The 72,089-nt window shown below is 42.5% G+C and overlaps 4 protein-coding genes across 15 annotated transcripts in view; 1 reads left to right on the plus strand and 3 right to left on the minus strand.

The window, feature by feature from the left end:
• The window catches only part of LOC129821463 (transcription factor COE1-A), a 112,910-nt gene extending 112,258 nt beyond the window's left edge, over nt 1–652 (minus strand). For 3 of the 12 annotated variants that reach the window (XM_055879194.1, XM_055879182.1, XM_055879146.1), the window contains exon 1: nt 1–648. This exon is cut by the window's left edge and continues 230 nt beyond it. The gene's annotated coding sequence lies outside the window, so the exon portion shown is untranslated. The other 9 variants (XM_055879158.1, XM_055879199.1, XM_055879176.1 and 6 more) reach the window with 6 other exon arrangements.
• Nucleotides 653–28,006: 27,354 nt separating this feature from the next.
• On the minus strand, nt 28,007–53,172 carry LOC129821533 (RING finger protein 145-like). Its single transcript, XM_055879206.1, has 11 exons — nt 53,001–53,172; nt 46,949–47,165; nt 39,836–39,944; nt 39,393–39,484; nt 33,765–34,000; nt 33,371–33,546; nt 32,957–33,097; nt 32,591–32,773; nt 31,857–32,004; nt 30,856–31,212; nt 28,007–30,383 (listed from the first exon to the last, which is right to left on the minus strand). The coding sequence occupies exons 2-11, from the start codon at nt 47,130–47,132 to the stop codon at nt 29,904–29,906; spliced, it is 2,106 nt and encodes a 701-aa protein (XP_055735181.1). The 5' UTR covers nt 47,133–47,165; nt 53,001–53,172; the 3' UTR covers nt 28,007–29,903.
• A 9,549-nt stretch (nt 53,173–62,721) lies between these two features.
• LOC129821544 (ubiquitin-like domain-containing CTD phosphatase 1) overlaps nt 62,722–72,089 on the plus strand; it is a 12,210-nt gene continuing 2,842 nt past the window's right edge. The window contains exons 1-11 of the mRNA XM_055879215.1: nt 62,722–62,921; nt 63,456–63,634; nt 63,883–63,974; nt 64,087–64,172; nt 64,339–64,454; nt 64,653–64,751; nt 64,839–64,876; nt 65,365–65,463; nt 65,575–65,691; nt 70,076–70,203; nt 70,357–72,089. The exon at nt 70,357–72,089 is cut by the window's right edge and continues 2,842 nt beyond it. Coding sequence (XP_055735190.1) covers nt 63,481–63,634; nt 63,883–63,974; nt 64,087–64,172; nt 64,339–64,454; nt 64,653–64,751; nt 64,839–64,876; nt 65,365–65,463; nt 65,575–65,691; nt 70,076–70,203; nt 70,357–70,384 — 957 coding nt within the window. The 5' untranslated portion in view covers nt 62,722–62,921; nt 63,456–63,480 and the 3' untranslated portion in view covers nt 70,385–72,089. The remainder of the gene's footprint in view (nt 62,922–63,455; nt 63,635–63,882; nt 63,975–64,086; nt 64,173–64,338; nt 64,455–64,652; nt 64,752–64,838; nt 64,877–65,364; nt 65,464–65,574; nt 65,692–70,075; nt 70,204–70,356) is intronic.
• LOC129821556 (interleukin-12 subunit beta-like) overlaps nt 70,536–72,089 on the minus strand; it is a 7,280-nt gene continuing 5,726 nt past the window's right edge. Inside the window, exon 9 of the mRNA XM_055879222.1 lies at nt 70,536–72,089. This exon is cut by the window's right edge and continues 2,813 nt beyond it. The gene's annotated coding sequence lies outside the window, so the exon portion shown is untranslated.

Raw genomic sequence — 72,089 nt, forward strand, 5'->3', positions numbered from 1 at the left:
CTGGGTCCGCGTTGATGCCAGTGACAGTCTTGTCTGTTTACTTCAAACCAAGCGAAAAAGACGAAAAGAGTCCAAAGGCGACTTATCGAAATCCAGGTGTGTCAGAGACGAACAGCAATTCAAACAGTGATAAAAAGACAAACGAGCGAAACGCAAGACAGTGCAAATTAACAGAATCTCACTTGAGGTTTTTGACGATATCCCCCCCGTATTAAAGAGACTTGCTCTATGGGCTCTGGGATCAACTAGAGCTTTCAGATTGTGCTAGATCAAATGGCATCAACCCCTGACAAGTTGTTTTTTTCTTCTTTTTCTCTGTCTTTGTTTTCCTTTTGCAGAGATATTCCCTGTCAAATGGAAATGAATAAGAAATTGGAAATCAAGAAGAGGAGGACCCTTGTGGCTGCAGATCCCGTGTTGTTCCTCTTGTTAAAATGGGAGTGATTTGTGTCCCTTCCCAAAGGAATCCTATTTGACTATCTCTGAGAACTAAACACAAGCACACCAACCCCAGAGGGAAGAGGGAGTGACTGTTAGAGGCGGGCCGCCCCAAACAAAGACAAGCCCAGTGTCAGATCCGCCCAACCACAGCTCCTATCGCCTCATTAAAGGCCGCCCCTTCCCTTACCTCCACCGCACCTTACCGTCGCACTCTCACAGCTAAGAGAGTGCCCAAAAGGAGCTTTCGGAGACAGTTGGCTAAAGATGACTCCATGCCGAAAATGTGGTCACATGAAGTGAAGCGTATAGCGAGAAAATTCAAATTCGTTCCGATATGTCTTGAGAACGTGTCTTACTGCGTAGCCACCAGTGGGACATTTCTACGCGGGTCTTGATACGTTTCTTATTATGGGAAAATACTACATTCAGTTTTTTTCCTACTTTGTTCAATATAGAATTGTCGGACTTTTGGTGCCCCTGGGTATCATGTGCTATTTTACGCATAGAGGCTCTCATTGTGACCACAGTGGAGAGTGGAGTGGAGACGCGTGTGAGCACACCGGAATCTTTGTCTCGACTATTCAACTATTAATGTCGACGAGTGAAAAGTATTACGCGTTAGATGTCAACCCCATCGCCAATCTTAAAACATTTAACCTAGCCTACTAACACTAACACAATTATAAGAGTTTGCACAGATGACATGAGTCCATATTTTTATGCATGCTTACACACTAGCTTACACCATTTTGCACACTTGAATATATCCCACACCAATATAGGATTGCAGAACAACATATAACTGTTTTAATTTGATTTAGAAACATCATGTATCATGATGTAGACATATGTCCATGCGTCCAACTCATGCAGTACATATTTTCTTTAGACAAACTAACGCTGACATGTGTGACTGCGTTATAGACTGTATGTGGTAGGCCCATACACTGTCAAGTTAACAGTCTTGAGATGAATTCAAAAATGCGATTAGCAGCAGTAATATCAAGACATGGTGTTGAAGTTATTTGTTGTCGTGAGAACATTTGATTGCAATGTTGGTCTCAGGACTCCAGCAGAAAATACCCTGCGTCTTTACCACCATTTTATTTAGGCAATTGTTTCGACTAATTTATGAAACCCATATGTTATGAAAGAAAACAGATTCACGGTTCCACTTTAAACGGAACTGTATTTGTGCTGAGGCACAAACAAAAGTGACAATAACAATAATTAGCTCAAAAGAACAATGAAGCATAATTGCTACCCGATTCCTCGGCTTTGCTGGCGATAAGTCAATAGGCTAAAATTGACTACGTGACTCCTTGTAGAGAGATGTATTCATTATTTCGTGAATCATGGTTTAGGCCTTTAATTTAAAAAAAAACAATGAATACAGTGGACATTTGAAAGATACATTTTTCCTGTTCAATTCTGCACATTTTTCCTGTCGCTATCCATTACAGTTTTTGACCTTGTTGTGCTACTATATAGCCTAGGTATGATTATCAGCCTCCTGTTAAAGGGCTGAAATAAATTGTAAGGAAACAAGTTTGAGGTGAGGCTGGTCACAGTGGGCAATGTAACGCGCGATAAAAAAGATGAGTACGCATAAGAAGCCTATCTCTCGAAAGAAATGTGGGAGATGTTGGTCAATTAAAAGTTGTCAATGTAATGTTATATTTCAGCACATCGACGCAGGTTTGAGGAAATGGTTTGAAGCGCGTGCGCGCGCACCCACAGAGTGTTGCTGATTGTAGCGCTGGGGGTATTTTATAGTCGATCGAGAGAAAATGTCAATTTAACAGTTTCTCGTCTCTGTGACTGTCTGACATACCTGAGCCTATAGAGAGAAAATGTAAATGTTACAGTTTCTCTTCTCTGTGACTGACACATACCTGAGCCACGAATATTTTTATCCCTCTTTCCCCACCAAGTTTTCCCATGAGAGATGGATCCTTTAAAAAATATATGCCTAATCTAATTAATTCCCACCAACCCACAATTAAACGTCAATGGCCCAGTGCATACGACAGATATAATAATCATCTGTTTCTTAGCCTTACTGTATCATAATATATTAGGTATATTAGTAAGATGAATACATATCATTTTAGTCTTTCGTCAGAATAAAATGCCTAAACCATCGGGGGAAAAAAATAGAATTCAATGAAACAGAATTGATTGTCAACTCAATGATCACATATATTTTGATTTCTTGTTCCGATAGGCCTACGTTTCACAATAAGCTAGCCATCAAAACACATTAGGCTACTTTACTATACTCGAAAACTATACTAGAATGCAGCAAAATCCAATTCAATTCGCCTATACTGCCCATTTAAACAAGGTTGTTTTGTGGGTGCTGAGGATAGGCTACACAACCTACATGAGTCGATAATGCTTGTGTGGAGGTAGGCTATACTCAGCACTGTGTTTCCTCTGTAAATTGCTGATTCCATCATACATTGGTGGCATCAGGAAGTTGAGATGCAACAGCGACTCCCTCCCGTGGTCAATAGGCCTTGTGTCTTGGATGGAACGTTGGCAATGGAGGAAAATAATAGGCCTATAGACTAGAGGCCTATGTGGCTGCGTTTACACAGGCAGCCCAATTCTGATCTTTTGCCAAGTTATTGGCCAAAGAGCTGATCTGATTAGTCAAAATACCAATTAGTGGAAAAATATCAGAATTGCACCGCTGAGGGGAGAACGGCTCATAATAATGGCCCAAACGGAGCAAATGGAATGGCATCAAACACCTGGAAACCATGTGTTTGATACCATTCCACGGATTGTGCTCCAGTCATTACCACGAGCCCGTCCTCCCCAATTAAGGTGTCACCAACATTCAGTGCTGCATTGAGTTTCTGTGTTTCATTGTAAAGTTCATGCAGGAGTTGGCCTAGGCTACTGGCTAAACATTAAAAAAGGACCATATACTGAATTTAGAGGAATACTTGTAGAAGGTTTCAGGCCCAAAAATCTGAGGTGGCACAAAGTATGCGAGGATGGCTGGTGGGTCGTCCGGAGGGGGGCTAGGCCCCTTGTCCTGTAAATCGGATAATGTTTCATTTTTCAAACAGCTTTTTCCTGCAAACTAGAGCCATAATCATTATGCTTAATTGTATGTAAAAAATATGTATATTTTTCTGCATATCTAAGCATAACTTTTGAGCTGTCTGTATTCCCACGACTGGTGGTTCTTTTTTTAAAGAAGCTAAATATGCTTCTCTGCATCGCTGCTAAAATCTGGTCAAAAGACTGAAAGGAGTGTGAGTCTTATTCAGTATGTTTAGTTATTGCTTGCTTTTCTGAAGTCTAGCAACCTTGCCAGCAGGCATGCCAGCCAAGATAGAGTAGCTAGGTTGTCTAACTAACTTGATTGATAGCCTGAAACCTATCTGGGCCAGCTAAAGCCAACTTCACACATTTGCTAAGTGACCAGTAGTATTACAGAGAAGAAAAAAATAAATATATATATATTTTTTTTAAACAGGATGCCTCTGGATCATTTACCGTATGACTGGCTTTATGACAGGCTTACTATTGTACAGTCTGCAGATGATGGTCTCGGAGTGTGAGGATTTTACGCCTTCAAAAGTGATGAAACGTCGCCACCGTGTGTCCAAGATGTCTACTCAGGAGGCACAATCAACTGCATCAACAGTCAATGTGTGTTCTCTGTAAAAGTTTTGCCAGAGCACGTAAGAAGCAAACTGAGCATATAGGTGTCATAGTTCCCAAAATACCAGTGATCTTTAGTTATTTTTATTTTATTTTTATTTGGGGGGGGGGGGGGGGGGGGTTGTACAAAGAGGGCTTACCTTTGCCTTTGATTGCTTCTGTGACAGCATAGGGCCATGGACAATCTCCATTTAATTAAAAGTAGTAGACCTACGTTTCTTCTTGTTCTACTTTTATGAGTTTATTGGCAGAAAAACTGAAAAGGTACTCACTGTCACAAAGAGTGCTTGAGTGTACTGTCTACAGACGTTAAGCCAAAGTTCGTGATTTAGGCCTACTGCCACCTGCAGTGCTGGAATATGTTTTCTCAGGCTAGCCAAAGGTTTTATGTCATTAAAAAAGAGAAAGGAAGACAGAAAAACAGATTCATATGTCTCAAAATATCAAATTGCTAAATGTACTAACTACTTCCAGAATAACTGAGATTTTGAAAGAAAAAGGACTCTGGCTGGAGAACCTGCAATTCTAAAATTGACTGAAAAACTGGTTCTGACCCTGGATCAGAAAAAAAGAAGATTACAGTGTAATAGCGCATAACAAAGTATTTTCCTTATAGGACTTTGGACTTCTACTCCAAATCAGACAGTTTAGTAGTGGTTCTGTCGTAAAACCAAAGCCCAAGATAAAGGGGCTCATTGAATGTGGTCTGGACTCTGTGGAGGAGGGTCATTGTGTCAGGGATGGTGTAGAAGGACAGAATTCCAGCCTTGTACACCCCTACTCTAGCCAGGTACACCCATACTCTAGAGGACTACAGTCCTCACATTAGTGTGCATGAACCAGTAACCCTGAATAGTGTCATCTAAAATCCAGGATTGATCATTGTCTCCAAATCCAGAGCCTACACCCAATCTGTTGATGTCTTTACATGAAACTGACGGAAGAACACCCTTCCCACTCCACAACCTCCAAACAGAGCCTATCTACTACACAGCACCTGTCAGCTATATTGAAATCTCTCTAGATGCTCAGGATATGGCTGCTTTTCTGATGTACCCTTTCTATCATCCTCAGACAAAGCTAGGTTCATTTGCGCTGTGTTTGGGTCCAAAGTGAGGCGACGGGAATCTGAAAGAAGAGTAGAGCCGAGTTCTCTTGGGCTCCGGTGGCAGCAAAACATCCACAACAGACACAAAAAAAACTAGATATTCTTTAATACATTAATGTGTTGATATCTCCCCCCCCAAAAAACGCAACAGCAATATATTTTTTTCAACGCATAGGTGCTCTTACTTATTAAAAAGAGAAACCGTTTTGCTTTGTCAAAGCAAACATATTTTTAATCAGTCTAAAGTTACTTTTATAGAGAGAACACTGCTGGTAGAGTATTTTACTGACCTGTGGTGGGAGATTTTGGACCATTCCAAGAAAGTCCCCTAATGTCTCTGTCGGCTTAGACACAGCCTTATTCACATCTCTAAAGTAGAAAAGACCCAGGTATACAGTACATCGATGCTAGGTAAGTCTGAAGGTATGTTGAAAACCGGATATTCCTGGTGGGAGAGAAATACAGAGAGACAGGGTGAACAAAGGCTTGAGGTAATTCATTGATTTGTTTATGCAGTGGTTAGTGCAGTTTACTGTTGATACTCTTTATTTGTATTACAAACGCAGGAACAGTGTAGTTACCAGGAGAATATGGGTGTGATCACCTACGTATGTGCGAGAGCTGCTCCAGGTCAGCATCTCTCCTCCTCAGGTCAGCGACCTTCTGCTCCAGTTGCTTCAGGAGTCCTTCAGCCCCACTCACTCCAGCCTTTTCCTGTTCTCTGATCAGCTCCTTCACCTCAGAACACCTCTCAATGGAGTGGATCATCTCAGTAAAGATCCTCTCACTGTCTTCTACTGATTCTTGTGCAGAGTGCTGTTAGGACACAGAAAGGAAGGTGAAGGCTCCAAAAAAGACAAGGGGACGACTGTTGCCTGTAGTTGTAGCAGGCACAAATGATCCTATATTCTATTAAAAGGCTGCTAGACATAGCAAGAGTAGGTCAATGAGAGATGCTGCAGCTTGTTTGAGATCTTTCAGCTCCTTCTCTCTGTCTTGAATTCTCTGCTGGACTTCCTGTTCACTCATCCCCAGGAGGTTCTGTGGAGAAAAACGGTGGGTGTGTTACACAGCCGGAGGAATTCGGACTACTTAAATTTGCGAAGGCGGAGCGCCGACGTGTGAAGTTCTTGAAGCATATCGAATTGGGTGTCAAATGAAAGATAAGAGTCTATTATTTTTGGAAAATGAAGGCACAGATCCATTTTCCAACCTAAAAATAAGGAATAAGTAATTGCTTTGATTTCTGGTGAACAGATGGAAAAGTGGTCTTAGAAAACACATACCAGAAAAAGTCTTAATTAAAAGATACTAGAAATACATCATGACAAAATAATGTTGGTGAAGAACCCTGCCAACTAATATCAACACTTATATTTCGTTTTGGAGAAATGATTGGCCTTTTGTAAGTTTAAGAAACATTGCCTTGTGCCTTGTAATTCCATGACCAAAACCCCACATATCTTTAAAACCCCCTAGTGTCAATGTCCGTGCCCCTGTGAAAATAAATATGTGCATAATAAAAAATCCCAATGAAAATCCGTCTGTTCAAGCTATCTGTTCTTTTTGCATGGGCAGAGTCTCAATCCACCACATCCGCCAATGGCAGCCTTCCGCACCTGCGGTGGAAGTTGACCGAGCTACAGCACTGTTCGTCAGACCATGAGACATCTAGAAAATCAATCTTCTCACGGAAATGTCTTTACGACCCCCACAAGCATTACGGGAACCGTCTGAAGTCGCTACTGCCAATCTGGCAACTTCTACCTGTAGAGTCCGAACAGTTTGGGCTACAGACTAATACGACCCCTCTATGGAAAGGTGAGAATCTTACGAGCATGTACATGCCGGCTTTCCTCTAGGATGCCCACAGTCCTCACTATGAAAAAAAAGTGAATTATATATGAAAAACAATTGTTCAAATACGGGTTAAAAAAACATATATAATACTGATCTTTCATATATCACTCAGATATAGGACAGGACACTTTAAAACAAACTTGCTTTTGATGTGTTTTTTGACTATCTGTTATTCCATGTATTTGAATCTGTTATTCAATGCGTTTCTATGGGCTAATAGCAGTAAGGCCAAATTCAATGTTTCATCAAATACATGTTTTATATATATTTTTGATACCTAAAGGGGTCCTAAAATTCTAAATCCAATAGCTAATTGATCCTTGGTATGCTGTTATGTTAGAGTAGCGGTAGCAGTAGCCGGAAACTAACTCTTCGACACCAGCACTGTTGTCGGGCATGGCTGAGACCAACGGCGATTTTAGCATGTAAATATTGGTGGGGCAAAGACATTTTTTTATTTTTTAGGCATGACAGCAAAGCACCTACACAACACAACACTAAACAAAACATTAATTGGACTATAGCGGTAACAAACGGTGCCCACAAACTGTTAGTGCCTACACAAAGCTGTTCCAACACCAGTCCCAACAGCAGAGCCCCAACGCCAGTCCCAACACCTTACCACTGCTATACCTGGCTATCAGCAGAGCCTTGTCTGGCAGCGAAACAGTTCATTCAGCCTCATTTACTGCCTTTTAAAAAACATAGCTGATATGGCTGACTTGCTTAAACAAATGTGGTTTCTACTGACAATTGAGATGTACAAACTATGGCATAAGGGGAAGACAAGCGGATAAGACGCTATCTGTAATTTCAATTAAGACAATAATGAGCGAGCTAGGACGGACGTAGTCAATATAACTATTTGTTCAGCACTTTTGAAATGTACAGCGACAGAATTCAGAACTAGGGCCATTCTTACAGTATTTTCCCTGTACACCAAGTCTGAACCGTAGGGTTAAATTAAGGGGGCATATAAGCAGACAATGAAAGCTCTTACATTATTCAATGATGACATTTCTCTAAAAAAAAGGCTATAGGCAATATGTGCACCACTAAGTCAGAACAGTAGGCTAAATTATGAGGGAAAAGGGGCCCAAATTATTAGGGTGAGGCATATGGGGCTACTAACAGCTAACTTCACAACATACACTTGGTATTACTTTCTTAGCTACAGTATACATATCTCCCTGGCATATTACATCATTTATGTAGCAGAACACAATGTACTTTTTGACTCACAATGTTATGCTGTGCTCACTTGAACAGGAAGGTGGCGCGGCTGTCCTTTGTGGGCAATTTTTGTCATCAAACTTTATAATCAAAGACTGGCATTCTCTGGATTCATGGTGCTTTCAAGACAACTGGGGACTCTGAAAAAAACAAGGTTGAATCATGACGTTAGTGATCCTCAGGTCGGAGCTCTAGAAAGAGACCCGAGTTCCCGACTTGGAATTCTGAGTTGGATGACAGTTCAAAAGCATATTTTACCAGTCGGAGATAATTTTTTTCCGAGTTCCCAGTTGACTTGAACTCACTGAAGTATAAGATTTCCCAGTTCCGAGTTTCCAGTTGTTTTGAAAGCGGCAGAAGTCATGCTGGATTGACAGCATGGCCAATGTTGGATGTTTATCCCTTTAAGCTTGGAAAAGAGATCCTTTGATTGCATTGCTAAAAAAAAGACAGATATATTCAAAATGAAAGGCTACAAGGACACAACAATTGATGCTGCAATGACGAAAATTTCTCAAAAACCAAGAGAGGAATTACTAAAAACTCAACCAAAGAAGAAAACAGCGCAACAGCCTTTTGCACCAAGTACACAAAGTGTTCGAAGAAAATGAAAGCAATCCTGAAAAAGCACTGGCATATTCTGCAATCAGACCAAAAAATTGCACCCCTCTTCAAGGAATCCCCACTGGAGGTCTATAAGCGTGGTCGCAATACTGGAGATAGCTTGGTGAGATCTGACATGCCCCCTGAGCCCACTCAGACACTCTTGACACCCATTCCAAATGGGAACTACAAATGTGGCTCATGCGCACAGTGCAACAGCACTATAAAAACATAATTCTTCAGGCACCCACATACAGGTTGAAAAATCCCTGTTAGGGGTATTATCTCATGCAAGACTAAGGGAGTAATCTATCTCATCACCTCCTCATGTGGAAAAGCCTACGTAGGACAAACAAAAATACAATTAAAACAACACTTGGCTGAACACCACAGCTCAATCAGGTGTCAGAACATTGACTATCCAGTAGCAGGTCACTTTGTTGAAGCTAACCATCCAATCTCCTCCCTCAAATACACAAGGCATTGAGCATGTTGCTCTACCAAGGAGAGGAGGTAACATCGAGATCCTACTACTACAAAGGGAGGCTTACTGGATATCCTGTCTAAAAACATTGACCCCTAGTAGTCTGAATATTGACTTTGATCTCAGGCCCTTGTGAACAATTCTCTCTTTTATGAACAAGTCTTATAAATTGAGATATCCTTTCTACAGCTTATTTGCGTACACCTACTATGTTCCCCCTCTTATTGATGCTTATTATGTATTAAGGTTGAACCAAACGATTACATGTAACAAATATAAATGAAATGGGAAACAATTAGATATGTGAAATTGAATTAAACAATGTCTGTTGATGCTAATATTATGTTCAATATTCAATTATGTTTGCATGTGATAGCAATAGCCTAGTATATTTAATATGCCATAAACTATTGTTTTTTAACAGTTTCACTCAATTCATTCTAATTAACTGAATCATTATGGCACACCTCTCACTATTGTCATTGGTTGCACTAATTGCACTGTTTGTCAACATAACCTGGTTCCAGTATTCATGACATTACTCTGAAGAAGGCACAGCAATGCCGAAACGTTGGTGATTTACCCAATACATTACTGGGTGTTTATTTATGGAGTGCGCAACTCTCTTTATTTTTATTGTTTATAGTTTATTCGCCGTTAGTCAGCACCTCCACACAAAATATTTTTTCTTGGTGTGTGCCAGCTCATGTTTTTTTAGTCACAGATACCTTTAAAAAAAAGGTTAGGGGCGTGGATCAGAAAAGCAGTCAGTATCTGGTGTGACCACCATTTTCCTCATGCAGCGTGTGTCACGCCCTGACCTTAGAGAGCCTTTTTTATGTCTCTATTTGGTTTGGTCAGGGTGTGATTTGGGTGGGCATTCTATAACCTTTACTTCTATGATTTTGTGTTTCTATGTTTTGGCCGGGTATGGTTCTCAATCAGGGACAGCTGTCTATCGTTGTCTCTGATTGGGAACCAAACTTAGGTATCCCTTTTTCCCTCCTTTTGTTGTGGGTAGTTAACTTTGTTTGTGGCACTAATGCCCTGTAAGCTTCACGGTTGTTTCATTCATTTGTTGATTTGTTGGCGACATTTCTAAAATAAAAGGAAAATGTACGCTCATCACGCTGCACCTTGGTCTTCTTCCAGCATCGGCCGTGACATATAGAGCTGATCAGGCTGTTGATTGAGGCCTGTGGAATGTTGTCCCACTCCTCTTCAATGCCTGAGCAAAGTTGCTGGATATTGGCGGGAACTGGAACACGCTGTCGTACACATCGACCTAGAGCATCCCAAACATGCTCAATGGGTGACATGTCTGATGAGTATGCAGGCCATGCAAGAACAGAAACATTTTCGGCTTCCAGGAATTGCGTACAGATCCTTGCAACATGGGGCCGTGCATAATCATGCTGAAACATGAGTTGATAGCGGTAGATGAATGACACGACAATGGGCCTCAGGATCTTGTCACGGTATGTCTGTGCATTCAAATTGCATCGATAAAATGCAGTTGTGTTCATTGTCCGTAGCTTATGCCTGCCCATACCATAACCAATGTTCCATCTTAATTTTTTTCGGCACTGAGCAAATTTCAGGTCAGCTGAGCGCAAACTTTGTGACAATTCTGTGCAACTTCTGGCGTGTGTTTATTGTGAGCACTGAGGCTGTACCCGCTATAAGTTATTTTTTTTATTTTTTTTATTTCACCTTTATTTAACCAGGTAGGCAAATTGAGAACACGTTCTCATTTACAATTGCGACCTGGCCAAGATAAAGCAAAGCAGTTCGACACATACAACAACACATAGTTACACATGGAGTAAAACAAACATACAGTCAATAATACAGTGAAAAATAAGTCTATATACAATATGAGCAAGTGTTATAAGTGCTATAAGTTATAGTTATTACAGTGGCCAAGTAGGCGACTGTGGCTATTTGATCATAATGTAGGCATATCAGAGTGGCCTACCATCAAAAACAAAGGAGAAAATGTATCCCATAAAATATTTACATGGAAATAGCTGTTCTTTCATTTATCCTAGCAGCCAATGTATGGTGTTCAATGTAGGCCTACATTCAAATCAAATCAAACTTTATTTGTCACATGCACCGAATACAGTGTAGACCTTAACGTGAAATGCTTACTTACAAGCCCTTAAACAACAGTGCAGTTCAAGAAGAGTTAAGAAAATATTGACCAAATAAACAAAAGTAAAAAATAATAACAATAACATTACAATAACGAGGCTATGTACAGAGGGTAACAGTACCAAGTCAGTGTGCGAGGGTACAGGTTAGTTGAGGTAATTTGTAAATGTAGGTAGGGGTGAAGTGACCATGCATAGATAATAAACAGCGAGTAGCAGCAGTGTACAAAACAAATGGGGGTGGGGGTTCAATGTAATAGTCCGGTGGCCATTTCATTAAGTGTTCAGCAATCTTATGGCTTGGGGGTAGAAGGTGTTGAGGAGCCTTTTGGTCCTAGACTTGGCTCTCCGTTACCACTTACTGTGCGGTAGCAGAGAAAACAGTCTATGACTAGGGTGAGTGGAGTCTGACAATTTTATGGGCTCTCCTCTGACACCGCCTATTATATAGATCCTGGATGGCAGGAAGCTTGGCCCCAGTGCTGTACTGGGCCGTACACACAAGGGCATTGAACCCATCGCTGATGATGACTTGATCGCAGGCTGCGGTGACACAAATGAATAAGCAGAACACGGCCACAATGTGAAGCTCCTGGCACTGATGGAGCGCTGCCGACTACCATGGCCACATTCTCTCAGCCAAAGGTCTGAAGCGAGACCCAGAGAAAGTAAGAGCGATCCTCGACATGCCAAACCCCGACTGATGCAAAAGGAGGGCAGCGTCTCATTGGCTTTGCAAACCATCTTGCAAAGTTCATGCCACACCTGTCAGCAGTCTGTGAGTCTATAGAAGTGTAATACCGGTTTATAACCATGTATAGATATTTTATAGCATGACAACAGATTTTCTCTTATCGTCTCAAGGTCAGGATTCTCATCACGAGAGGACACAAAACATTTGCCCTGTACAAGGCCATAGAGAAAGAGGTGAAACACATGGGAACAGTTTCTTCCTTCCAGCAGCGACCCCAGACTGTATATGTGTATGACGAGGATGCTATCCTGGAACTGAAACTTGGAACTTTTTTGGCTTGCAAGAAATGCGGCCATGACGGAAGCCAAACGTGAGTTGGATTGGGGGTGTGGTTTGATGTGGGTGTTTCTTGGGTCGGTCCTTGCCACCACCAAGACACACCCATCTGTCAGAACCTTGCCCACAGCTGTTTTCCCCCAATCAGTAACGACAAACAAACCTCCTGCAGGTTGAGTTCAATAACTACAGGCAGATGTATAGTGGGATGCCTGAGGGAGCTTTGAATAGGTCAGTAGCCTACAGAGTAATATGAGAAGTTTTATGTGGACATTCTAAGTCTTTTGATAACTTTCAAATGTAGTAACATGTAGAATAAACAACACTTTACAAAATACCATAGCTGCATTGTTCTGCCAATATAACAATGTGCACCTTCCATCTTTCATTGTCATTCCAAGCCGATATACTGAGTCTATCAGCATTTTGTCTGGTGGTAATGGGGCTACACCTTCCTGTGTGGTGTCCCGTATACAACAGGAGTTCCCTGATCCTGGAGCAGAATACACAGGGTTTCTCTCTCCCAATATTGACTGATACCATTCAATTCAATAATTAAAAAGACAATACAAGGAAAAGTTGTGTCCAGTAAAAATGTTGTGCCAAGTGCCAGGTTTCTCTCCATTCAGAGACATCAGTATCAAGCCTGTCTGCCAGTCTAGACTTCATCACATCATCTTACAAGTATCCAAGTGCTGGCTCCATAGATGCATCTGTGAACACATACACAGTCACTGCTCTATTACCAATGGCAGTTAGGATAGGTGATATCTGACAAACAAACATGTACTACACTGAACACAAATATAAATGCAACACGTAAAGTGTTGGTCCCATGACCAACACACAAATGTTCTATACGCAAAGTGAGCTTATTTCTCTCAGACGTGCATACATTTGTTTACATCCCTGTTAGTGAGCATTTCTCCTTTGCCAAGATAATCCATCCACCTGACAGGTGTGGCATATCAATAAGCTTATTTGAACAGGATTATCATTACACAGGTACATCTTGTGCTGGGGACAATAAAAGGACACTCTAAAATGTGCAATTTTGTTACACAACACAATGCCACAGATGTCTCAAGTTTTGAGGCAGTGTGCAATTGGCATGCTGACTGCAGGAATGTCCACCAGAGCTGTTGCTAAAGAATTGATTATTAATTTCTCTACCATAAGCAACCTCCAACGTGAGCACTGATTAAATGATCAATGTTGGTTATAATTAGCCTGGTGGAACCAACCTGATTTCTGCATTCACCTTTCTATTTCACTTCAGACATCATTATATGTGAAGTGAAATAGGATGATGAACGCAGCGATCAGGCTGGTTCCACCAGGCTAGGTTATTAAGGTGAATTGGGACAAAGCTCAAAACTGTTTTGACCTTTGACCAGGTCAGCTGTCACCAATCAGATTCATGTGTCCTCCCTTTTGCATTTATAGGAATGGTCACAGCGAGGGCATGTCTGTGTGATGCTGAGGGTCCCCTTGCTGGTCTTCTCTATGTTGCATGTTCGGCTGCAAACTGAACATCTCTCAAACAACTGCAGCAGGCAATCCTCATAAACAATGTACACTACCGTTCAAAAGTTTGGGGTCACTTAAAAATGTCCTTGTTTTCCATGAAAACATACGTGAAATGAGTTGCAAAATGAATAGGAAATATAGTCAAGACGAAGGCCAGGTTACAAATAACAATTTTTAATTGAAATAATAATTGTGTCCTTCAAACTTTGCTTTCGTCAAAGAATCCTCCATTTGCAGCAATTACAGCCTTGCAGACCTTTGGCATTCTACTTCTATCTAAAGAGATTTCACACCATGCTTCCTAAAGCACCCCCCACAAGTTGGATTGACTTGATGGGCACTTCTTACGTACCATACCAAGCTGTTCCCACAACAGCTCAATAGGGTTGAGATCCGGTGACTGTGCTGGCCACTCCATTATAGACAGAATACCAGCTGACTGCTTCTTTCCTAAATAGTTATTGCATAGTTTGGAGCTGTGCTTTGGGTCATTGTCCTGTTGTAGGAGGAACTTGGCTCCAATTAAGCACCATCCACAGGGTATGGCATGGCATTGCAAAATGGAGTGATAGCCTTCCTTCTTCAAGATCCCTTTTACCCTGTACAAATATCCCACTTTACCACCACCAAAGCACCCCCAGACCATCACATTGCCTCCACCATGCTTGACAAGTGGCATCAAGCACTCCTCCAGCATCTTTTCATTTTTTCTGTGTCTCACGAATATTCTTCTTTGTGAACACTTCAAACTTAGTTTCGTCTGTCCAGAACACTTTTTTTTCCAATATTCAACTGTCCAGTGTCTGTGTTCTTTTGCCCATATTAATATTTTCTTTTATTTGGCCAAATATGGCTTTTTCTTTGCAACTCTGCCTATAAGGCCAGCATCTTGGAGTCGCCTCTTCACTATTGATGTTGAGACTGGTGTTTTGCAGGTATTATTTAATGAAGCTGTCAGTTGAGGACTTGTGAGGCATCTGTTTCTCAAACTAGACACTCTAATGTACTTGTCCTCTTGCTCAGTTGTGCACCGGGGCCTCCCACCCCTCTTTCTATTCTGGTTAGAGCCAGATTGCGCTGTTCTGTGAAGGGAGTAGTACGAGATCTTCAGTTTCTTGGCATTTTCTCACATGGAATAGCCTTAATTTCTCAGAACAAGAATAGACTGACGAGTTTCAGAAGAAAAGGCTTTGTTCCTGGCCATTTTGAGCCTGTAATCGAACCCACAAATGCTGATGCTCCAGATACTCAACTAGTCTAAAGAAGGCCAGTTTAATTTCTTCTTTAATCAGAACAACAGTTTTCAGCTGTGCTAACATTATTGCAAAATGGTTTTCTAATGATCAATTAGCCTTTTAAAATGATCAACATAGATTAGCTAACACAACGTGCCATTGGAACACAGGAGTGATGGTTGCTGATAATGGGCCTCTGTACACCTATGTAGATATTCCATTAAAAAAAGTTTCCAGCTACAATAGTCATTTACAACATTAACAACTTGCTTTTCTTTCAAAAACAAGGACATTTCTAAGTGACCCCAAACTTTTGAACGGTAGTGTACTTCCTCATCTTATGGGGTGGTGTTGACTGGGAGGGCCTGTGACAGGGTGATACAATAGACAGCCAAGTGGTAAATTGCATTTTGTTATAAAGAAAGAACAAAGCTTTTTAATAATCCACTTCACAACTGAAAGGACTCCCCTACTTGTATCTGCTTGGCTGGTAAACTAACCTTCTAGTTTATCAAACCGAGTATTTTTTAATACAACTTTTCACATACTGTAACAGATATTACAGTTGTTGATGAAGCCATCTGTGTCATCAGGGCAGTAACTTGGGTCAAGCTAATTCTAGGTCGTCACTGGTTACCACAGCCACAAAGCCATGCAGACCGTCTTTTCTACAATTTCTATTCTTAACCCATAACAGTCTAAGCTAGGGGGGTTACTGAGCTATATATATATATTTTTACATGTATTGAACCCCTTATTTTGGCACTAAACAGTCTCCATATACACTGAGTATAGCACACATTAGGAACACCTTCCTAATATTGAGTCCCCCCCCCCCCCCCTCCCCCGTTTGCCCTCAGAACAGACTAAATTCGTTGGGGCATGGATGCTACAAGGTGTCCAAAGAGTTCTAGTGTTGCTGGCACATGGTGACTCCAATGCTTCGCACAGTTGTCAAGTTGGCTGGATGTCCTTTGGGCGGTTTACCATTCTTGATACACCCGAAAAACCTAGCAGCATTGCAGTTCTTTACACAAACCGGTGTACCTGGCACCTACTGCCATACCCTTAAATGTATTGTCTTGCCCATCTGAATGGCACGCATACACAATCCATGTCTCCTAAAAATCCTTCTTTTACCTGTCTCCTCCCCTTCATCTATAGTGATTGAAATTGATTTAACAAGTGACATCAATAAGGGATCATAGCTTTCACCTGGAGTGACCTGATCAGTCTACAGTATGACATAGAAAGAGCAGGTGTTTCTTAATGTTTTGGATACTCACTGTATACTTCCGTACATTTTTTTCAACTGGTACCGGGGGCCCTTCAGACGAGTCTTGTGAGGCCTGTGGGCATCCTGGAGCAAAACAACCGACATGTTCGTGTTCTGACTTCATATTAGTGTGTAGCCCAAACTTTGCGGACGCTACAGACAGAAGTTGGCAGATCGGCTGAAAGGACTCCAGATGAGTCCCAAGACCCTTGTGGGGGTCGTAGAGTAAAACGGAGAACACCAGCGTGAGAGTAGGACAAACCGTTCGGATGCTTCAGGCGATTTGGTGAGAAGACCGATTTTCGGGATGTCTCATTGTCTGACAAACACCACTCTAGCTCTGTCACCTTTAACCTCAGATGCAGAACATTGGTGGATTGAGACGCATCAAATGCCCCCCAAAAAAGACACCTTTAGCTTAAACTGAACCGATTTTTATAGGGATTTTTGTATTATGCCAATTAGATTTCCCCTGGAACGCGGACATCGACTCTAGGGAGTTAAAATATGATTTTAAACTTAAATCTAACCTTAACCACACTGCTAACCTAATGCCTAACCCAAACCTAAATGAAGACAAAAAGTTTTTTTTTTTTAAACATGAATTTTTACGATATAGTCATTTTTGATTTTGTGGCTGTGGTAACTAGTGGAAACACTAATTCTATGCTTTACAGATGTAGACTGACTGTAGCTCCAGATTGGATTAGATTCAGGCTGGTGACGCCATTATTGTTTGTTTCTCCTAGTTCACTGTATTAGTCAGACTCAGACAGACTCCGAGTAGTTACCACGATGCTGCAGACATTATTTAGTTCAGCCCTTGACAATACAGAATACACTTGTCTGAGCACTAAACTAACTTGCAAATCCGACTTGTATGCTAGACAATACACAAGAAATGTGTTTGAATTATGACCTAACTATCTAGCTAGCTACGCTAATGTTTCTTAAAACTTCAGCTAGCCTGCCTCACTTGATCGAAAGATAGCTACCTACACAGCCAGCAATAACAGTATCTAACGTCATTAGCTAAGTTCCACCAAAGAGGTCAATATATTCCAGTATCTCTGGTTTATTGGTTTATTCGGATCCCCATTAGCTTTTGCCGAAGCAGTAGCTATTCTACCTGGGGTCCACAAAAACACAAAACACTGATACAGTAATAGACACGGACATTTCAAATACAATGATATACAAACAATACAAACAACAAATTCAATAGTAACAGTACCAACAATACAACAACAAAAAATGATGTGTGTGTTAGTGTGTTTCTGTCTGTCCTCTCACAGTCACTGCCATTCCATGAAATGTTTTTTAAAGGTAATGTCTTTTTTTTAAAGTAATTTTTCAGTTTGATGTCATGGCTCTGTATACTGTGTGATAACGTGGATTTGTTTTGGACTTGGGCACTGTGAAAAGACCCATGATGGCATATCTTGTGGGTTATGTATGGGTGTCTGTGTTGAATGTGATTTGATTATGCAGACAATCTGAAATTTTCATTACAGTAATACTTAAAATAAAAACTAAAAGAGAAGATAAAAACTAGAAGAGAAGCAGTTCATCTGTTGTCAACTCTCAACCAAGAGAAACTGGCATCCATGTTGTTGATGTTATTTCTGTGTGTGAAGTTAAAACCTCTACTTCATCACCCTTCCGGATCCGGGATCCTCCTCATCAAAAAAGCTGACTAGCATAGCCTAGCGCACAGGTGTCAAACTCATTCCACGGGGGGCCGAGTGTCTGCGGGTTTTCGCTCCTCCCTTATACTTGATTGATGAATTAACATCACTAATTAGTTAGGAACTCCCCACACCTGGTTGTCTAGGGCTTTATTGAAAGGAAAAACCAAAAACCTGCAGACACTAGGCCCTCCGTGGAATGAGTTTGACACCCCTGGCCTAGCGGGACAGGGATATCATATAATATAATTTTCATGAAATCACAAGTCCAATACAGCAAATGAAAGATAAACATCTTGTGAATCCAGCCATCATTTCAGATTTTTCAAATGTTCTACAGTGAAAACACAATATGTATTTCTATTAGCTAACCACAATAGCCAAACACACAACCGCATATTTTCACCATGTTTCCACCGCATAGGTAGCTTTCACAAAGCCGATAAAATTAATCACTAACCTTGAACAACTTCATCAGATGACAGTCTTATAACATGTTATACAATACATGTATGTTTTGTTCGAAAATATGCATATTTGAGGTATAAATCATAGTTTTACATTGCAGCCACCATCAAAAATAGCACCAAAGCAGCCAGAATAATTACAGAGAGCAACGTGAAATATATAAATACTTATCATAAAACATTTATGAAAAATACATGGTGTACAGCAAATGAAAGATAAACATCTTGTGAATCCAGCCAATATTTAAGATTTTTTAAGTGTTTTACAGCAAAAACACAATATAGAATTATATTTGCTTACCACAATAGCCAAACACACAAAAGCATTTATTCACCGCAAAGGTAGCTTTCGCAAAAAACAGCAATAGATATAAAATTAATCACTAACCTTTGGACAACTTCATCAGATGACAGTCTTATAACATCATGTTATACGATACATTTATGTTTTGTTCGAAAATGTGCATATTTAGAGCTGCAAATCGTGGTTATACATTGTGAATACGTAGCAACATTTCCCCAGAATGTCCGGAGATATTTTGGACACTCACCTAATCTGACCAAAGAACTCATCATAAACTTTACATAAAAATACTTGTTGTATGGCAAATGAAAGATACACTGGTTCTTAATGCAACCGCTGTGTTAGATTTTTTTTAAAATAACTTTACCACAACGTACAGCATGGGTTATTGTGAGACAGCGCTCACCAACACGGCGGAGAATAGGCATCAACATATTACACAGAAATACGAAATAACATCATAAATGTTTTCTTACTTTTGCTGAGCTTCCATCGGAATGTTGTACAAGGAGTCCTATTTCCAGAATAAATGGTTGTTTGGTTTTAGAATGTCCATTTCTTCTGTCGAATTCGCGCCACAATGCTAGCCTAGGTTGCTAACATTCCCATCCTCTCTTGGCGCAAAGAACGGAAAACTCCAAAAGTCCCAATAAACGTTTAATAAACTGGTAAAACTCGGTTGAAAAAACCTACTTTATGATGTATTTATCATAAGTATCAAATAAAATCAGAGCCGGAGATATTCGCCGTGTATACCGAACGCTTTTCATAAGACAATGTTGAGCTCCCCCACGCGCCGTCGAAGACAAAGAAAATACCGGACCTGTCACTTCAAAAGCTCTTATTCGGCCTCAGATCAAGCTAGACACCCCATTCCACCTTCCACTGCCTGTTGACATCTAGTGGAAGGCGTATGAAGAGCATACACATCGATAAATAAAAGCCAGTTGAATAGGCAGGCCTTGAAACAGAGCCTCGTTTTCAGATTTTTCACTTCCTGTATGGAGGTTTGCTGCCAAATGAGTTCTGTTTTACTCACAGATATAATTCAAACAGTTTTAGAAACTTCAGTGTTTTCTATCCAATAGTAATAATAATATGCATATTGTATGATCTAGAACAGAGTACAAGGCCGTTTAAATTGGGCACGATCTTTTCCAAAGTGAAAACAGCGCCCCCCTATTCACAAGAAGTTAAGGGAAAGGCGTGCTGCTCTGTTTTGGTGCCAGCTGCAGCTTTGTTCGGTTTTTCTTTGCTGCACCTGACCATATTACAGGACAGTAACCAAGATGGGACACGGCCAGAGCCTAAACAACTAGTACAGTTGGTTTTCGTTTCAAAAAAGCAGAACAACTTTTTATAACATACCCCCCCCCCATCTCACAAGAACTTTGGCAATATGACTTGACCATGATAATTGACCGTTCAATGTTATACAGTCGGACGTTTACATACACCTAGGTTGGAGTCATTAAAACTTGTTTTTCAACCACTCCGCAAATTTCTTGACTGTGCCTTTAAAAATTAAACAGCTTGGAAAATTCCAGAAAATTATGTCATGGCTTTAGAAGCTTCTGGTAGGCTGTAGTCAACTGGAGGTGTACCTGTGGATGTATTTCAAGGCCTACCCTCAAACTCAGTGCCTCTTTGCTTGACATCATGGGAAAATCAAAAGAAATTAGCGAAGACCTCAGAAAAACAATGGTAGACCTCCACAAGTCTGGTTCATCCTTGGGAGCAATTTCCAAACGCCTGAAGGTACCACGTTCATCTGTACAAACAATAGTACGCAAGTCTAAACACCATGGGACCACGTAGCCGTCATACCACTCAGGAAGAAGACGTATTCTGTCTCCTAGAAATGAACGTACTTTGGTGTGACAATTACAAATCAATCCCAGAACAACAGCAAAGGACCTTGTGGAGATGCTGGAGGAAACAGGTACAAAGGTATCTATATCCACAGTAAAACAAGTCCTATATCAACATAACCTGAAAGGCCTCTCAGCAAGGAAGAAGCCACGGCTCCAAACCTGCCATAAAAAAGCCAGACTACAGTTTGCAACTGCACATGGGGACAAAGATCGTACTTTTTGGAGAAATGTCCTTTGGTCTGATGAAACAAAAATAGAACTGTTTGGCCATAATGACCATCGTTATGTTTGGAGGTAAAATGGGGAGGCATGCAAGCTGTCAGCATCATGTTGTGGGGGTGCTTTGCTGCAGGAGGGACTGGTGCTCTTCACAAAATAGATGGCATCATGAGGCAGGAAAATTATGTGGATATATTGCAGCAACATCTCAAGACATCAGTCAGGAAGTTAAAGCTTGGTCGCAAATGGGTCTTCCAAATGGACAATGACCCCAAGCATACTTCCAAAGTTGTGGCAAAATGGCTTAAGGACAACAAATTCAAGGTGTTGCAGTGGCCATCACAAAGCCCTGACCTCAATCCTATAGAACATTTGTGGGCAGAACTGAAAAAGCGTTGTGCAAGCAAGGAGGCCTACAAACCTGACTCAGTTACACCAGCTCTGTCAGGAGGAATGGGCCAAAATTCACCCAACTTATTGTGGGAAGCTTGTAAAGGCTACCCGAAACGTTTTACCCAAGTTAAACAATTTAAAGGCAATGCTACCAAATACTAATTGAGTGCATGTAATCTTCTGACCCACTGTGAATGTGATGAAAAAAATAAAAGCTGAAATAAATAATTCTTTCTACTGTTATTCTGACATTTCACATTCTTAAAATAAAGTGGTGATCCTAACTGACCTAAAACAGGGAATGTTTACTAGGATTAAATGTCAGGGATTGTGAAAAACTGAGTTTAAATGTATTTGACTAAGGTGTATGTAAACTTCCGACCTCAACTGTAGCTAGGAGTTTAACTTCCTCAACGGTCACACCCTTCATACACAACTCCACCTGAGAGAATGTTTTTAAACCAAATACAATGCTTTTAGTTTTAGATGTGCAGTATTTAAGACCAGTTTATTATTAATCACCCATTCTGATACTGACTGTAACTCCTTATTTGGAATTTCAGTGGATTCACATTCACTGGCTTTAGGTTCTTGTGGCAGAATTGGGGTGAACTGTTGTTTCTTAAGTGTTATGCTCTGAACTGTGATGTTATGCATTTCATAGACTACTGTTATGTCTGCAACCTAACACAAGGCCATTGTGTTCTGGAATGGTTGCTTGTATAAAAGAATTGTCGTGTAAACAATATGATTGTATTATCCCCTCCCACTACATAAGGAATATGTAACCGTTTACTCTTTGAGCTCCTTCCCTGACTGTGATCAGAGAGGGATCTACCTTGCTGATACTCGTATGTTTTAAAGGTGTCATGTTATCATTATAAATGACTCTCTGCCTTATCTTTGGATCGAGTTTTCCACAATAGGGCGCTGACGTGTAGAGTGTGGAATAATCTAGCTTTGTGTAAGACCAGTGGCAAATCATTTGGAAATATAGAGAAGTGTAATGACCCAAGGCTCTGAGGGACACCGCACTGTACATATGTGTTGTTAGAGAAGCTTCCATTGAAGAACAATCTCTGGGTTCTATTGGATAAGTAACTCTGCAACCATGTGATGGAAGGTGACGTGAAGCCATCGCAAGTGAGTTTCTTCAATAACAATTTGTTGATCAATGACATCAAAGGCCGCACTAAAATCGAACGAGAAGGCTCCAGCTATCATCTTATTATCCGTGTCTTTTCACAAATCATCTGTCGTCTGAGTCAGTGCAGTACAAGTCGAGTGCCCTTCTCTATGCGCATGCTGAACGTAGCTGTTCTCTGAAAAGTAGCATTGTATTTGGTCAAACACAATTTTCTCCATCGTCTTACTAAGAACAGGCAGCAAACTGATTGGGCGACTGTTCGAGCCAGCAAAGGATGCTTTACAATTTCTAGGTAGTGGAATGACTTCAGCTTCCTTTCTGGCCTGTGGACACACAATCATTTAGGCTTTGGTTAAAGATATAGCAGATAGGGGTGGCAATACAGTCTGCTGCCATCTTCAATAGTTTCCCATCTAGGTTGTCTATACCGGATGGCTTATGATTTTTTATGGATACGTTTTTCCACCTCTCCCACACACATGACCAAATTCAAAACAGCAATCCTCCTCTTTCATTATTACTTTTATACAAAAATATGATGGTTCACTGTTCAATGTAATTTCACTTCTGAGTTTTTCCACTTTACCATTGAAATAGTCATTGATATTACTTGCAATATCAAAAGTTTTCATTATTAATTACCCATTAACTTCAATAAACAATGGAGACTAATTGGGTTTTCTGCCCAATATACAATAGGGAACACTTAAACAACACAATGTAACTCCAAGTCAATCACACTTCTGTGAAATCAAACTGTCCACTTAGGAAGCAACACTGATTGACAATACATTTCACATGCTGTTGTGCAAATGGAATAGACAAAAGGTGGAAATTATAGGCACATTTGTGGCCTGCTGGAGGTCATTTTGCAGGGCTCTGGCAGTGCACCTCCTTGCACAAAGGCGGAGGTAGCGGTCCTGCTGCTGGGTTGTTGCCCTCGTACGGCCTCCTCCACGTCTCCTGATGTACTGGCCTGTCTCCTGGTAGCGGCTCCATGCTCTGGACACTACGCTGACAGACACAGCAAACCTTTTTGCCACAGCTCGCATTGATGTGCCATCCTGGATGAACTGCACTACCTGAGCCACTTGTGTGGGTTGTAGACTCCGTCTCATGCTACCACTAGAGTGAGAGCACCGCCAGCATTCAAAAGTGACCAAAACATCAGCCAGGAAGCATAGGAACTGAGAAGTGGTCTGTGGTCACCACCTGCAGAATCACTCCTTTTTTGGGGGTGTCTTGCTAATTGCCTATAATTTCCACGTTTTGTCTATTCCATTTGCACAACAGCATGTGAAATTTATTGTCAATCAGTGTTGCTTCCCAAGTGGACAGTTTGATTTCACAGAATTGTGATTGACTTGGAGTTACATTGTGTTGTTTAAGTGTTCCCTTTATTTTTTTGAGCAGTGTATAATTAAGCGTACTCCAAATTATTTTCCCGTTGTGTTTTGTCATTTATCTTGATTTGGTAATGTCGTTTATTTACATTTTTGTTCAGTAAAGTCACATTTCTCAGTTTACAGTACTGTATGTCAACCAAAGAGCTGAGCAGCCTGACTTGTTTGCCAACTCATTTGCATCAATCCATCATCAATCCAGAGGGCTCAAACAGTTATCACAGTTAATTTCTTAACAGGCGCATGACTGTCAACAATTGGCATGAGTAATTTTACAAATATTTCCAATGCTGAATCTGGATTCACTTTCTCATACAAATAAGACCAACATAATTATTTTACATTTTCAACCATCTGCACTTTGTGACAACTGCTGATGTAAAAGGGCTTTATAGATACATTTGATTGATTGATTGACCGGACGCCACTGTGTTCTTGGGGACCTTCAATGTTGCTTTTTTTTTTTTTTGGTACCTTTCCCCAGATCTGTGCCTCGACACAATCCTGTCTCGAAGCTCTACGGACAATTCATTAGACCTCATGGCTTGGTTTTTGCTCTGATATGCACTGTCAGCTGTGTGACATTATATAGACAGATTTGTGCCTTTCCAAATCATGTCCAATCAATTGAATTTACCACAAGTGGACTGTAATCAAGTTGTAGAAATTCTCAAGGATGATCAATGGAAACAGGATGCACCTGAGCTCAATGTCGAGTCTCATAGTAAAGGGTTTGAATAATTATGTAAATAGGGTATTTTTGCTTTTTTAATGTTTTTTTGTAATCGGGGGAGAAGGGCCTTGGTCAGGGAGGTGCCCAAGAACCCGATAGTCACAATGACAGAACACCAGAGTTCCTCTGTGGAGATGGGAGAACCTTCCAGAAGGACAACCATCTCTGCAGAACTCCACCAATCAGACCTTTACAGTAGAGTGTCCAGACGGAAGCCACTCCTCAGTAAAAGGCATATGACAGCACGCTTGGAGTTTGCCAAAAGCCACCTAAAGGACTGTCAGACCATGAGAAACAAGATTCTCTGGTCTGATGAAACCAAGATTGAACTCTTTGGCCTGAATGCCAAGCGTCACGTCAGGAGGAAACCTGGCACCATCCCTACGGTGAAGCATGGGGGTGGCAGCATCATGCTGTGGGAATGTTTTCAGTGGCAAGGACTGGGAGACTAGTCTTGATCGAAGGAAAGATGAACGGAGCAAAGTATAGAGAGATCCTTGATGAAAACCTGCTCCAGAGCGCTCAGTACCTCAGACTGGGGCAAAGGTTCACCTTCCAACAGGACAACAACCCTAAGGACACAGCCAAGACAATGCAGGAGTGGCTTTGGGACAAGTCTCTGAATGTCCTTGAGTGGCCCAGCCAGAGCCTGGACTTAAACCCGATCGAACATCTCTGGAGAGACCTGAAAATAGCTGTGCAGCAACGTTCCCCATCCAACCTGACAGAGCTTGAGAGGATCTGCAGAGAAGAATGTGAGAAACTCCTCAAATACTGGTGTGACAAGCTTGTAGGGTCATACCCACGAAGACTCGAGGTTGTAATCACTGCCAAATGTGCTTCAACAAATTACTGGGTAAAGGGTCTATGTAAATGTGATATTTCCGTTTTCTATTTGCAAACAATTCTAAAAACCAGTTTTTGCTTTGTCATTATGGGGTATTGTGTGTAGATTGATGAGGGGAAAAATATTGAATCAATTTTAGAATAAGGCTGTAACGTAACAAAATGTGGAAAATGTCAAGGGGTCTGAATACTTTCCGAATGCACTGTAAACCCTTGATTGCCGATGCATGCATTGGCCATTGAGAGGCTGTGGAGCCACTGGTCGGCCATATTGGCACTCCACAGTAGGAGCAGTCTGTCCATAGGAATTAATGGACTTCTGCAGCATCTCAATTAAATGTTTAAATGAACATTTTTAAAGTATGTTTTATTGTAATAAGGACAGTAACAGTCATCTCAAAAAATTATACTTTAAGGATTAAAGTCTCAACGTCAACCGTGAAGAGGCGACTCCGGGATGCTGGCCTTCTAGGCGGAGTTCCTCTGTCCAGTGTCTGTGTTCTTCAGCCCATCTTAATCTTTTCTTTTTATTGGCAAGTCAGAGACATGGCTTTTTTTTGTAGCTCTGCCTAGAAGGCCAGCATCCCGGAGTCGCCTCTTCACTGTTGTCGTTGAGACTGGTGTTTTGCGAGTACTATTTAATTAAGCTGCCAGTTGAGGACTTGTGAGGCGTCTGTTTCTCAAACTAGACACTAATGAACTTGTCCTCTTGCTAATTTGTGCACCGGGGCCTCCCACTCCTCTTTCTATTCTGGTTAGAGCCAGATTGCGCTGTTCTGTGAAGGGAGTAGTACACAGCGTTGTATGAGATCTTCAGTTTCTTGGCAATTTCTCACATGGAATAGCCTTATTTTCTCAGAACAAGAATAGATTTCTGGGGGGAATGGCCCTAGCCCTCACCCTCCGATCCAACTGGTCCCAGACGTGCTCAATGGGATTGAGATCCGGGCTCTTCGCTGGCCATGGCAGAACACTGACATTCCTGTCTTGCAGGAAATCACGCACAGAACGAGCAGTATGGCTGGTGGCATTGTCATGCTGGAGTGTCATGTCAGGATGAGCCTGCAGGAAGGGTACCACGAGGGAGGAGGATGTCTTCCCTGTAACGCACAGCGTTGACATTGCCTGCAATGACAACAAGCTTAGTCCGATGATGCTGTGACACACCGCCCCAGACCATGACGGACCCTCCACCTCCAAATCGATCCTGCTTCAGGCAGAGCCCTCAGTATAACGCTCAATCCTTCGATAATAAACGCAAATCCGAGCATCACCCCTGGTGAGACAAAACCGCGACTGGTCAGTGAAGAGCACTTTTTGCAAGTTCTGTCTGGTCCAGCGACGGTGGGTTTGTACCCATAGGCAACATTGTTGCCAGTGATGTCTGGCGAGGACCTGCCTTACAACAGGCCTACAAGCCCTCAGTCTAGCCTCTCTCAGCCTATTACGGACAGTCTGAGCACTGCTGGAAGGATTATGCGTTCCTGGTGTAACTCGGGCAGTTGCTGTTGCCATCCTGTACCTGTCCTGCAAATGTGATGCTAGGATGTACCGATCCTGTGCAGGTGTTGTTACAAATGGTCTGCCACTGAGTGGACGATCAGCTGTCCATCCTGTAGCGCCGTCTTAGGCTTCTCACAGTACGGACATTTCAATTTATTGCCCTGGCCACATCTGCAGTCCTCATGCCTCCTTGCAGCATGCCTAAGGCACGTTCACACAGATGAGCAGGGACCCTGGGCATCTTTATTTTTGTGTTTTTCAGAGTCAGTAGAAAGGCCTCTTTAGTGTCCTAAGTTTTCATAACTGTGACCTTAATTGCATACCGTCAATAGGCTGTTAGCGTCATTAATTAATTAATTGTTCATTAATTGTTTATGGTTCATTGAACGAGCATGGGAAACAGTGTTTAAACCCTTTACAATGAAGACCTGTGAAGTTATTTGGGATGTTTACAATTTACCTTTGAAAGACATGGTCCTGAAAAAGGGACGTTTCTTTTTTTGCTGAGTTAAACATATATATTTATTTATTTTGTGGGTGAGTGCCAGGATGGAGGTGCAGCGACTTCAACACAGCACCCCCTATCAATCATCTAGTGTATATATAAATGATTGGTTCCAGCTAGTCTAGAGCCAGACTGCTTACTTCCGCAATCATTGTGGTCTAGCTATGCAAGACTAGGTTCCAGCCACGATAGTGCTTGTCTGGTGACGCTTAAGGTTGTGGCTTATCCATCTCCATCTTTAATAATCAAACCAACAACACTAAGAGCTAGGTTCAGAATGCAGGTTCAAATTGGATGGTGGAATTTATTTGACATTCAGTTTTGTACAATAAAGGCGACACCAGGCAAATTTCTCACCAAACAATACAGAAACTTGACTGGAATTCAGCATTCACAGAGCGTGTCGTTCTTTTTGTGTAAAAAAAAAGAAAAAAGAAAAAAACTATCAAAACAGAATTAAATTGTAGGTCTTCAACACAAAGAAACAAAATCCCAAACAGGAAAGCATTTCAAATGCTAAACGAAGTCCTCTTCAAATGTCAATATCATGATGTATGTAAAATACTATTCACACTCTTAGCCGCTTCTCACAATTTACCTTCAAGAAAATGTGCTAAAGCCACCAACTCGCTACAAATTAATTTTGATGGAGCATTTACAAGTTTGATCATACATAACATGTATTCATTCTCAAAACTGTAACAAATGCCCCAAAAAATACTGTTGAAGGTAAATTCAGTGCTGACACCTCTCTCAATCTGTGATCTTCAACCCATCACACTTATACCTACAGAGGGCACTGACGTGTTCACACAAGCCTCAGATCACTTCATATTGGGCGGTGCAGCTTTAACACTGTATGGCAGGCATATCAAAAGTCCTTTTCATATAATATATGAACGGTTATATACACACACATTTATAGGTCTTTCCTCGTACAAACCAAAAATATTTAGTACCTGACAAAAAAAACTACTTTGGAACGTCGCTATAAAATGACATTAGTGCAAATGTCATAACACGTGGGCTACATATCATGAAAATAAAGGTTCCTACAGCTACCAGATGGTGACAGCGTGCAAGCCTAAGCGTGCGTATGAAGCTTCTACATCAAGTGCTCGGTCTGTCCTCTTCAGTATATGAATGTCAACCACACATCCCGGTGAGTGTTTGTGTCTCCGACCTACACCACGCCCTTTTCCCCACCCTGAGCCCTTACTTGGTAAGGTTGGTGTGTAACCAATCATCAAGCAGAACAAGGTGAGGGAGGGTGGGCCACAAGGCCAGGAGAGGGTCGGCGAGGCCCAACCAGGGTCGGAAGGAGGGGAAAACACTTGGGAGTGGCAAAATAGTGAGCTAACGTTAGTGACCTAAAGAGGGGAAAAGGTGTGTGAAACATGTTGAATGAGAGTTAATGAAATCTCAAATGTTATATTTTGACTGTTTTGTCTTACGCTAGATAGATGTACAGTATAATGACAGTCAACTGTCAAATAGATGCATTTTGTTGTTCATCTAATTCAGTGGCCTTGTTGTTAGTGCCCGCCCTGAGATTGGAAGGTTGTGAGTTCGATCCCCGGCCCGAGTCATACACTAAAGATAAAAAAAATGGGACACCAATGAGTCTCTGCTTGGCACTCAAGAGTTTAAGAGATCGATTGAGGGTAAATCCCTGCGATAGACTAGCGTCCTGTCCAGGGGGTGTACCTGTGCATCAACCTGCCTCACGCTACAGAAACAGGAGATAGGCTCCTGCTCCTATGAGCCGTTCCGGCTAGCACAAGCCAAGGCTCATGCAAGGCTACTTACTTATTTTGATGCTAAGTGAGAGAAATCGATGCAGATTTCTCAGTGAAATTATATGGAGGTTCAGTATGGCATCACTCAAGTCTGCGTCAGACTTCATACCTGGAATCCTATAGGATTAATAACCATGAAATGTACTTGAATGAAATGAATTAACCATGAAACGAAGTAAGCATGAAATGTTAATGAATGACGTTTAAGACCATACTTTAAGTAACAGGCAACAAATAGATGAGGGTTTGTTAAGGGGAAGGTGTTGGATAGTGGCAATAGGGAACGTCCAACAGTTGAACTGTCATGGCGAAGTCGTACGTATTAGCCACTTGAGGATGAACAGTCTTTAGCTGTGTGTGAGGAGGCGTGCATGAGCGAGGCTCAGAGGCAGCAGGGGCTGGCAGACCGTTGGAGTTCTAACTGGAGGTCAGCTGCACATGCTGTGGATGATGTTGCTTCAGGGCAGGAGGCAGACTGCTGGGGCTGGCGATGCCTGAGACACGACTCCCCTGAGCTCTGTGACGGACCTGCCTCCTCTGCCTGGCCCTCAGGCTCTGGGTCAGGGTAAGCATGGGAGGAAGAGGATCTGGCTTGGCTCTCTTCAACAGGAACACCGTTCTGAGTCACCGTTTCGTTCCCTTCAGCCACACTGGCCACTGGCTCTCCTTGCCCAGCCTCTGCTGGGTTGGGATTGGCTGGAAGAATGTCCTGGGCGGGTGCAGCGGTGGCATTGGTGGGCTGGGATTGGCTCTTCAGCTGTTTGTGGCAGAGGGGGCAGGTCTCCTGTACGTAGAGCCACTTCTTGAGGCAGCCAGCGTGGAAGAAGTGACTGCAGGGGGTGATGACGGCAGACTTCATGTCCTGGAAAGGGAGACAGAATACTGGTTAACTACCGAAGGACTACGGACAACCACAGAAGAGTCTGCTACAATGCCTGATGATGCTTTTCTGATAAGTGGAAGTATATTACAGTACACATCCTTATTCAAACTAAACTATCATATTTCTTTTTAATGTTTAGGTAACTTTCCCAAAATTCCCAGGTTTTCCAAAAAATCCGGTTGGAGGATTGCCGGAATCAGCAAAAAATCTGGAATACCTCAACCAGGATTTCTGGAAAACCTGGGAATTTTGAGGAAGTTACCAGAATTTTACAACCCTAGTCAGAACCCATGTCATATCCCCTCTAGCCGCATTGTCCCCTTCATACCAGAAGAGGGCTATAAAACACATTTATCAGAACAATAATGGTGCCCTCTCAAACAGCATGCACTCACACTTTTCTTCATGTACACACACCGGACACACACCGGACACACACACACTCCGTCACCTGATAGCAGATAGCACAGATGTCATTGTACTGCTCCAGCTGCAGGTCGGAAGCGGTGGGCAGGCTCTTGATCTTGTTGACGGCGTCTCGGCGCATCAGGAAGCTCTGCCAGCCCAGCTGGGCACGCAGCCACACGTTGTAGTAGGAGTGGATGAAGATGATGGTGGAGCCCATCACCGTCCACTCCCCGAACACCGTCTCAGACACGCCGTAGGCCACCACCACGAGCGCCACCAGGAACTCCAGCAGCCGGTAGGTCCCGTTCACGTAGTAGATCACGTCGTCCATGTTCTGTACGGGTTCCTTACGGACCTCCTCCACCATGAACAGGATGTAAATTAGCAGGGTGCCCAGCACCTACGGGAGAAGGACATTGAGTGTGGGTGCTTCGTTTCACTTGTTTTGACACTAGAAGTCACTCTCACGTTGGGGCAAGCAGTTGGGGGTCAAGGGTTAGGATCACAGGTAATATATAGATCAAAAGTAGTAAGGTCTGCGACCTTCCTTTTTTTCTATTAGATAGTCAACGCACCGGAATCTTCTAAAGGTCAACGCACCAGAACCACATTTTAACAAAATAATGTTGCTGGAATGCTGATCTTTCCGGTTTCTACAACAGAAACCGTTTCAGAACAATCTGAGATGGTGGGTTGCTGAAACCTCACAGGGTTTTCCATATTTCACAGGGAATATATACTCACAGGTGGCCAGGGAATAGCAGGCACAGATACGGGAGCTTACAGTCCTTACCGTGCCCATCATATCACCATCACGGACCTGTGCAATATATCTCAGCACTAACGGAAAAGCCATCTACCTTACATATGAAACATTGTTGACGTGTTCTTATGTCATTACTGCAAACAAACGGACAAAGGATCCAGTGTACCAGTGGCTAAAAGGAACTCTTGAATTGGACAGACTACAGCGTGTGTGTGTGTGTGTATGGGTGTGTCCATGGCGACAGAGCTTAAGGTGTGTGTGTGTGTGTGTGTGTGTACCTGCAGTGAGGTGAGGATGCTGGAGGAGATGATGATGAGGAGCCAGAAGTCCATGTGGAAGAACTGGCAGATCATGTAGGCCATGTAGGCTGGGAAGACCAGCAGGAACAGGCACAGGCTCACGGCCCGGAAGTGCTTCCACAGGCTCCTGAACAGAGCGACAACCGACAGAGCTTTTACTAGGACGATGCCTCTGAGTGGCGTAATAAAGTTGTGTTGAACTGAATCGTGTAGTCGTGGCATTTTGGACGGACTTCCATGTAAAAGCGAGGCCTTTATATATTATGCTACTGATCTTTTCATTCTTGCTGTGGATGACACTCTGGGCACTGGATAGGCTTGGGCGATATAACATATATCACTTTCAATACCCTCGCGGGGGCTGCATGCTGCGCCACTGCTTATAAGAAATCAATGTATATTCGGCTCAGGTCTTCAGCTATGCATTTGGTTTGCTAACTTGCTAGTTGAGTGGCTAGATCAAGCTTCTTGGTTACAGCAGAGACATTCAATCTCCTCCTGGATCAAGATCCCTGTTGCCTAAATTGTTTTGTGCTTATTTTTGTAAAGTAGATATTTTAAAAAGTAATAGCTCCCCTTGTGTGCGTATTTGGTAATACCGTATACCCCGTTATGGTACAGAAACTAAATGACCTTATGAATCTGGACACCGCACAACCCTAGGCCCTGGTCAAAGTAGTGAGACATTTCCAACTCAGCCTGGAGTGTCTTACTTGTCCCGTGAGGCCCCCAGAGCCAGTACGATAGGGTCAGCTATCTCCAGCATGGACTGCAGGATGGAGGCCACCACGATGAAGAGGATGATACTGAGGAGGAAGGCTCGGTGGATGACCTGCAGCTCAATCAGACCCGTCTGCACAGCCAGGATCAGTAGCGTGATGCCCTCCGTCATTCCCCTGAGATGGCGAGAGACAGAGCAGGGGGGGAGAGAGAAAGAGAGATTCATAAATAAATGTGGTGATTTCAGTCAAAAGAAGAAAGAAAGATTCCTCATTGTTCAAGCTATGGGTCAAATAACACACTTACCGGGCATAAACACACAACATAAAATGGGCTGAATGAGAATGCGGCTGACTGACCGATGCATGGTGTTGTCATTCATGAAGGCCCGGTAGCCCTGCAGGTAGAACTTGCAGAGGGTGAGGACGCCCAGCGCCACAAAGGACACGGTGAAGACCAGGCCCAGCAGGGAGTAGGGGGTGCTGCAGCACTCTGCAATACTGAGGGGACAGGGAGAGAAGGGGACAGTAAGAAAACTCACGAAACCAATTCAGAGATCATGCATGTATTTGTAATAGATGGCACGTCACGTTCTCTTTGATTACAACAAACAGACATAATAAAGGACTGACATTGTAGAACTTCAGATTACATAATGTTGTGTTGTGCAAAAGTTCCGGAAAAACAGGTCGACTTGGGTTTCCAACATCTCGGATTCCACGAGAGAAGGGAAAAGGGTTTCTAGTGTTCTAGGAAGCAGTGCCCTGTCTCACCTGGTGAGGAAGAGGAAGAGCAACCTCTCTCTGGAGGTGGGCTTGTCGCGGCTACTGAAGTAGGTGTAGATCTGCAGGGCAAACAGCACCAGCCAGAAGCACATGAAGAGGACGGGCAGAACCAACTGGTTCCACAGGGACATCCCCAGAGCCAGCAGCCCATACACCTCCACCACCTGGGCACAGGAGGACATGGAACAGAGGATGCCACAGATATTGTTAGCTATGAGAAAAATAAACACAGAGACAGCAGCAAACTGATAGATTTACAGTCTTATGTGTGAAAGAAAAGTGATAATCAGGTGGTAGAGTTGTCATTGAATCTCCTCCAGTCTAGAGCCAGCAGACACTTAGCTGGTGTGGAAAAAATTCAGTGCCACACAGACTATTTTACCTGCACCAGCTCCCTGTAGGCGGTCTTGGCCAGGTTGTAGGGCACCAGCAGGTTGGAGGCCAGGAAGTAGATGACTTCCAGGCCCGTGAAGATCATGGCGAAGCGGTTGATGAACACGATGGTCTCCAGGGGGACCAGGCAGAGGCGCGCCACCAGGGGGAGCAGGTGAGCAGAGAACAGCCAGATCCTCTTGGTCTGCATGACGCAGGAGCACAGGGTGCATACCACCAGCTGAGCTGGAGAGAGAGGCGGGGACACAGGAAGGACGGGGTTAACACGCTGCAGGTGAACGCCCAGTCTATAGGAACACACACCGTATCTGAACTGTGTAGTAACAAGAAACAGCTGAATCTTAAAGGGCGGGTGTTCCAAGATCTGACTTGCAAAGTCAAAATGTGCGACGCCCTCGAGAACAAATAAGGGCAAAAGAAAAGCGCCTCAAGAGTTCATTGAGGCCCGGAGCACGTGCTTCTTTACCGCTACGGTGCCCCAAGTTAACTCTGACGATACAGTGCTAAAGCATGTGACTGCACTAGAAAGCTAAGAGACTCGTCATCACACCAGAGAGAAATGAGAGATGGAACGAGACATAGTGAAGCCATAACGTCAGATCCAGTCTGTCTCCAGGAGCTGGAGTGTGACGTCCCTGAGGCTGGTGACGACAGCACGGAGGCAGCATGTTCCCTAACACTCTAGGGACTAGGCCAAGAGGTCCCTGCCTACTGCTCTCCTGTGTTACTGGGAAAACATGAACCCTCATTGCGACCCGCCTGCAGAGCGTGCGTGAAGATTCGAGTGTCCCTAGAAAGCAACTGTGCAGTACAGCAGTCAGAACTCACGGCTGAATGTGCATCGAGAGTAGCCTTACCCAAACACTTGGCTATCAGACAGCTTATCCCACTTGTCTTTCAGAGAAAAGTAACAAGTACTTATGTGATTGAACCTAAAAAGGCCAAAGTTCAAACAACTGTCCCAAGCCAAGTCAGCACACCGTGCCAAAGGGAATCATCGATCAGTCCCTCCCTCTTTGTAAAATGTTAGGGAAAGGGTTTCTTAAAGTGGCACACCAGTCTCATTTTCACCCCATTTAACACCTGATTTACTTAACAAAACACACATCCCACCCCCAGGTGGTGAAGGTAGGAAACAACATCTCCACTTCGCTGACCCTCAATACTGGGGCCCCACAAGGGTGTGTGCTCACCCCCTCCTGTACTCCCTGTTCACACACGACTGCGTGGCCACGCACTCCTCCAACTCAATCGTCAAGTTTGCAGATGACACATCAGTAGTGGGCTTGATTATCAACAACGACTAGACAGCCTAAAGAGAGGTGAGGGCACTCGGAGTGTGGTGTCAACAAAACAACCTCTCACTCAACGTCAACAAAACAAAGGAGATGATCGTGGACTTCAGGAAACAGCAGAGGGAGCACACCCCTATCCACATTGAAGGGCCAGCAGTGGAGAAGGTGGAAGGTTTTAAGTTCCTTGGCGTACACATCACAGACAAACTGAAATGATCCACTCACACAGACAGTGTGGTAAGACAGTGAGGCGTAACAGCGCTTCTTCAACCTATGGAGGCTGAAGAAATGTGGCTTGTCACCCAAAACCCTGACAAACATTTACAGATGCACAATCGAGAGCATCCTGTCGGGCTGTATCACAGCCTGGTACGGCAACTGCACCGCCCTCAACCGCAAGGTTCTCCAGAGGGTGGTGTGGTCTGCACAACGAATCACCGGGGCAAACTACCTGCCCTCCATGACACCTACAGCACCTGATGTCACAGGAAGGCCAAAAAGATCATCAAGGACATTAACCACCCGAGCCACTGCCTGTTCACACCGCTATCATCCAGAAGGCGAGGTCAGTACAGGTGCATCAAAGCTGGGACCGAGAGACTGAAAAACAGCTTCTTCTGAAGGCCATCAGACTGCTAAACAGCAATCACTCGGCTGCCTACATTGAGACCCAATCACTGGCCACTTTAATAAATGGATCACTAGTCACTTTATACAATGCACTCTAAATAATGCCACTTTAATAACGTTTACATATCTTAAATTACTCATATATGTATATACTGTATTTTATACCATCTATTGCACCTTGCCTATGCCGCTCGGCCATCGCTCGTCCATATACTTACATGTACATATTCTCATTCACCTCTTTTAGATTTGTGTGTATTAGGTAGTTGTTGGGGAACTGTTAGATTACTTGTTAGATATTACTGCACTGTCGGAACTAGAAGCACAAGCATTTCACTACACTCACATTAACATCTGCTCACCATGTGTATGTGACAAATAAAATTTGATTTCAATAGATGGTCCAGGTAAGTCATGACATAACACAAGTGGGGGGGCGTTCCTCTTTTGTTCTCTATTGCTCCTCTATCGTTCCTCAAGCAAGGGGGAGGCCGATGACATCACGGATCCCCTTGAAGTTTGCAATGGTGTCTAAAAACACAATATTGTTACAAATTTTATTTTCTTGAGTATGTGTACTTTATATCACTTTTCAACAGTAAAAGTAATAACATAAAATCCCTGGAGGACATCTAAGGGTGCTGCTGTTTTCAAATGGTCAAAGTAGCAGTGTTGAGTAACAGAGAAGGATTAATCTTTTTTAGCATCAGAAACAGATCAATGCGTAACTGCCAGTTATTTCACAGGAAGGCTTCCTATTCATGATGACACTCATTTCTCGCTTCTTCCCCTTTTGGGTTTTCAGGTTTTCACTGAGCTCTGAAGCTAACACTATTGTGGGCCGGCTGTATTTTCAGAAGAGGCAGAACCCACACCTCGGTAATATAAAACCTGACAAGACACTAGTCGCACTACAGAACACCTGACACTCTTACGACAAGCAGCACAACAAGAAATACGTCAACGAGTGAGCAAGAACGAGAAAGCACGAGCGCGGGGAAAGACAGATGCCTGCCTGAGTTGTGAGCGCTCCCTTTGTACTGGAGACTGTGGCCACTCACACTCTCACTCTGTGGAAGCACCTTTGGCAGCGAGAGAGAGCGAGGAGCTCTGCGGCAAACGGCACCTCAGATCGTCAGATTATACAGCACCCACTGCCAACCCCCTGAACTCTCCTCCCCTCTCTCCTCAGCCGCCTACCTTCTGCCTGACAGGATGAAGCAAAGGAACACGGCCTTTCCCTTTGTCTGAAAAGGTTCTAGGGTAAATTAAACTAGCTCGCGCACTCAGAAGACCGTTAGAATTGTACAATGGCCAGACAGGGAGAAAAAAACAGCAGACTCAGAGACAAAGATAGGCGTCGGATTGATAAAAGGACGCAAGAGAAAATAGAAGGATGTCGAAGAAAATATATATGAAATAATGTAAGGGATGGAAGTGCACAATCACCATGTTATCGAGTAAAAGCAGACTTTAGGGCGACTACAAAGTGACTCGTAGATTCTCAGAAAGTGGGGTAAGAGAAGTGTGGGGATGTAAGAGGCTGGTACGGGACCTGTGAGACCGTGGCCCAGCGGGACTGTTTAGTGAGTTAACTATGAGGTTGGTAGTGAAGGTGGGACTGTGTTTAGTTACAGTGCCTTCAGAAAGTACTCATACCCCTTGACGTATTCCACATTTTGTTGTCTTGCAACCTGAATTCAAAATGGATACAATTTATTATTTTCTCACCTATCTACACACAATAACCCATAATGACAAAGTGAAAAAGATGTTTTTAGTAATTGTAGCTAATTTATTGAATGTGAAATACAGAAATCTCATTTACAGAAGTATTCACACCCCTGAGTTAATACTAAGTAGAAGCACCTGTGGCAGCGATTACAGCTGATTCTTTCTGGGTAATTATATAAGAGCTTTCCACAACTGGATTGTGCAAAATGATTTTTTTCACAATTCTTCAAGCTCTGTCAAATTGGTGGTTGATCATTGCTAGACAACCATTTTCAGGTCTTGTCATATATTTTCAAGTAGATTTAAGTCAAAACTGTAACTCGGCCAGGTACATTCACTGTCTTCTTGGTAAGCAACTTCAGTGTAGATTTGGCATTGTGTTTTAGGTTGTTGTCCTGCTGAAATCTGAATTAATCTCCCAGTGTCTGGTGGAAAGCAGAACCAGATTCTCCTCTAGGATTTTGCCTGTGCTTCGTTCCATTTTGTTTCTTTTTCATCCTGAAAAACTCCCCAGTCCTTAACGATTACAAGCATACCCATAACATAATGCAGCCACCACTATGCTTGAAAATATGGAGAGTGGTACTCAATAATGTGTTGTACTTACCACAAACATAATACTTTGTATTCAGGACAAAAAGTGAATTGCTTTGACAATTTTTTTTGCAGTAATACTTTAATGCCTTGCTGCTAACAGGATGCATGTTTTGGAATATTTTTATTCTATACAGTCTTCCTTCCTTTTCACTGTCAATTTGTTGTTTAGAATTCCCTGAGCGGTTTCCTCCTTCTACGGCAACTGAGTTAGCAAGGACGCCTGTATCTTTGTAGTGAGGGACCTTACAGATAATTGTATGTGTGGGGTACAGAGATGAGGTAGTCATTCAAAAATCATGTTAAACACTATTATTGCACACAGTGAGTCTATGCAACTTACTATGTGACTTAAGGAAATATTTACTTCTGAACTTAAGGCTTGCCATAAAGGAGTTGAATACTCATACTCAAGACATTCAGCTTTTCATATGCATTTGTAGACATTTCTAAAAACATAATCACACTTTGACATTATGGGGTATAGTGTTTCTAGGCCAGTGACAAAACAAACAATCTCAATTTAATCCATTTTAAATTCAGGCTGTAACAAGAAAATCTGGAAAAAGTCAAGGGGTGTGAATACTTTCTGAAGGCACTGTAGTTACCTATGAGGGCGGTGGAGAAGGTGGGACTGTGTTTAGTTAGTTATATGTGAGGGCGGTGGAGAAGGTGGGACTGTGTTTAGTTAGTTATATGTGAGGGCGGTGGGACTGTGTTTAGTTAGTTACCTATGAGGGTGGTGGAGAAGGTGGGACTGTGTTTAGTTAGTTACCTATGAGGGTGGTAGAGAAGGTGGGACTGTGTTTAGTTAGTTACCTATGAGGGTGGTGGAGAAGGTGGGACTGTGTTTAGTTAGTTACCTATGAGGGTGGTAGAGAATGTGGGACTGTGTTTAGTTAGTTATATGTGAGGGCGGTGGGACTGTGTTTAGTTAGTTACCTATGAGGGCGGTGGAGAAGGTGGGACTGTGTTTAGTTAGTTATATGTGAGGGCGGTGGAGAAGGTGGGACTGTGTTTAGTTAGTTATATGTGAGGGCGGTGGGACTGTGTTTAGTTAGTTACCTATGAGGGTGGTGGAGAAGGTGGGACTGTGTTTAGTTAGTTACCTATGAGGGCCGTGGAGAAGGTGGGACTGTGTTTAGTTAGTTACCTATGAGGGTGGTAGAGAAGGTGGGACTGTGTTTAGTTAGTTACCTATGAGGGTGGTGGAGAAGGTGGGACTGTGTTTAGTTAGTTACCTATGAGGGTGGTAGAGAATGTGGGACTGTGTTTAGTTAGTTATATGTGAGGGCGGTGGGACTGTGTTTAGTTAGTTACCTATGAGGGCGGTGGTGAAGGTGGGACTGTGTTTAGTTAGTTACCTATGAGGGCCGTGGAGAAACGGTTCATGGACAGCGACTCCAGGTAGAGCGGTCCCTCGTACCCGGAGTCCAGCTCACTGCGGACATAATCCCTAAAACAGGAAGACAAGACAGTCAGAGCTCAGCTCTTGCAGTCCCACCTGCTCTCTTCTGTCCTCACTGGTTAAACACAGAACCATGCCTCAGAGAATTCAACAAGAGTTACGCACAATCAAGGCCAGTAGAAGCCACCAATAGTCCGGAGCCAGAATCATAATATGGTCAGAAAGTCACTACTGTAATACCGGTAACTGTTTTATGGAACAACTACAAAACAGAACTTCAAATCGCAACACTTAACGGCTTTTAAATGATCTTCCGAATACACGTATCTCCTAGCTAACATGTAGACAGGTCAAGGATTATTTTAGCTGTAGTTCCTGTAGTGTGTGTCTCTCTCTCACCTGGAGACTTGGTGTCCGGCGAAGAGCAGCAGGGCAGTGAGCACGTACAGGTAGAGCTTCACCAGGTGCTGACGAGGCAGAGTCAGGAGCACCAGGCTGAGGATGTAACCTGACACACAGCAGAGCAGAGACGGTCAGTCGGGACAGTGAATCACAGAGGGAAGGAGAGGGGTTTGTACAGTACAACACATGAAGTGGAACAATGCACAAACAAGGCTGTTTTTTGTTTTGTTTTTAAAGGGACAAAAATATATGTGCCTGCTTCAGCTGCTGTTGGTCTCACACATATTAAGGAATAGTTTATTAACACGGACGTCCACTACTGTCTAATTGGCATTCACTTCTTGAATAATCTGTTATTCCAATCATCTCAGAGGAGTTCTATTATCAGGAGGACAGTGAAACCAATAATCCTGCCTGCCCTTCGCCATCTTGGTTGAGCGTGGCCTGCCTGGTTTAGTGGAGTCAGCAGAAAACGGTCCCAGGGAAAATCTCAATTGCATACTCCTCGCTCTCTTCACCTACTTCTCAAAACCCAGTAGATGGGGGGGGGGGGGGAAGTCAGAGGTCCCTCCTTTTGAGGCAGCAGCGAGGGGAGAGGATACGAGGAGTATGTCATTCAGATTCTCCCCTAGACAAAATCATCAGGCATCAAAACGCCAGGTACTCGATTGGCCGACCTGGACCCAGCGTGCAACAGATCCACCCAGCCAATCCATCCTGGGGATTCCATTAGCAGACAGCTCACACGCCCACTCCTCTAAAGCCCTCTACACCATGCTGCACACAGTGTGTGTGTGTGTGTGTCAAACAAGCAACTTAACCTGGTCAAACAATAATTAAAGGGCAGGGAGCATGACAACAACAGTGGGGGATAGGAGGCTAGTTAGCCATTGAGGCTTGAAAGAGTGGTCAGTGGACTGAATCATCTTGGCATGACAGCAACTACACAGACAGATACTGATATGATTCTACCTCCCATGAAAACCAAAATGATTATGATCCTCTCAGTCTAAGTGCCACGGGCCCTGACTGGAGTCAGTGTTCCCAGCCAGTGGTGTGTGTGTGGCCAAGTCAGGGTGAGCCAGCCTCACTGTGACAGGCAGCCAGGGTGACAGGGACGGATTAGAGCTTTGTGTGGGCCGTTTTACCCTCCCTCTCTCCCTCCTCAGCCTGTGGCCACCACCGGATGCTGCTTATGTAACCCTGAGAGGAGATGGACCTATATTCTGCAAGCCGGCCAGGCCGTCACGTCACTGCTGTCAATAGGCTTATCTATGAGCCTCTGTTCTGGTCTGGATGCTCAGTCACAACCATCACAAAGCAGAAAACAGAGAAGTGTGGCGGTACGACGGAAGAGGAAGCACTGCTGACGATATGCTTGAACACAATCAGAACCAGATAAAACCTTGACTGAAAGAAGAAGTCCATACTGTAATCTTAAGAGTACAAGCTCTTACTTTACAGAGCCTGTGTTTGGTTAGTAGCCTAGCACCTTCCTTCAGTGGTGAATATGAGCCAGCGTGTTTAACAACGTGTGGGGGTGCTTTGGTTGGAGAGGCTCCTGCTCTTAGCTCGCAGTTGCACTCTCAGAACCCACGCCTCCGAGGGAGGGGGGCTACGGCCAGTTAGGAACACAGCCTTAGACCACTCAGTCATTGTCACCTTACGTGTGTGCTACGTTGGTACAGGCCAAAAAATCTTAACAGGGCCTGAATACAAAAAGTAGAGGCCCGGCTTCCCAACAGACCCAACTCACAGGTTCCTATCCCCACCTGACAAACTCAAGTCACGTGCTCCCCAGCCACTCCTCCAGACCTGCTCACTGCTGGGGGGGACATTAAGCCCTGTGTGCAGATAGTGAAAATAATGAACTGTGACTATAAAAAGTTCCATTTAAAAAAGTGTATATTATCTTCTGCCTGGGGCAAACTATTTCACATAAAAGTAATATGGCCGTCCTGGTGATATTGGCCTAGCTAGGCTTACTGACTCAGGAGTCCATAGGGGAGGGATGGGCCTGACAGTATCTGTATGGTGCACATAGAAAAGCCTTCCAGCCATGGTCAGGTGCAGCAATGTGTATTAACAGAGCACATCCTGTTCCTTGGCCTGCATTAGTAAGCCAACAACACGGATGAGAAGAATTTGTTTAACAGCAACGACAGCAATAAAACAGAGCCGTTAATCCACAGTCGTGGGTCCCGAGCCGTTCGCTACGCAAAGTCATGCAGACAGGACAAAGAGTGGACCGGTGTGAAAGAACCATCAGTGCTGGCAGTATAAATAGACTGACCCTAATCGTCCATAAGCAAAACAGTTAGAGATAGACTACAGCAAGCGTCAAAATGACGAACAACGCTAATAAGATGAGGTACAGAAGAAAGAAGAAGTACAGATAAAAGATTAGAGAATATCCTGCTCTCCCTCAGTCTGTCTCTTTCCAAGAGACACATCAGCAGCACACACACACACTGAGGTTCAGTCCAGCCCACTGTTCTCTGCTTCCCAGTGTGTTCATCAGCAAATACCAGCCTCATTGTCTCACCCACCAACTTCAGCCAAGTATGCAAAGCCACTAAAAATACCACTGGTGAGGTCAAGGAAAGTATGTATACACACAGTATATATTCAAAATACAAAGTTATCAAAAAATTACAGTATTTTTTTTTTTTAAATTCCTTCCCATTGATAATTATCATATCTAGTGACTGCATTATAGTCGAGGCCTGTGAGCTGGTTATCATGGCCTGTGCCTCGTCCACTCCTTTCCCCTGGGAAGAGAAAGGCTTCTTTGAGGGGGGAGGGGATGACTTTGTTCTCCTACTCCCTGCACGGGCCAGCCCCCCCCACCCCCACACACACACACAGCACATTGTGCTAGCCCATCACACAGTGAGGAGACAGCCTTTAGCCTGCCTAAATCAGAGTCACAGTAACCAAGCTGGCTGCTTTTCACGCACGGACCACACTATCCGTCTGCCTACTACACAATTACCCACCAGCCTGACCAGCTGATAACATGACCCCCCATGCCTAGTAAAGTACACACAGTGGCAAACCACAAAACAGTATACAATTCATGCATGGTATTGGTTAACTTCTTTGGGCTAGGGGGCAGTATTTTGACATCCGGATGAAAAGCGTGTCCAGAGTAAACTGCCTGTTACTCAGTCCCAGAAGCTATGATATGGATATAGTGTGAAAACACTCTGAAGTTTCCAAAACTGTTAAAATAATATATGTGAGTATAACAGAACTCATATAGCAGGCAAAAACCTGAGAAAAAATCCAACCAGGAAGTGGGAAATTGTAGTTTTGTAGTTTTCAATTCAGCCTCTATCTAATATCAAGTGTCTGTGGGGTCAAATTGCACTTCCCAAGGCTTCCAGCAGATGTCAACAGTCTTTAGAAGTTGTTTCCAGACTTCTATTGAGAAAGGGAGTCGAATAAAACCAGTTTGATTCGGTGGCTCTCGCACGAGGACAATAAGATGTTTACCTCTTGGGCACGCCGGTCCTTCCTCTGTAATGGAAACGCTATTGTCCGGTTGTATTATTACTGCATCTTTATGATAAAAGACCCTAAGAATTGATTGAAAACATCGTTTGACATGTTTTTACGAACTGTAATGGAGCATTTTGACTTTTCGTCTAGATAATGGGAACACGCTTTGTGCTTTTGGATTAGTGGACTAAACGCGCAAACAAAACTGAGTTATTTGGACATAAAGATCGAACAAAACAAACATTTCTTGTCGAACTGGGAGTCTTGCGAGTGCATTCCGACGAAGATCAGCAAAGGTAAGAGAAGATTTATAACGCAATTTATGGCTTTTGTTGACTCCACAACTTGGCGGGTAACTGTATAGCTTGCTTTGATGCCTGAGCACTGTACTCAGAATATTGAATAATGTGCTTTAGCCGGAAAGCTATTTTGAAATCTGACAAAGCGTTTGCATTAGAAAGAAGTGCATCTATAATTCTGTGTAAAACACTTGCATCTTTCATCAAAGTATATGATTAGTATTTCTGTAAAATGATGTGGCTCTGTGCAAATCCACGGGATGTGTTGGAGGCAAAGCCTTACTGAACATAACGCGACAAATGTAAACGGAGGTTTTTGGATATAAATATGAACTTGATCGAACAAAACATACATGTATTGTGTAACATGTTGTCCCGGGAGTGTCATCTGATGTAGAATATCAAAGGTTAGTGATTCCTTTTATCTCTATTTCTGCTTTTTGTGACTCCTCTCTTTGGTTGGAAAACGGCTGTATGCTTTCCGTGACTAGGTGCTGACCTAACATAATGATATGTTGTGCTTTTGCCGAAAAGCCTTTTTGAAATCGGACACTGTGGTTGGTTTAACGAGAAGACTATCTTTAAAATGGTGTATAATACTTGTATGCTTGAGAAATTTGAATTATGAGATTTGTTGTTTGAATTCGGCGCCCTGCAATTTCATTGGCTGTTGGCAGAACCCCGTTCCCAGACGGGTTAAAGGAAAGATTCACCCATTTTGAATGTTATATCGTATTTGTGCATCTCGGAGCGATGGGTGAATGCATTCAAAATGGGTGAATGTTTCCTTTAACTCTTCTGTGCACATTTCAAGGTCAATTATACCACCTTGAGCATCACGGAAAGTCCCATTAAAATACTTGGGTCTCTGATGGTGGAAAAAAGCAGAGGTAAATGACAAAGGAGCGGAAAATGTGTCTGAGCCAACGTTTCACCATGACGACAAAGTAAAAAAAAGTGTCGGACTGCAGGCAGACAGTTGCAGCAGCAGATGTCTAAGGTCAGGACATGCTTTAATTATGAAACAAGCATCTGCCAACACCCTGCCTCCACTGAGCTCTTAGTGGGCCAGGCCCACACTCAAACAGAGCATAGACATACTGAATCAGAAGTACTGTCTGTGCCCATGTTGACGTGCCAATAGAAATACAAAACTTAGGAGAAGCATGTTCACCCTTACAGTCAACGCTGACTACAAACTATCAGACTTTATCCTTGCGTCACTGCTTTTATCATGTCTTAGCTAAATCTACCACAAACCTAAAGGCATTTAAATGTAACGCCATTCAAGACAGTTGTAGGTTTAAAAATGCTTAGCTGAACTTAAACGATATGCATTTATACCATGGCATTGTTGAATACTCGTTTTCAATTGGCTTGAATGGGCATTCGAAGGCGTGAATTATTTCCCTATAAAGCCTTGTAAAATTCAATGGCTATAGTTCATTCTTACGTGTTCTATGTTTGAGCTGCTTTTGAAATTAAAAGTTGAATTGTTCAATTTGATTTTCATAGTAAGCGAGGACTGATGGTTAGGATAGCTAAGCTAGCAAGTCTGTTTGGTTACCAAGGCAGCAGCTGTAGCTATCTAGTAAACTTGTTCGCTACTTCAGTGGATGCCAAACACATTTTTACCGGCAAAAAGAACACATTTAAAAATATAGCTATGGTATAAGCGGGATAATGAACTCGGGGGCTCAATGCGTTCTCTGGAAAACAACGCAACATCGGGAAAGTGCAGTGCCATGACGTTCTACACACTATCCACATCGTGCATTATTTCCCATAGAACGCATAGTCCCCTCGATTATCACTTAAGTAGTCCATAAATTACATTCATATGCATGAGACCCAACCATGAAAAACTGGGTCCTAGTTTTACAGACTGCAACTGCAGTGTTCTTCCTGGTCAGAGCACACTAGTAATACTGCAGCACTACAGCCCAAATAACCTATCGGCTCACACCATTTCTAGCTTTTCTTGGCCACTCCATAAAGGAAAGTGCAAACAGAACTAATTTGACGATTACAACATCATTAAAGATATATGGGCTATTTACTGCAAATACCATGCCTGGGTGATTTTAAAAGTCATAGTCAATCGATTAATAATATAATAATACACTTAGCAAAAATATTACAATATGTAGAAAGGTTCAGAACTTTTGTGAAACATCACAGCACAGTTAAAAGATACATGGCAAATAGATGGTGTTCAGAGATAGATGGTAGGGGTTGAGTGGAGCTGATGGATGGGACTAAAAACAAACAAAAAGATAACTACTGTAAACTACACTGTGTCTGTAAAACGCATATAGTATGTATAAGCTGGAAGTAGAAGCCTAAGAGATGTTGTCCATTAGTTTACTCCCATTAGGGGAAAGATGGAAGGGTTAGGGTAAAACAAAATAATCTATCTACACACACGTTCAAAAGTTTGGCGTTCCTTAATAATGTCCTTGTTTTTGAAAGAAAAGCACATTTTTTGTCCTTTAAAATAACATCAAATTGATCAGAAATTCAGTGTAGACATTGTTAATGTTGTAAATGACAGTTTTATGTGGAGACCTTTTTTTAATGGAGGCCCATAGGCCCATTATCATCCACCATCACTCCTGTGTTCCAATGGCACGTTGTGTTAGCTAATCCAAGTTTATCATTTTAAAAGGCTAATTGATCATTAGAAAACCCTTTTGCAATTATGTTAGCACAGCTGAAAACTGTTGTTCTAATTAAAGAAGCAATACAACTGTCCTTCTTTAGTCTAGTTGAGTATCTGGAACGTCAGCATTTGTGGGTTCGATTACAGGCTCAAAATGGCCAGATAAAAAGCACTTTCTTCTGAAACTCGTCAGTCTATTCTTGTTCTGAGAAATGAAGGCTATTCAATGCGAGAAATTGCCAAGAAACTGAAGATCTCGTACAACGCTGTGTACTACTCCCTTCACAGAACAGCACAATCTGGCTCTAACCAGAACAGAAAGAGGAGTGGGAGGCCCTGGTGCACAACTGAGCAAGAGGACAAGTACATTAGTGTCTAGTTTGAGAAACAGACGCCTCACAAGTCCTCAACTGGCAGCTTCATTAAATAGCACCCGCAAAACACCAGTCTCAACGTCAACAGTGAAGAGGCGACTTTAAATGTTATATGGGCTAATAGAAAGAAACACCAACTTTTAAAAATTAATTTTCTAATTTTTCATAAGTGGATGGGTGCTTTTGTCAAAATATGCTGTTGAAAAGTACAAATGCTATAAATGCACACTCAAAAGGGCAGCACTGGAAGGGGGAGGGGGGTGGTACTGACCAACATAGTGCAGGTAGAGAGCCAGGTACTTGTACTGAAAGAGGGGGTTGTTGTTGAGACTGCTTCTCTGGATCTTCTGGAAGAAGGAGCTGACATCCCAGCGGTAAAGCACCTCCAGCAGCATGATGCTGGGGACACGCAGCCCCACGTTCAGCACCGCCTCCAGCTTGTCTTTCACCAACATGGCTCCGACGCGGCAAGCTACACACTAATATGACTGGACAGGGGGACGGAAAGATAGGGAGAAGAGAGGGAGCAAAAAGTGAGTCGTCTGAGGTGCTATAAAATGATAGCACGCAGACAAAAAGAAAACTAGCAAAATATACTTTTTTTTTATGCAACTAGCTGTTTTTTCAGAGCTTCATAGGTTAAATCAAATCAGTCATAAAATAAATACACAAGAAATAAAAAAGTACATGAGAATAAAATAAATACACAAGTATTTTCACTAGATTATATACAATAGTGATGGGAATGGGGAATCGATACAGTAAGTGATATTATATAGATACTTTGAATATTTCTTTTTGCTACATAACGTTAGCTAGTGCTAAATCGGCTGTACTGGTTCGATTTCAGGCTGTACCACAACCGGCTGTGATTGGGAGTCCCATAGGGCGGCTTACAATTGGCCCAGCATTGTCCGGGTTAGGGTTTGGCCGGGGTAAGTAGTCATTGTAAATAAGAAATTTGTTTGTAACTGGCTTAACTAGTTAAATAAAGGTTACATGTAAGAAAATATCTGCATGGACTCACTGTGTGCAATAAGTGTTTAACATACATTTTGAATGACTACATCTCCACATAAAAATATCTGTAAGGTTCCTCAGTTGAGCAGTGAATTTCAAACACAGATTCAACCACAAAGACCAGGGAGGTTTTCCAATGCCTCACAATCTAAGCAGACATTTAATATCCCTTTGTGTATGGGGAAGTCATTCATTAAATTTTGTGTATCAACACACCCAGTCGTCACTAAAGATACAGGCGTCCTTCCTAACTCAGTTGACGGAGAGGAAGGAAAGTGCTCAGGGATTTCCCCATGAGGTCATTGTTGACTTTAAAACAGTTAATGTTTAATGGCTGTGAAAGGAGAAAACCGAGGATGGGTCAACAGCATTGTAGTTACTCCACAATACTAACCTTAATGATGGAGTGAAAAGAAGAACGCTTGTACAGAATAAAAATATTCCAAAACATGCATCCTGTTTGCAACAAGGCACTAAAGTAAAAATGCTACAAATGTGGTAAAGCAATTCACTTTTTGTACCAAAATAAAATAAAAAATAGTGTTGTATTGGATTAGCTCCAAACACATTAGAGTACCACACTCTGTAATTTTCAAGCTAGTGGTGACTGTACCATGTTATGGGTATCCTTGCAATCGTTCAGGACTGTGGATTTTTTCAGGATAAAAAAAATACAGAATAGAGCTAAGCACTGGCAAAATCCTAGAGGAGAACCTGGTTCAGTCTGCTTTCCACCAGACACTGGGAGATTAATTCACCTTTCAGCAGGACAATAATCTAAAACACAAGGCCAAATCTACACTGGAGTTGCTTACCAAGAAGACAGTGAATGTTCCTGAGAGGCCAAGTTACAGTTTTGACTTAAATCTACTTGAAAATCTATGGCAAGACTGATAACTGTTTTTATGGCCACAATTTTAAAAAGTTAACACTCGATTGCATTTAGAATTGTTATTTGTTGCGCAATAGATTAGGCAAAGAGGTCAATGAAACTCGACCAAAACATTGGAAATACCATGGAAACGCATGGGGGAATGATTCCGCGGGGGAAAGATCACGAGTCTCCTCGTTGCCCCCCTGACAAAATTTGCCTAATTTTGGCTATTCTTTGTGTATTTCAAACTATATTGAACAAAAATATAAAATGCAACATGTATTTTGTCCCATGTGTTCCATGAGGTGAAATAAAAGATCCCAGAAATGTTCCATATGCACAAAAAGCTTATTTCTCTCAAATTTGGAACACAATTTTGTTTATATCCCTGTTAGTGAGCATTTCTCCTTTGCTAAAATAATCCATACACATGACAGGTGTGGCATATCAAGAAGCAGATTAAACAGCATGATTACACGCACCTTGTGACGGGGACAAAAGGCCACTAAAATGTGCAGTTTTGACAATACCACAGATGTCTCAAGTTGAGGGAGTGTGCAATTGGCATGCTGACTGTAGGAATGTCCACCAGAGCTGTTGCCAGAGAATTTAATGTTAATTTCTAATTTGGCAGTACAGCCAACCGGCCTCACAACCGCAGATCACGTGTAACCACGCCATCCCAGATATGTCTTCTTCACCTGCGGCATCGTCTGAAAGGGTGCTGATGAGTATTTCTGTTTGTAATAAAGCCCTTTTGTGGGGAAAAACTTATTCCGATTGGCTGGGCCTCGCTCTACAGTGGGTGAGCCTGGCTCCCAACTGGGTGGACCTATTCCCTCCCAGGCCCACACATGGCTGCACCCTTGCCCAGTCATGTGAAATCCATAGATTAGGACCTAACAAATTAATTTCAATTGACTGACTTCCTTATATGAACTGTAACTCAGTGAAATTGTTGCATTTATATTTTTGTTCAGTATAGGTTGAGAAAAAAAAAAAAAAAGGATTATAAACTGGGTGGTTCGAGCCCTGAATTCTGATTGATATTCCACAGCTTTCAGCCAGACTGTATACCACAGGTATGATGAAACATTTGTTTTTACTGTTTTAATAAACTTAACCGGTTTATAATAGCTATAAGGCACGTCATGGGTTTGTGGTTTATGGCCTATATACCACACCCACCCGAGTCTTAAGTATAATGCTTGTATGGATGTCAACCACAATAAATGTTGATGTTATCGTCATCAATCAACTGCATTACAGTTAAAAATGACGGGCTACCACACCACCGATTTCTGTATGCCAACTATACTACCAGCTTATACGAACGGCATTTAGCAGTCACTTCTTCTAAACCTGAAACGGGACAACTTCTAAATGTTATGCAGCGAAAACAGCCAAATATATTCCGAAATCGAACTTTAGTAACCACAATTTGGGCCTGTTACAATACATCAATCATGACAGATTTGACGAATATTCAATTTGTTAGATCAAATTTGTTGAATGAGAGCCAATCCATCATTGTAAATAAGAATTTGTTCTTAACTGACTTGCCTAGTTAAATAAAATAAAAAATACCACATCCATCTATTCCCTGCTGTTTGCGCTCCACTGACCTCTTTATTGCGCAACGACTGGGCTTGTAAAAGCACGTTTCACTCCAGTAGCAGCTTTCTGAGGTGCTCTCGCACTGTCTGACAGGTGATAGGCTATTCCGCTTAATTTAATTCCACCACATTATGCAAATTAACCTATAGACCCATTAACATCCCTATAACATTTGATGCAATATTTCATAATGAAAATAGAGATAATCCAAACAGATGTCAAGTAACAGTTACATGGTAAAAGAGTTACAGACATGCAAAATAGCAATAAAATGACCTCTGGGTCAGTATTTCTAGGACAATTTCCATAATGCAAGATTAAATGTGTCATGAGACCATAACGGAAAAAAAACGGAAAAAAAACCCTGTGTCGATCGAAGACATAGTACAGTAATTAACTGATATTAAAAATAAAAAAAATACATTGCTACGTTTAAGAGTGTAATTGTAAATATTTCCCACACAGCCAAGCATCCCAACTTGTACCTGCATCGACCTGAAATACTGTAAGCATTCATGCCATATTGATGAGTTAGTTAGGTGGTGTATGGTCATGATGCTTGCCTTTGCCTTTTCACATGATCTGTAAGACAGGTTGGTTATATTTAACCTACCATGTGAAAAACATGCTAATAACTAGCGCCCAATCAAAAATGCAGCTTTTGACCATTGGGTAAAAATTATGTTAATTGTGTAGATAATCCTATAAAGAAAACCAAAGGTTCAAACCGCATGTCTCTATCATAATCCGTTCCAAAATTATTGGTGTTTTTACCCTTGTAGGATAGATGGAATTAGCGTGACTAAATCAATAGAGGCCAGAGAAAAAGTGAAAAAAATTAAAATAGAATCACGCCAGCTAGGCTGGATTCTGCACAATAATTAAGGTTACTGGCTACCTAACATGTTCACTTTCCCGTTGAACTCATCTTTCTTCTCGAATCGCAGGACATTAAACAATATAGAGGTACGATTGATATCGATTTTGAGACATGCCGTCTTTTCATGTTTTAGTATATCCTTTTCATTTTAATTTAAAAAATAAAATATTTTTCAAAGATTTCTCACAAAAACAAGCATATCTCTGAAATGTCAACAGAGCACATACCACAGGAGGTTAGTAGCACCTTAATTTGGGAGGACGGGCACTTGGTAATGGATGGAAAGGAAGGAATAAGTGGAACGGTATCAACATCAAACATGGTTTTATGGGTTTGATGCCATTCCATTCACTACGTTCCAGCCGTCCTCCCCTGGCGTATACCAAGCTTTTTATTTTCCAAAACCTTGTACATTTAATTCAACTCGTCATGCTAATTTTGCTTTGAAGACAATGTCCCCAAATGTAAAATCCTCAAAAGTTGTTACGAGAAACCTGCACTGCTACGTCAGAGCTTGTCAGATGGATTAGGTTATGGAATCCAACTTCTTGGATAGAATGCTAACAAAATGTTAGAGACCCCACTGAACGATTCAGAACACGAATAATTGATATTTGTCTTGGTAAAATGTATTTTATAACATAAGGTGAAATTTTTTCACCAAAGTGCGTTTTCACCCACTCTGGGCAGAGTAGGTGGACACCCTATAAGAGGGATGGGAAACTTTGATGAGGGTGGGGGCCACACAAAATCTGAACTCAAGCAGGCCGCAGTGGTTTATGCAGTCAGAGCCAGTCCTAGCCTTTTGAGAGCCCAACGTTAAAATTAGTTTTTCTCCCCTCTTGACAGCAAGGATACTTTTGATTTAGAGTAATTTCCTGCAATCCTACACATTCTGCTATGGGTCAAAGAGGTTGTGCGGTCCTACATTTGCAGGCAGACACTGATGGAGTGGATATCCCATCCATTGACTTACATATAGAACTGATTCATACGACCTCTGATCCCATCCCCCTGGCCCTCACTTTCAGATGGCCTTTTGAACATGTAATTATGAAACATACAGGTCCACTGTACCAAGCGTACAATTTTTTAGCTACATCACTTTGTAATTCACATTCATCTGCAATGCCCATGATGACTGAAAACGTAACGTTAGCTAACAAGACCAATTCGCATTATGATTACATAACCGAAATGGTGTAAACTATGGTCATACAGGCACCGGATCACCTTCATGTTGAGGGCTAAGTTAGCACAGGTATTGAAGTCTAGCCCGACATCTAGCTAGTTACACTATATTAATGGCTTGTTGGGCTCTGAGCGTTTATGACATGAACTTTAGTAACCTCGCCAAACGAACGTTAGCAGCGGCTAGCTAACCGTAATTAGTTGTGCCCTGCAAGAAGGGTGATGAATTGTCACATTCTCAATCTCATATTCCAAGACGTACAAAACTACAACTACGTACATTTGTAGGGTCGTTAAACGAGACAAAATGCTAAAAGTCAGTGGTTTAGCTAACTAGTTATGCATCACGTATGTTAGCAACGCATATGAGCAGAGTCGGGACGGGCGAAAAACTGCATTGATGACCCGCCTACATCAATGTAACGTTACCTGATATTTTTAATAATTGAAACGACCACCATGCATAGTTTAGCTAACTAAAAAATAAAGCACGAGATCAACAGCTGTTCACGACTTAAATTAATCTAGCAACAGCTGGCTAGAAATATTGCTAGCTAGCTACGCCTTATCGCAGAACTGCATGTATTGTGTCGCTAACCAGACAGCTAAATAGCTAATGCTAGGTACTTGGCTAGCTAGCTAGTCCCTCGAGAGTCAAAACAATCCAGGTTAGCTAGCAAGCTAGCTGAGTAGCCAAGTTCGCGTTATCAACATTGCCCCACGGAAAAACAAAGAACCTACATTGCAAGAACGACGTTCACGACGTTAAAGTGAGTTTGAGGATGCTTCTCCGGTCGAATATCAACCATTTTAACTCGGCTTCTCCCGAGTTAACGGTTGAAACGATGGGATTTCCACCATGGATCGAGTCTTCTACTGCCGCCGCTTCTTTTCCTTATTCTATGGTATATTGGAGTTCGCACAATTTAGTGTGCATGCCGCCACCTACTGTGAGGGATGAAAACGGAGCCGGTGTGAGTGTAAATAAATAAGCGGAATCAAACTACTTTTCTGTTAAAAAAGTAAAACAGATCTGGAGAGCCTGGGAGGGCGAGCAGTCTTATGGTGCCGTACCCTTTGCAAGTCTTCCGATTTAAACTCCTGAAGTCCCAAAAACATGTATGCCGCAACCACAATAATGTAGTTTCTTTGACATTTGAACCATACCATTTATAACTGTGGCAATGAACACCACAAAATCCACATTTTAACACATCGTTGACTGGCAGCAAAACCCTTGAGTGAGTAGGTGTGTCCAAACTTTTGACTGGTACTGTAAGTAATGAAATGGATCAAGTGGTTTGTGCACACCGACTGACCCGCATGGTTGATGGAGTGAAGAATCCCTCTCCTTCCATTCTATAGTTTTTTAAAGAAGAGTCTCCCTTCTCAAATGTATTTGGGATTTGTGAAATACCCTGTAAGTGCCTTCGTGCCCAAACATTATACCTTCTAATTGTAGTCGCTGTACTCATAATATACAGGAAAACGAGCGTTTTATGGCGAGGATAACCGTGCTGCAAGCCCAGCTTCAGACGCAATCATTAGGCAAGGGTAATTTAAGTGTAGGAAATGATGAAACAGCGTCTGTGTCACCAATAAGTACATATAGTAGTATAAAACCCCTCGCACAGTCTAATTTCACAGCTGGACAATTTTCTCATGGCTTCTGGAAGGAAATGCTGTAGGAATGCTCTACCGGTGTCGCTCATTAAGTAACGAGTCAGAGGCCGAGCCTTCTCAGGTTTCTCCACCCGTTACGGGGTCTGAGACGCCGAAGCATCCCACCATTAGCTCTGACAAATTGAAAACCCTTGTCATTGGCGACTCCATTACCCCGCAGTATTAGACTTAAAAAGAATCATCCAGCGATCATACACTGTTTACCTGGGGGCAGGGCTACCGACGTTAAGGCTAATCTGAAGATGGTGCTGGCTAAGGCTAAAACTGTCGACTGTAGAGAGTATAGGGATATTGTTATCCACGTCGGCACCAACGACGTTAGGATGAAACAGTCAGAGGTCACCAAACGAAACACAGCTTCAGCGTGTAAATCAGCTAGAAAGATGTGTTGGCATCGAGTAATTATCTCTCGCCCCCTCCCAGTTAGGAGTGATGAGCTCTACAGCTCAATAGCTGGTTAAAAACTGTTTTCTGCCCCTCCCAAAAGATAGAATTTGTAGATAATTGGCCATCTTTCTGGGACTCACCCACAAACAGGACCAAGCCTGGCCTGTGGAGGAGTGCTCTCATTTTATCTTTGAACATAGACAGGGTTCTAACTCCTCTAGCTCCACAATGAGATAGGGTACAGGTCAGGCAGCAGGTTGTTAGCCAGCCTGCCAGTTTAGTGGGGTCTGCCACTGGCACAGTCAGTGTAGTCAGTTCAGCTATCCCTATTGAGACCGTGTCTGTGCCTCAATCTAGGTTGGGCAAAACTAAACATGGCAGTGTTTGCTTTAGCAATCTTACTGGAATAAAGACCTCCTCCATTACTGTCATTATTGAAAGAGATTGTGATATCTCACATCTCAAAATAGGGCTAATTAATGTTAGATCCCTCACTTCCAAGGCAGTTATAGTTAATGAACTAATCACTGATCATAATCTTGATGTGATTGGCCTGACTGAAACATGGCTTAAACCAGATTAATTGACTGTGTTAAATGAGGCCTCTCCTCCTGGTTACACTAGTGGCCATATACCGCGAGCATCCCGCAAAGGCGGAAGTGTTGCTAACATTTACGATACCAAATTTCAATTTACCCCCCTCCCCCCCAAAAATACAGAAGTTTCATCTTTTGAGCTTCTAGCCATGAAATCTATGCAGCCTACTCAATCACTTTTTATAGCTACTGTTTACAGGCCTCCTAGGCCATATACAGCGTTCCTCACTGAGTTCCCTGAATTCCTATCGGACCTTGTAGTCATGGCAGATAATATTCCAATGTTTGGTGACTTTAATATTCACATGGAAAAGTCCACAGACCCACTCCAAAAGGCTTTCGGAGCTGTCATCGACTCAGTGGGTTTTGTCCAACATGTCTCCGGACCTACTCACTGCCACAGTCATAGTTTTGTCCCGTGGAATAAATATTGTGGATCTTAATGTTTTTCCTCATAATCCTGGACTATCGGACCACCATTTTATTACGTTTGCAATCGCAACAAATTATCTGCTCAGACCCCAACCAAGGATCATCAAAAGCCATGCTATAAATTCTCGGACAACCCAAAGATTCTTAGATGCCCTTCCAGACTTCCTTCACCTACCAAAAGACGTCAGAGTACAACAATCGGTTAACCACCTAACTGTGGAACTAAATTTAACCTTGTGTAAACCCTAGAGGCAGTCGCACAGCTAAAAACAAAAAACATTTGTCATAAGAAACTAGCTCCCTGGTATATAGAAAATACCTGAGCCCTGAAGCAGGCTTCCAGAAAATTGGAACGGAAATGGTGCTACACCAAACTGGAAGTCTTCCGTGCAGTATCGAAGAGCCCTCACTGCTGCTCGATCATCCTATTTTTCCAACTTAATTGAGGAGAATAAGAACAATCAAAAATGTATTTTTGATACTGTTGCAAGCTAACTAAAAAGCTGCATTCCCCAAGAGAGGATGGCTTTAACTTAAGCAGTGATACATTCATGAACTTTTTTTACGAAAACATAATTAGAAAGCAAATTATGGACTCCTCTTTAAATCTGCGTATTTCTCCAAAGCTCAGTTGTCCTGAGTCTGCACAACACTGCCAGGACCCAGGATAAAGGGAGACACTCACGTTTTTTTAATACTACAGTATATCTCTTGACACAATGATGAAAATAGTCATGGCCTCAAAACCTTCAAGCTGCATACTGGACACTATTCCAACTAAACTACTGAAAGAGCTGCTTCCTGTGCTCGGCCCTCCTATGTTGAACATAATAAAAGGCTCCCTATCCACCGGATGTGTACCAAACTCACTAAAAGTGGCAGTAATAAAGCCTCTCTTGAAAAAGGCAAACCTTGTCCCAGAAAATATAAAAAGCTATTGGCCTATATCGAATCTCCCATTCCTCTCAACATTTTTGAAAAAGCTGTTGCCCAGCAACTCACTTTCTTCCTGAAGACAAACAATGTATACGAAACGCTTCAGTCTGGTTTTAGACCCCATCATAGCACTGAGACTGCACTCGTGAAGGTGGTGAATGACTTTTTAATGGCGTCAGACCAAGGCTCTGCATCTGTCCTCGTCCTCCTAAACCTTAGTGCTGCTTTTGATACCATCGATCACTACATTCTTTTGGAGAGATTGGAAACCCAAATTGGTCTACACGGACAAGTTCTGGTTTAGATCTTATCTGTCGGAAAGATATCAGTTTGTCTCTGTGGATGGTTTGTCCACAGGTTTGTCCACAGGAAGCCTCTGTTTCAGACATAAGGAATTGGATGGCGGCAAATTGTTTACTTTTAAACTCGGACAAAACAGAGATGTTTGTGCTAGGTCCCAAGAAACAAAGAGATCTTCTGTTGGATCTGACAATTAATCTTGATGGTTGTACAGTCATCTCAAATAAAACTGTGAACGACCTCGGCGTTACTCTGGACCCTGATCTCTCTTTTGACGAACATATCCAGCTTTTTTCCATCTACATAATGTTACAAAAATCTGAAACTTTATGTCCAAAAATTATGCAGAAAAATGTATACATTTTATATTTTGTCACTTCTAGATTAGACTATTGCAATGCTCTACTTTCCGGCTTCCCAGATAAAGCACTAAATACAATTCAGTTAGTGCTAAACACGGCTGCTAGAATCTTGACTAGAACCAAAACATTTGATCATATTATTCCAGTGCTAGCCTCTCTACTCAGATTTCCTGCTAAGGCTAGGGCTGATTTCAAGGTTTTAAGGCAAACCTACAAAGCATTACATGGGCTTGCTCCTGCCTATCTTTCCGATTTGGTCCTGCCGTACATACCTACAAGTACGCTACGGTCACAAGACGCAGGCCTCCTTATTGTCCCTAGAATTTCTAAGCAAACAGCTGGATGCAGGGCTTTCTCCTATAGAGCTACATTTTTATGGAATGGTCTGCCTATCCATGTGAGAGACGCAGACTCGGTCTTGACCTTTAAGTCTTTATTGAAGACTTATCTCTTCTGTAAGTCCTATGATTGAGTGTAGTCTGGCCCAGGGATGTCAAGGTGAACGGAAAGGCACTGGAGCGACGAACCACCATTTCTGTCTCTGCCTGGTTGATTCCCCTCTCTCCACTGGGATTTTCTGCCGTTTACCCTATTACGGGGTCTGAGTCACTGGCGCGTCACTTGAGTGGGTTGAGTCACTGATGTGATCTTCCTGTCGGGGTTGGCACCCCACCTCGAGTTCGTGCCGTGGGGGAGATCTTTGTGGGTTATACTCGGCCTTGTCTCAGGGTAGTAAGTTAGTGGTTTGAAGATATTCCTCTAGTGGTGTGGGGGCTGTGCTTTGGCGAAGTGGGTGGGGCTATTTCCTGTCTGGTTGGCCCTGTCTGGGGGTATCGTCGGATGGGGCCACTGTCTCTCCTGACCCCTCCTTTCTCAGCCTCCAGTAATTATGCTGCAATAGTTTATATGTCGTGGGGCTAGGGTCAGTCTGTTTATATCTGGAGTATTTCTCATGTCTTATCCGGTGTCCTGTGTGAATTTAAGTATGCTCCCTCTAATTCTCTCTCTTTCTTTCTCTCTCTCTTTCTCTCGGAGAACCTGAACCCTAGGACCATGCCTCAGGACTACCTGGCCTGATGACTCCTTGCTATCCCCAGTCCACCTGGTCATGCTGCTGCTCCAGTTTCAACTGTTCTGCCTGCGTCTATGGAACCCTGACCTGTTCACCGGACGTGCTACCTTGTCCCGGACCTGCTGTTTTCAACTCTCTCTCTCTACCGCACCTGCTGTCTCTAACTCTGAATGATGGGCTATGAAAAGCCAACTGACATTTAAACCTGAGGTGCTGACCTGTTGCACCCTCTACAACCACTGTGATTATTATTATTTGACCCTGCTGGTCATCTATGAACGTTTGAACATCTTGGCCATGTACTGTTATAATCTCCACTCGGCACAGGCAGAAGAGGACTGGCCACCCCTCAGAGCCTGGTTCCTCTCTAGGTTTCTTCCTAGGTTCTGGCCTTTCTAGGGAGTTTTTCCTAGCCACCGTGCTTCTACATCTGCATTTCTTGCTGTTTGGGGTTTTAGGCTGGGTTTCTGTATAGCACTTTGTGACATCGGCTGATGTAGAAAGGGCTTTATCAATACATTTGATTGATATATATATTACCTCAACTAACCCGTGCCTCCGCACGTTGACTCTGTACTGGTACCCCCTGTATATAGCCTCTCTACTGTTATTTTACTGCTGCTCTTTAATTATTTTTTATTTAAATTTTTTATTATCTATTTTTTTCATTAACACTTATTTTTCTTGTAAGTAAGCATTTCACTGTAAGGTCTACACCTGTTGTATTCGGCGCATGTGACAAATACAATTTGATTTGATTTACTTTTGTCATTTTCGATTTCTGTGATTTCACTATCCATCGACTCCTCTGGGTTTTTACTATTTTTCAAAAGACAAAGTACTCGGCTTGTATTTCGCCGACGAAGGTTCGTGCGGTTTGTACCTAGCACCCTTCTTTCTGCCTTGCGTCATCTCGCCAGCTGCCCTTTCACTCCAAAAATGTCTCCATCTCACTAGCTAGCTGGCAGTAGCTGCTCCATAGTGACGAAGCATCTATTGACCATGCGCAGCAGCTCCTCTTTATTATAAAAGAGAACTCCTTGCTCAGAGAGTTATTGTTTTGAGAACTTAGGAATCAGGACAATAAACATGGTATTTCACAAATTCCTCACTGTTTGTCTCAGGGGCAGATTTGTCCATCAGATATATAATGAGCTTTTGGCTGATTGGGCAACGTTCAGTGGGCAACGTTTGGCCCCCCTACCAAGATGGGTCAGCATGGTTTTCTGTCACACAAACTCCCATTCAAAGTCAAATGCAACATCAGCAAAGAGACCCTTTCTGACTGTCATCAGTTAGTGACAGCCAAGATCATGGATATTAAAAAATGGAAAGTTGGTACCGATAAACTTAGTAAGAGCACATTCTATATTGTCACCTCACTCAAACATCCTATTTTTTGGGCGGCTAAAACCATGATTTGTTCAAACAGTAAATTTAGTGCATTATCCTCATGATTCCTGTAATGAACATGTCTGCTTTGCTGGGGTCTGCTGCTGTGATGAGTTAGACACTCTCCTCTCACCCCCATGCGCTCCTGATGAAAAATGCATTCTGATCGTATAACATTTCAAAATGCAATTGTGGGAAGTACACAGCGTTGGAAGCTTAGTCCCCCCATCCCTGTCAAAGAGGTGAGGGTCTCAGCTTTCTGTTAGGTGTAATTTCAATTTCTCAACTCTCAATAGCAACTATTTTACAACCAAGATATTTGGTATGGCTTTGAGATATGGAGTTGAGCGAGGGAATAGGCCCATAGGTCTAGGTATTAGCCTACAACTGCAACGTTTTTTTTTTTAACATTATATTTACTGTTTGATCAATACATGGCTACTAGCAGTGGGTATTATACACTGCTCAAAAAAATAAAGGGAACACTTAAACAACACAATGTAACTCCAAGTCAATCACACTTCTGTGAAATCAAACTGTCCAATTAGGAAGCAACACTGATTGACAATAAATTTCACATGCTGTTGTGCAAATGGAATAGACAAAAGGTGGAAATTATAGGCAATTAGCAAGACACCCCCAAAAAAAGGAGTGATTCTGCAGGTGGTGACCACAGACAACTTCTCAGTTCCTATGTTTTGGTCACTTTTGAATGCTGGCGGTGCTCTCACTCTAGTGGTAGCATGAGACGGAGTCTACAACCCACACAAGTGGCTCAGGTAGTGCAGTTCATCCAGGATGGCACATCAATGCGAGCTGTGGCAAAAAGGTTTGCTGTGTCTGTCAGCGTAGTGTCCAGAGCATGGAGGCACTACCAGGAGACAGGCCAGTATATCAGGAGACGTGGAGGAGGCCGTAGGAGGGCAACGACCCAGCAGCAGGACCGCTACCTCCGCCTTTGTGCCAGGAGGTGCACTGCCAGAGCCCTGCAAAATGACCTCCAGCAGGCCACAAATGTGCATGTGTCTGCTCAAACGGTCAGAAACAGACTCCATGAGGGTGGTATGAGGGCCCGACGTCCACAGGTGGGGGTTGTGCTTACAGCCCAGCACCGTGCAGGACGTTTGGCATTTGCCAGAGAACACCAAGATTGGCAAATTCCCCACTGGAGCCCTGTGCTCTTCACAGATGAAAGCAGGTTCACACTGAGCACATGTGACAGACGTGACAGAGTCTGGAGACGCCGTGGAGAACGTTCTGCTGCCTGCAACATCCTCCAGCATGACCGGTTTGGCGGTGGGTCAGTCATGGTGTGGGGTGGCATTTCTTTGTGGGGCCGCACAGCCCTCCATGTGCTCGCCAGAGGTAGCCTGACTGCCATTAGGTACCGAGATGAGATCCTCAGACCCCTTGTGAGACCATATGCTGACACATGCACATGCTCGTGACGTCGAGCGCCGGAGTGGGGGAGTGGGAGTAGGCATGACAGGTTCTGAATGAAAGGTGAAAAGGTATTTACCATATGTTTAAAATACGAATTTCCCAGATGTTGAAAGCAGGTTTGTTTTCGAAAGTTGAAAAAAATGTATTTTCCTGCTGTTGAAAATATGTATTTTACAGACGTTTGAAATATGTATTTTCCAGAGTTTGAATTCAGGCAAATTTTGGGTTTCTGAATAAAAGTTCAAAATAAGTAATTTATGTCATCTATGTTTGTGCAAAATCAAGGCTGGTCCAGACCGGACAAAATCTGAACCAAACATAGACGTCTATCATTGGTTCAGATTTGGTCTGGACCGGACCAAAAACCAATATCCGTGGATGTGGAAATCAAGGCCGGTACAGAACTGCATCAAAAAATAAGGCCGGTACAGAACTGCATCAAAAAATGACGTACAAAAGGAGTCTACGTTGGTCCGTGCTTACTGAGGTTTAGCCTACAGTGTTGCCTGAAATTTTATTTTATGAATGCTCATCTATGTGGTAAGCCTACCGTTTGTAAAACACCAAAAAAACGATGACAGGACCAAAAAAAGACGTTAAAAAGACATTGGCTCGTGCTTACTGGGATGTAGCCTACCATGTCGGCCGTAATGGAATTTTTTGAATATCCATCCATGTGGTAGGCCCACCGTTTGTAAAAAAAAAAAAAAGAAAAAAAAAAGGCCATTGCATTGGCTTTATTAGACTTACATTTACATTACATTATTTGATTCCTGTGACTAACTAATTTGGCTATTTAAGCTCTGAATATCAGCTAGTAGCTACCCAACGTTATCAGGAGTTATCGCAAGCCTATTTGCAATGTATTTTATTTTTCGCTATGATCAGCTTGTCAAAAATCTTATGATACAAACTTGGAACCACTGATCATGACAATGGGGTGAAACTCCTGTTATCTCCCGGTGTCTGTGACGCCCGCTGTTTGGTGCAACGCATACCTGGTGGCGAGAGTGGTGAAACAGAAGAGTCATTGTCTGTTCTTTTGAGTTTTGATGCAGAGTCGTTACCCGACAAAGTAATGTTAGGATATATCAGTTATCAAGCTTTTGTGCCGAATCCACTACGATGTTTCAGGTGCCAAGCTTCAGGTGCCAATGATCATAATGCAGCAGTGTGTAGGAGGGAGATTCCAAAATGTGAGAAGTGTGCAGGAGGGCATGGGACAAAGGGATGTGTAGAATCAGTGAAAGAAGTGGTATTTGTGTTAACCGTAGGGGTGCCCATATTGCTGGGGATCGGAAGTGTCCGTTGCGAGAGAGGCAGGTTGAGGCTGACAGGGTCAGTGTTGTACAGAAGGTGTCATGTGCTGAGGCAGTGAAGAAAGTAGAGGAAGATGGATCAAGGTTGAGGGATCCTAAAATGCTTATGTGAGTAGTAGACCTTTTCCAGTACAGAGTGATAGGCCTACAAATGAAATGTGCTTCAGTAAGGTTATCAACTGTACTACAGGAATGGAACATAAATCACAGAAAATAGGTGTCGTGGTGGTAGCTGCAAGATTACGAGATTATACTGCAGAAGAGTTACAGGGGTGTTGAATGGTAGTGTCCTGTCCTCCCAGGCCATTGGCCTGATGTAGGATCAGATAGGGTTAAAATAGTAGAATGTGTGTTGGGTTTTAATGAGTGTAGGGTTAGTCCTTTAATTTGTATTTCAAAGTATAGTGATTTATACTCCAGTCCAGTTGGTGGCGGTAATGCAACATTATATTGGATTCCACCCACCGTTAAACCCCACCGAAGCAGAAGAAGATCCCTTGCTAGTTGTCTCCATCTGTCGGTATTTTAGTAGTACGACACTCACAGGAAGGTGCAAACCAAGCGTGCTTGGTCACAAACCGGGTCGGGCATCATTGGGAGAAAGGAAGAATTGCTGATTAATCAACGCTGAATGAGTTTTCAGAAATCACCTACTTTATTAATTTATTCCCCATCGTAGCTAGTACGTGTTCCTGTACACCACATAAACGAAGGGTTTTGTGACACAGCGCAATTTTTAGGTATGAATACGCATCTGATTGTCTTTGCTATTCTACAAATAGCCTAGCTAACAACAGTCCATGTATGGCAGGCCCTTGAATTAGCTTGCTAGCTAGCTTGACTGGCTAGCTGGAGCTGGATGAATGAGAGACACGAATGTTGTGTTTTGTTACTACTGCCAGCTTGTTAGTCATGTATGTGCGTTTTTACAATCATCATTTAATCAGATTTTGTCTGAGTGTTGCGGCTAATTGCAAGCTACCCAGCTAACGTCTAGCTTACTTACTGCATGGAATGGGCTGAATGTTGCAACTACAAAGGTACTGCACTGATTCATTTCTGCTAGATAACCTAGTTCGCTATTTAGGTTAGGGATGGCCAAATATAGCTAGCTAACACATGGAAGCTTTATTAAACTTCATTTATCACGTATTTTCATGGCAAAGTAAAGGAAGCATTCCATTTCCATTACATTTCTATCCTGTCATGGTGTCTAGATGTAGGTAGGTAGCTAGCTAAGGTTAGCTGATGGCTTTCATTCTGCTCTCGTGCAGGTGCCTGTCTGAGCTTTGCGCCAGCATGTCTGTGTCTGTAATCATTAAATGGGGTGGACAGGACTACTCCATCAGTACACTCTCCGAAGAGGACACTGTGCTGGACCTCAAGCAGTCTATCAAGTCCCTGACTGGGGTTCTTCCAGAGAGACAGAAACTCCTAGGATTAAAAGTCAAAGGTAAGACCTAGCTGATGGACTCAAACGTCTCTCGTCATTCGCTGTGATAGCCGTCGATAACAGGCTGCTATTTCGCCGTAAGCACGGCAATACCTTATTCATTCTCGACGTGTCGTCTAAACTCCCATCCGCTAGTTGCAAGTCGAACGTGTGAATTTAGAAAATGTCACCATTGTGGACTTCTGCATCTGTCTGCGTTGTCTTGACAGCTGAGTAATTGTGTGTTAATATTTCTCTCTTTGTCCCAGGTAAACCAGCAGAGGATGACGTGAAGCTGGGCTCACTGAAGCTGAAACCCAATACCAAGATCATGATGATGGGCAGCAGAGAGGAGAGTCTGGTGGGTTCCTCTTCCATCCACTCCAGACAGACGTTTACCAGAAGCAATGTCCTATATTTAGCATGTCAAAGACTTTGTAACACTCAATCACTTTGTGTTTTGTTTTGCGAAGGAAGACGTTTTAGCACCTCCCCCGGAGAATGATGACGTTGTCAATGACTTTGACATTGAAGAAGAGGTGATTGAAGTAGAGAACAGGTATAGTAGGACTTTGCAGAGACAACTAATTTATACTGTAGCTCCAGTAATACAAGTAATTGATTTGGCTCAAACGTTGCTTGACACTATGGTAAGTTTTCTAAGATGTCTCATAGTCGGTTCAATGTCTTATTTTAACTGTATGCCATGTGCTTTGCTGCTTTAGAGAGGAGAACTTGGCCAAGATAGCCCGCCGTGTCAAAGACTACAAAGTGGAGGAGATGAACCCACCCAGGGAAGGAAAGAGGCTGCTAGTACTAGATGTGGACTACACATTGTTTGGTGTGTAGGAAGACTATTAAAACTGCCCTGGGAAATGCTGTTTTTCCTGGTTAAATGCATAATTACACAATTTCAAAATGTGCATTTTTTGTTGTTGATTTTGTTTAAGAATTCTGATTATTATTGAAAGATGTTAAACCCTCTTCTGCTGTAATTCAAACTTTTGAGTGTTTTCCTCTGTGATTTGTTTCATTCCAGATCACAAGTCATGTGCAGAGACAGGTCAAGAGCTCATGAGGCCTTTTCTCCATGAGTTCTTGACCTCTGCGTTCGAAGACTATGACATTGTAATTTGGTGTAAGTACCAAACTCCTTGTTTTTTGATTTTGGAAAAGTAAATGGAAAGTTCAAGTTAACTCGCCCTAATTAGTTTTCTTGTTCTAGCTGCCACGAGTATGAAGTGGATTGATGCTAAAATGAAAGTATGTATTCCCTTCTGAAATGTTGATTTTTGTATCTTTCTCAGTGAAAGGGAATTTCCCAAAATGTTCAAATTCATATTCATCTCCAGCATCACCCCATCATCACCATATGTGAAAATGGCAAGTTTCTATGTTTTGTAGTAAAAAAAATAGAGGAAGATAAATGTTTCCACATTTTTTACTACAAAACACAGAAACTCGCAATTTTCACGTGTTGATTTTTGAGGTGGTACTGCAGATGATGAAAATGAAGCAGAACATTTTTGAATATTTCCTTTAACGTGTTGACACTTTTCTTGGCCAGAAGAGGGCAATGTTTCCCCAAAAAATAGTTTTCACAGCATGTAAACCTCCATTGAGAAGACTATGCAAATTGAGGATCAGTGATTTAATAGCCTGTGTTGACCTGTAGTGTAGAGCATCAGATCAGATGTTGCCTTCCTGTTGTTGCGTATGTGACTGTCTCACCATGCCCTCTGGTTTCTCAGGAGCTGGGAGTGACAGACAACCCTAACTACAAGATCACCTTCATGCTGGACAGTGCAGCCATGATCACAGTGCACACACCTAAGAGGGGTGTAGTGGAGGTGAGTCGTCCTACATTGGCGCATGCAACCTCATAAATCCCACTGATTCATGTCCCATTCGCCTGATGTAACTGTGTCTCCAGTTAGTCTGTCATGTTGGGTGTGTTTTAGGTGAAGCCTCTCGGGGTGATATGGGGCAAGTACAGTGAGTTCTACAGCAAGAGGAACACCATCATGTTCGACGACATTGGCAGGAATTTCCTCATGAACCCACAGAACGGACTGAAGGTAAGTTATGGTAAAACGTCCATTCATTTAATAGACCGGGTGTTTATTTGCTTCAACCGCGGTTGTTGGAGACGGGCACGTATTGGAGACTGGCATTTATTACCATTCGAAGTATGGAAAGTCCAGCCCACTGCATAATGATTTGTTTTTCTAGCTCTACATGTTGCTAAGAACTAGCTATTGTCATCAATCAGTTCTATAGCCAGTTTAAAATAAGTGTATCCGCTGCATGCATTCAGCTGTGGCGGTGCGCCGTGGCAAAATCATTGCTCACTACTTTGAACACCGTTCTATAGGTTATTTAGCTCTATGTGCCACTGTGGCAGCCAAACATGCCTGCGCACAAAACACAATGCACCCGTCCTCAAGACAATGCCAGTCACTGGTACGGAATACATATTAGGAACTTCACCATTCCTCCTCAGACCTCACCTAGTCAAGTAATTCGAAACATTTAACATTTTGGCATGGCTTATGTGTTTTAATATGCTATCTGAAAGTCACTAGAGCTGACTTTTGTTCTACAATAAAATTACCCCCGGATCCCCCGAGCGGGAGGGTGGAAGGGGGTTCTGCACCCCCCTGTTACAAAAATGTCCAGAAATACTGAATATTAGGGCTGGGACTTGCCAGGGACCTCATGATACAATATTATCACAATACTTATGTTTTGGGATTCTTACAATTCTACAGTGTCTTTGTAAAGTATTCAGACCCCTTGACTTTTTCCACATTTTGTTATGTTACAGCCTTATTATAAAATGGATTAAAGAAAACAAAAAAATCCTCAATCTACACACAATACCCCATAATGAGAAAGCAATAACCGGCTTTTAGGAATTTGTGCAAATGGTTTAATAATAATAAAATATATACCTTATTTACATAAGTATTCATACCCTTTATTATGAGATTCAAAATTGTGTGCATCCTGTTTCCATTGATCATCCTTGAGATGTTTCTACAACGTGATTGCAGTCCACCTGTGGTCAATTCAATTGATTGGACAGGATTTGAAAAGGCGCACACCTGTCTAAGGTCACACAAGTTGACAGTGCATGTCAGAGCAAAAACCAAGCCATGAGGTCGAAGGAATTGTCCATAGAGCTCAGAGACAGCATTGTGTCGAGGAACAGATCTAGGGAAGGGTACCAAAACATGTCTGCAGCTTTGAAGGTACCCAAGAACACAGTGGCCTCCATCATTCTTAAATTGAAAAAGTTTGGAACTATCAAGACTCTTCCTAAAGTTGACTGCCAGGCCAAACTGATCAATCGGGGGAGAAGTGCCTTGGTCAGGGACATAACCAAGAACCCGATGGTCACTCTGACAGAGCTCTAGAGTTCCTTTGTAGAGATGGGAGAACCTTCCAGAAAGACAACCATCTCTGCAGCACTCCACAAATCAGGCCTTTATGGTAGAGTTACCAGATGGAAGCCACTCCTCAGTAAAAGGCACATGGCAGCTCGCTTGGAGTTTGCCAAAAGGCAGCTAAAAGCAAGATTCTCTGGTCTGATGAAACCAAGATTGAACTATTTGGCCTGAATGCCAAGCGTCACATCTGGAGGAAACATTGCACCATCCCTACGGTGAAACGTGGTGGTGGCAACATGCTGTGGGGATGTTTTTTAGCGGCATGGACTGGGAGACTAGTCAAAGCTAAATGGAAAGCTGAATGGAGAAAAGTACAGAGATCCTTGATGAAAACCTTCTCCAGAGCGCTCAGGTCCTCAGACTGGAGCAGAGGTTCACCTTCCAACAGGACAACGACCCCAAACACACAGCCAAGACAATGCAGTCTCTGAATGTCCTTGAGTGTCCCAGCCAGAGCCCGGACTTGACGGACATCTCTGGAGAGACCTGAAAATAGCTGTGCAGCAACGCTCCTCATCCAACCAGACAGAGCTTAAGAGGCTCTGCAGAGAATAATGGGAGAAACTCCCCAAATACACATGTGCCAGAATCGATGCTCTAATTGCTGCCAAAGGTGCTTCAACAAAGTACTGAGTAAAGAGTCTGAATACTTATGTAAATGTAATATTTCAGTTTATAAATTAGCAAACATTTTTGGTGCAGGAACAGTCAACTAGTGCAAAAATAATTTTGCAATATTGTCAAAACGATACAATATATCGTCAAATAATATCCCAATATTTATCTATCGATTTTGTAAAAAAATGTATATATTACGTCATAACTGAATAACACTGTTTTGGCTTTAGAACGCATTGTAAATGTTACGAAAGGGGTGAACTAATCAGTTCTCCTCGCTGTTTACATTAAACAGACTTGCGTTTTGACATGCAGGGCTCAATCATTCGGCACATGGTAGAGATGCAAGCATTTCCCTACACCCGAAATAACATCTGCTAAACGTGTATGTGACCAATGAAATTGGATTTGATGCTTTGAAATTCTACCGGAGCAGTCCAACAAAATGCATGCAGGTGTAATTACACCTCGTTGGACCCGGCGCTTATTAGAGACTAGAGGTCAACCGATTATGATTTTTCAACGCCGATACCGATTATTGGAGGACCAGAAAAAGCCGAAACCGATTAATCGGGCGATTTATAAAAATAAAAAACTTTATTTTTATTTGTAATAATGACAATTACAACAATACTGAATAAACACTTATTTTAACTGAATACATCAATAAAATCAATGTAGCCTCAAATAAATAATGAAACATGTTCAATTTGGTTTAAATAATGCAAAAACAAAGTGTTGGAGAAGAAAGTAAAAGTGCAATATGTGCCATGTAAAAAAAGCTCAAGTTTAAGTTCCTTGCTCAGAACATGAGAACATATGAAAGCTGGTGGTTCCTTATAACATGAGTCTTCAATATTCCCAGGCAAGAAGTTTAAGGTTGTAGTTATTATATTTTTCTCTATACCATTTGTTTTCATATACCTTTGACTATTGGATGTTCTCGAAGGTACTTTAGCTATTGCCAGTGTAACAGTATAGCTTCCGTCCCTCTCCTCGCCCCTACCTGGGCTTGAACCAGGAACACATTGACAACAGCCACCCTCATAGCATCGTTACCCATCGCTCCACAAAAGCCGCGCCCCTTGCAGAGCAAGGGGAACAACTACTCCAAGTCTCAGAGCAAGTGACGCCACCGATTGAAACGCTATTAGCGCACACCCCGCTAACTAGCTAGCCATTTCACATCGGTTACACCAGCCTAATCTCGGGAGTTGATAGGCTTGACGTCATAAACAGCTCAATGCTTGAAGCATTGCGAAGAGCTGCTGGCAAAAGCACGAAAGTGCTTTTTGAATGTATGCTTACGAGCCTGCTGCTGCCTACCATTGCTCAGTCTGCTCCATCAAAAATCAAATCATAGACTTAATTATAACATAACACACAGAGATACGAGCCGTAGGTCATTAAAATGGTCGAATCCGGAAACTATAATTTCGAAAACAAAACGTTTATTCTTTCAGTGAAATACGGAACCGCAACGAGCGAGGCAAACTGCTGCATATACCCCTGACTGCTTGCACAGAACGCAAAAGAAGTGACACAATTTCCCTAATTATAAGAAATTCATGTCAGCAGGCAATATTAACTAAATATGTAGGTTTAAAAAATATATACTTGTGTATTGATTTTAAAGAAAGGCATTGATGTTTATGGTTAGGTTTGGTGCAACGACAGTGCTAAATCATCACCCGTTTGGCGAAGTAGGCTGTAATTTGATGAGAAATTAACAGGCACCGCATCGATTATTTGCAACGCAGGACATGCTAGATAAACTAGTAATATCGTCAACCATGTGTAGTTAACTAGTGATTATGTGAAGATTTTTTTTTTCTAAGTTTAATGCTAGCTAGCAACTTACCTTGGCTTCTTGCTGCCCTTGCGTAACAGGTAGAGAGCCTGCCACGCAGGCTCCTCGTGGAGTGCAATGTAAGGCATGTGGTTAGAGCGTTGGACTAGTAACTGGAAGGTTGCAAAAACGAATCCCAGAGCTGACAAGGTAAAAATCTGTCGTTCTGCCCCTGAACAAGGCAGCCATTGAAAATAGGAATGTGTTCTTAACTGACTTGCCTAGTTAAATAAAGGTACAAAAAAAAATTGGCCAAATCGGTGTCCAAAAATACTGATTTCCGATTGTTGTGTGAACTTGAAATCGGCCCTAATTAATCGTTCATTCTGATCAATCGGTCGACCTCTATTAGAGACTGCCGTTTATTTGCTAAAATGTGATGACCTGCCATTATAAGAGCAGTGTTTGTTTGAGACGCTGCGTTTCAATGGAAGTTTTACGGTAAGTTACCCTACCAAAGCCTACTTGAGTCTGAGTTGACAGTTATTATGGTGTTAATTTTTATAGAAGCCATCTTCAATGGGTTTTTCTCTCTCCCTTTAGATTCGTCCATTCATGAAAGCGCACTTAAACCGTGAGAAAGACAAAGAGCTCTTCAAACTGTCTCAGTATCTTAAAGAGATTGCCAAACTGGAGGACTTCTCTTTTCTCAACCACAAGCATTGGGAGCGGTAAGGTTACTGAAATATTATTCTGCAACTAATTCAGTTTCCTGTGTTTTGCTGCTGCAATACTGATTTTAATGTTTTTTAAAAAATGTCTCTGAGTGAGTAGTTGGTAGATGAAGATAGCTTTGTGACCATTATTGTGGTGTATGTCTACAGGTATCTGTCAAAGAAACAGAGCCAGTGAGAGCATTGTTGTGGATATGTGAAGGGACGGTCATTCCTCAACCAGGAACAGTGCTGGACACTGAAGCCCTCACCATACTACTACTGCCTGTTTCTGACTGGGAGCTGTTTCCCATTGTATGGCTTGTTCTTTGATTTCTGTTCTCTCCCCCCCCCCCCCCCCCCCCTCATCTCTGAAATTCTTTGTTACCTTCAGTATAACAGTTCTGTCACCTATCCATAAACCGGGAGACACACGGTAAGTACTGTACACATACCGGTACACAGTTTACATTCAATGGTTTTTGTTAGGTTTCATCCAATCGCTCTTTCAGAGTAGTGACTCTATCATCTGTAGCTATACGAACATGTTCTATACTGGTACCGTTGCATATTCTCTTTCTCTCCCCCCCGGCTCTCTCCCTTATGGCACCGTACCAAGTAGAGATGGTGAAGCTAGCACAGGAACTGACTTTTACTGAGTGCACCTGACACTGAGGTAGAGTTGATCAGACAGGTTACTTAACTAACCAGTGAGGTGGATTAGGCCTCTGTTAGGATGATGTCCATATGCTGCTGCTTGTCACAGAGGTCATTTCAGGAGGTGGAAGATGTTGTCCAACAGGCAGTTTAGTTTATGTCATTGTGTACTGACATCAGCTATGCCTGCCGGGAAATAACATCTACAGTGCCTTCAGAAAGTATTCACACCCTCCACATTGTGTTGTTAGTCTGAATTTAAAATGGATTTACATAAAGATTTTGTCACTGGCCTTCACACATTACCTGATAATGTCAAAGTGGATTTTTTTTTTCTTCTACAAATTTACAAATGAAAAGCTGAAATGTCTTGAATCACTAACTATTCAACCCCTTTTATGGCAAGCCTAAATAAGTTCAGGAGTAAAAATGTGCTTAACAAGTTACATACGTTGAATAGTGTTTAACATTATTTTTGAATGACTACCTCATCTCTGTACCCCACACATACAATTATCTATAAGGTCCCTCAGTCGAGCAGTGAATTTCAAACACATATTCAACCACAAAGACCAGGCAGGTTTTTCCAATGCCTCACAAAGATTGGTAGATGGGTAAAAAAAAGCAGACATTGAATTTTCCTTTGAGCATGGCGAAGTTATTAATTGCACTTTGGATGGTGTATCAATACACCCAGTCACTAAGATACAGGCGTCTTTTCTAACTTAGTTGCCGGAGAGGAAGGAAACCGCTCAGGGATTTCACCATGAGGCCAAAGGTGACTTTAAAACAGTTTGAGTTTAATGGCTGTTATAGAACTGAGGATGGATCAACATTGTAGTTATCTACAATACTAACCTAAATGAGTCAAAAGAAAGAAGCCTGTACAGAATAAAAATATTCAAAAACATACATCCTGTTTGCAATAAGGCATTGCAAAAATAAAACTGCACAAAATATGGCAAAGAAATTAACTCTGTCCTGCATACAAAGTGTTATGTTTCCAAGCATGGTGGTGGCTGCATCATGTTATGGGTATGCTTGTCATCAGTAATGATTATGGACTTTTTTTTGTATAAAAATAAATAGATAGAGCTAATAGAGCTAAGCACAGGCAAAATCCTAGAGGAAACCCTGACTGTCTGCTTTTCAACTGACAAATTAGGGCAATTACCTCAAACACAAGGCCAAATATACACTGGAGTTGCTTACCAAGATGACATTGAATGTTCCTGAGTGGCCTAGTT

The sequence above is a fragment of the Salvelinus fontinalis genome, chromosome 2 (genome assembly GCF_029448725.1).
Source record: "Salvelinus fontinalis isolate EN_2023a chromosome 2, ASM2944872v1, whole genome shotgun sequence".
In the NCBI taxonomy this organism is placed as follows: Eukaryota; Metazoa; Chordata; class Actinopteri; order Salmoniformes; family Salmonidae; genus Salvelinus; species Salvelinus fontinalis.

Coding starts and splice junctions, on each gene's coding strand:
- LOC129821533 (XM_055879206.1), bottom strand. CDS start 47,132: ATGTTGGTGAAAGACAAGCTGGAGGCGGTGCTGAACGTGGGGCTGCGT. Junction 39,945..46,948: donor TCTCTACCTGCACTATGTTG/GTCAGTACCACC, acceptor GCTGTGTGTCAG/GTTACATCCTCAGCCTGGTG. Junction 32,005..32,590: donor CTGGGGGCCTCACGGGACAA/GTAAGACACTCC, acceptor CGCTCTGTTCAG/GAGCCTGTGGAAGCACTTCC.